Source organism: Carassius carassius, chromosome 9, assembly GCF_963082965.1.
Source record: "Carassius carassius chromosome 9, fCarCar2.1, whole genome shotgun sequence".
NCBI lineage: Eukaryota > Metazoa > Chordata > Actinopteri > Cypriniformes > Cyprinidae > Carassius > Carassius carassius.
Window position 1 is genome coordinate 33638076 of NC_081763.1, and position 72089 is coordinate 33710164.

At 41.7% G+C, this 72089-nt stretch overlaps 2 protein-coding genes and 2 pseudogenes across 2 annotated transcripts in view; 2 read left to right on the plus strand and 2 right to left on the minus strand.

The window, feature by feature from the left end:
• Window positions 1–4027: 4027 nt before the first annotated feature.
• LOC132149675 (alpha-2-macroglobulin-like) lies at window positions 4028–14076 on the plus strand. The gene is made up of 34 exons (XM_059559077.1): window positions 4028–4199; window positions 4368–4551; window positions 4614–4770; window positions 4888–4940; window positions 5022–5042; window positions 5169–5334; window positions 5415–5499; window positions 5568–5682; window positions 5765–5885; window positions 5949–6058; window positions 6125–6295; window positions 6464–6688; window positions 6770–6979; window positions 7056–7205; window positions 8246–8371; window positions 8450–8543; window positions 9301–9415; window positions 9629–9854; window positions 10266–10389; window positions 10464–10585; window positions 10672–10723; window positions 11446–11529; window positions 11631–11807; window positions 11903–11978; window positions 12045–12201; window positions 12282–12356; window positions 12429–12591; window positions 12657–12841; window positions 12913–13131; window positions 13220–13341; window positions 13467–13548; window positions 13632–13715; window positions 13792–13897; window positions 13979–14076. Exons 1-34 carry the CDS (start codon window positions 4123–4125, stop codon window positions 14017–14019), a joined length of 4275 nt encoding a protein of 1424 aa, XP_059415060.1. The 5' UTR covers window positions 4028–4122; the 3' UTR covers window positions 14020–14076.
• Window positions 14077–30442: 16366 nt separating this feature from the next.
• Window positions 30443–53902, plus strand: LOC132149768 (alpha-2-macroglobulin-like protein 1; annotated as a pseudogene).
• LOC132149674 (alpha-2-macroglobulin-like) lies at window positions 41494–50865 on the minus strand (annotated as a pseudogene).
• A 15489-nt stretch (window positions 53903–69391) lies between the features above and the next one.
• The window catches only part of LOC132149676 (alpha-2-macroglobulin-like), a 9354-nt gene continuing 6656 nt past the window's right edge, over window positions 69392–72089 (minus strand). The window contains exons 23-34 of the mRNA XM_059559078.1: window positions 71859–72035; window positions 71688–71763; window positions 71465–71621; window positions 71309–71383; window positions 70978–71140; window positions 70725–70909; window positions 70417–70635; window positions 70199–70320; window positions 69915–69996; window positions 69752–69835; window positions 69567–69672; window positions 69392–69483 (exon numbers count right to left, since the gene is read on the minus strand). Coding sequence (XP_059415061.1) covers window positions 69443–69483; window positions 69567–69672; window positions 69752–69835; window positions 69915–69996; window positions 70199–70320; window positions 70417–70635; window positions 70725–70909; window positions 70978–71140; window positions 71309–71383; window positions 71465–71621; window positions 71688–71763; window positions 71859–72035 — 1487 coding nt within the window. The 3' untranslated portion in view covers window positions 69392–69442. The remainder of the gene's footprint in view (window positions 69484–69566; window positions 69673–69751; window positions 69836–69914; window positions 69997–70198; window positions 70321–70416; window positions 70636–70724; window positions 70910–70977; window positions 71141–71308; window positions 71384–71464; window positions 71622–71687; window positions 71764–71858; window positions 72036–72089) is intronic.

Genomic DNA, 72089 nt, shown 5'->3' on the forward strand with positions numbered 1-72089 from the left:
CCAAATAATAAAAATGCTCATAATTTGATCTCCACATGTTGTTCCAGTACCATACAAACTCTGCTCATTTTTGTAAAACAAATAAATATATTTAATATTCTCTTAATTTGTGTCCTCCATTGCTAGTCAGGGAGACCTGGGCCAGTATTCATAAATAATCTTAATGCAAAAAGTAGCTCCTAGTGAAAAAATTCAAAGAAAATTCTTAGAAATGTGGGCGTTTACTCTTAAAATTAAAGAAAAAATCCTAGTAAAGAAAAAAGTAATTCAAAAAGCATCTTAACCCTTAAAAGAGGTCTTAAGGTCAAACTTGTTAGGAGCACAGACGAGGACTTTTAAGAGGCTTAAGAGTTTCTTTAGCAGAGGAGAAATGCCATAGCGCCAGAAATTAAAGTAATCGCTACATTACGATATTTGGCAACTGAGAAAACGCAACAATGCAATCGTGATGATTTGGGTCTGTCACAACCTTTTGTAAGCAGAGTGATCACACAAACAATTACAGCACTTTCAGAACATCTTATTGTGTCGCAGTTCATTTCATTTCCACTGGACATTCCCACCTTGCAGGCTCAAAAAACTGCATTTATGAATATAGCAGGCTTATATGTGCGCACAAGCAGGGGGAAAGAACCGTTAATAGTTTGTGCTATACGCTCCCATGTCTGCTACTTGTCCCTTGCTGTGACACCTGGCCCGAATTTTCCTATAAGAATGGCCTTGTGTTCATCCACTAACTGGGCTAACAGTAAACACTGTTCCTCTGTCCAGTTTGGCTTTCTCGCCCTTCTTGGTTTTGATTCCATGTTTGATACATTAAAACCAACATTCAAACTGCCACTTAAATAGGACAGCAATCACTTTAATTGGAAAGAGTGGAACAATTTTTATCATTCTAAGCCAATCAAATACCTTATAGGAAATTAAAAGCATGGTGTCACGGAGCAAACCCGTGATCATGAATGGACTGTATGTAGGTACACCATATCAAACACACAAACATGTGCAGCATTAACGCGGTCTGTTTACTGACACTGATATCCTGGATATTCAGACTGCAGTGTTGTGAATGTGCAATGTTTGTGCAATGCTTGAATGTATTGTGTATAATGTGTTTTAGATATTTAAGGGTACAATGTGTATTTGTTTGTTATGTGTAGTGGATATGTACAACGTGTTTGGGTATCATTAGCTGCTAACATTGTTCATTCATCTTTATAGAGAACAACAACACAAATATGTTTGATTTGAAAACTTTATTGAAAATTGTGTAACACATTATTACATATCTAACTTGGTGTGAAGTGGAAGCAAACCCATAGAAACTTGTTCCAGAAAGTTTGTTAACCAAACGATACAACTGCTGTTGTGGCTACCTTCCCACAAAAACTTGTAAATATTTATGTTATTTTTTTATAGTTTTTTTTTTTTTTTTTGGATTGGATTTTTTTTGGAATCCGTTGGATTTGCACTGTCTTCACAATAAATTCACCTTAATTGGGATTTCCTGTCGCATTGGTTTTATTATGCCTCTGATCGCGAGGGCGATCACTAACACATGGTAAATAAAAAAAAAAGATTTATATACACACATATAATGTGTGTGTGTGTGTGAGAGAGAGAACGGTCAAATGGGAAAAATTACACATGTCAATTCAAAGTGAGAATTAGAATAGACCCTATACTTAAAATCACTCTCTTTTTTCTTCTTGGACAACCAACCAATCACAGTCTTCAAAAGATTGTGTCATACATAGCAACGGGGTCAACCCCGCCTCCTCACTAAGATGAAAGTTTTTGTCTTTTCCTTACTCAGAGTTGCTCTCAAATCGGTCCCGACAAATCGGTCTCTTAAGCTAAGACTCCTACGTAAAGCCTGGTTCACACGGCAGGATAATTAGGCTGATTTTAGCCCCGATTGACACCTTCCGACAATCTTAAGGATGCTCCGATTATCGTAAAATAATTTGATCAGATATTCCTGCCGTGTGTGGTGTGTTAGACTGCTCTCCTCTGCTCGGAAGGACGTCGGGACCACTCCGATCTCAAATCGGGGATATCCAACATGTTGGATTTATTTGGCCCGATTTCTTCTCTTGTCGGGTGTCCCCCGAGGACAAACGATCACGTGGACTGTGGCGTGTAGCCAATCAGAAAGCGAGGCGACGAGGCAGCGAGGAAGTACCGGGAAACAAAATCAAAACAGCCGACGGCATGGCGCACCAGAAAGTCCGGTGGACGTTGGAGATGGAGGACTTTGTCTTCACTTCTTTGACCATCGCCTTTTCTTGTTTTTCTTATGTTTTTTTCGGTTACAAACAAAGCACAAGCTATGGCCACTGCATCCTCTTCGTCCGCCATGATTGTTTACTCTGAAGTCACGTTTGATCTCGAGGGATTTTGCGAGATTTCCTGTCTGGGAATGGGAATGCTCGGGAGTCAAATGGGTTCGTGTGTGATGTGTTGATTTTGCTGTGTGGCTGCACACCACACACTGTACGACCAAAACTGTTAGACCCGTGATTTTTTATCGCCGTGTGTGGGGTCTCTCAGGTTTGGAAAATCGGCCGACAATTTTAAAATCGTCCCGTGTGAACCAGGCTTAAAAGTTTTTAAGCTAAATTAAGAGTTTTCTGAGAGGATTCTTAGAATCTTTATGAATACGGGCCCTGAAGTTTACTCTCCCGTCTGTCCCTTTCTTCAGAAGAAGCTGAGAACACCTTCTCCTCCTCCTCAGACAGTCAGTCACTCTCATACAAACAGCTTCTGTGTCTTTAACTCTCGGTGCTGACACAGTGAAGACACGAGCTCAACAAGTCTGAAATATTACATGCAAAACATACTTTTAACAATTACCACTTCAACAGCCTCAAAATAATTATGCTCCACTTTACTACACAATGCCGTTTGCTTAAGGAGACTAACATACATTCAGTTTAACCGCGAAAAATAAGATAACAAATTAACATGAGTGTAACCATAACCATTTCCGTCTTTTAACAACCCATAAAGTGCAGATAATGTAAAGTCTTATGTAAATATGACATAAGACACGGATGTTATATTAAAAGTAACTCTTCCGTTCAGTAACGTTAAATGAGGCCGTTAAAACCTCCGTTTCTGAGGTGAAAACCGCGTCCACGTTTTTTAAAAATAAAACGTTAAGCTCCTTTGTTTCTGCCTTTCATAAAACCTTCCGCCTTTCATACAACCGGGTAAACGATAAACAATAACTTTACATTTTGAATCTCTACTTAGCATAATGTCTCTCACTCTCTTCTTTCACGCTGAGAAAATGGTGGCTGCTCGCACTGGAGACGCAAGATCTTAACATGACGAGCGTGCTCTCCTTCACATCTGCGTTCACAATTTTCAACCCAAACTTGGATTAAAACCACCCAAAGTCCTACCCAACTGTTTCAACCCAGCATTTGGATTGAAAAAACAAACCAGCGGTTTTTAGAGTGTTATATTCTAATTTTCTGAGACACTGATCGAATTTGGGAATTTTCTTAGTTATAGGCCTAATAATCAAAATTAAAAGAAACAAACGTTTGAAATCAGTGTGTGTGTAATGAATGTATATAGCCTAATACACAAGTTTCACTTTTTGAAAGGAATTAGTGAAATAAATCAACTTTTTGATGATGTTCTAAATATATGACCAGCACCCCTACAGACACATGGAATTTCATTATTTTTATTGGATTAATATAATATACTTTCAAAAAATCATTAGCATTGGGTTTGCAAAAGGCTTATTATTATTAATATTTTTTATTTTATTTTTTTGCATGTTTTGTTTTTGTAGCATTTACACAGTTTTGACTAGCAGGCGTCACTAGCGTGTGGTGTTTCGAGCGCTTCGAAACAGTGAATCATTTTGCGCAGCAATTGGTTTAATTGCATCGAAGCTGAAAAAGTTAGTTTCTCCTATCACTAGCTGGAGGTTAATTATTGACATTAACGAGCTCAATGAATTCCTCCAATTAAAAGCGTTTAAATATAAATGTCATCAGTCCAGCCGATTGAGAGTCACTAGAGCAGTAGAAGTACTGCAGGGTTTCTGAAAGAGGCACTTGATTTGATTCTAGTCTTGGATTCTCATCATTATCCATAGTTATGAAGGAGTTATGTGTTTGGAAAGGGCTAATTTTAGTCCTTTTTCTTTTTGCTGTTGATGGACAGAGATCCGGACCGTGAGTAAATGGGCTTTGAAATGAGAAATAAAGTGTCTTTCTGTTTTAATGTGATTTTCTCAAAGTTTGTTTTAAGTCTCTATTTTGGAGCCTACTTCTCTTATACATTTACATGAATGTGTGCTGATCGGACTTTTGACCTTCTGTTGAATGTATTTGTTTCCACAGATCCTTCTTGGTGATGTTTTCTGCAGTGGTGGAATCTGGCTCTAATGCCAAATTGTGTGCAAGTCTTCTAAAACCCAATGAGAGTCTTGCAATGACCATCTTTCTGGTTGATGACCAGAACCATATAACACCGCTTGCGCAGCAGAGTTCTTCAACCACATTTCACAGTTGTTTTAGTTTCCAGGTCCGTCTCAGTGTGGCACATGCAGTGTTTTTTCTTTCGTGTATTAACGTGTTTCTCTACAGGCTCCCCAAGTAGATGGAGAATTAGTGCAGAAAGTGAGGGTGGTACTTCAAGGAAGGTTCTTCAAAATGACTGCAGAGAGGAAAGTCATGTTCAAAAGTTACCTGCCTCTGACTTTCATCCAAACAGACAAACCCATCTACAATCCAGGACAAATGGGTGAGCTACAAATGACCCTTCTATTAATATTAGAAGTGATCAGAACCTGTAGTGTAATGGACTTTCTACACCTTCAAGTGCATTACGTAATCCAAGTGAGCTGTTTCTCTTCTGCAGTGAACTTCAGGGTTCTGACCATGGATGCTAAATTTGTTCCTCTTGATCAAATGGTAAAGCCTGAGCTGCTTCTGGTTTTCCAGGATTTTTTTTTTTTAAATAGAAGTTGCCTAATGTTATGTTTGTCTTTACAGTACAGTCTAGTGGTGGTGGAGGTGAGAACTCGTTCTGGACCAAGTCTTTGGATAGATACAACACTGGTTTACCTCTACATGTTCTTTGGGGGTTTACGGTTCTTTCTTGGGCTTGCATCATATTCAAAGCTTTTTCCCTCCAAATAGGACAATAATAAGAACCGGATTGGTCAGTGGACAAATGTTTCCTCGACTGGGTGGATATTGCAGCTTTCTCACCAGTTAAACCCTGAGGCTCCGGTTGGGATGTATGCTCTGAGGGCTTTTATTGGTGACCGTACAATCTCTCAGGATTTTGAAGTGAGAAAGTACGGTAAGTTACCACACGATGTGCAATGGGTAGTCTTGATGACTGACTGAGGTCCTAATTTAAAGCCTTGGTTTCTGGTTTAGTTTTACCCAAGTTTGACGTCACCTTGACCACACCACAGATGTACAGTGTGGGAGATGTGGGACTGAAAGTTGAGGCTTGTGCCAAGTAAGTGTGAGCTCTTATATTCTTGACTTTTTGGTGGGCGAACTTGTTCCTTAACCCTTTACTCCCAGATACACGTATGGGCAACCTGTACCTGGTCAAGCATTGGTGGAAGTGTGTCGTGAGCCGTTCCCATTTTCTGTGGCACCTGGTGTGTCTCGTGTGTGTCTTAACAAAACCGCTATGGTAGGAGACCACACTAAAGAGCAGAAATAGGGTTTTGTACGCGTTCACACCCAAATCTGACCACCTTTTGTTCTGCTACCAGATGAACAACACCGGTTGTGCTTCCCTTACTATCAGTACGTCAGAATTTTTCACCACCAAATTTGAAGAGAACCTGCAAAATTCCTTCAATGTTAACGTGAATGTCACTGAAGTGGGAACAGGTGAGCAGCTGGCTTTGTTTTTTTTTTTTTTTTTTTTTGTTTATTCATAATGTTTCTTCCCAGGTGTAATTATGGCGAAATCCACAACCGTGTTCACTACGTTTGAAGTTGGCAAGGTATCCTTTCTATACCTCCCGGATTTCTTTAACTATGGATCCGTGATCAATGGAAAGGCGAGTAAAGCTACATCTCTAAGATATCCTCATTGGTTCTCTTTCCTAACCTTTCCATCCCAACAGATCTCTGCATCTTATTTCAATGGGACTCCAATAGCAAGGAAGACCGTCTATCTCCTGGATGGTAGCCAATGGCCCAACAAACTGTTGCTCAATCTGACTACGAACCTGAACGGAGTGGCTTCTTTCTCCCTCAACACTGCTGACTTCCCTAAAACTGGTCTGACTCTCGTGGTACGATTTGCCTTAATCCTATTCAGAGGTGGAAGGTGATGAATTGCATTAACTTGTGTTACTATAAGGTTTTTTGTCTTCTCTCATGCAGCATGTAAAGTTAAGAGACTTATTTTTAGACCCACATATTTCCTGTTCGTTCCATTTTGACCAGTATATTTCTTTCAGGCAAGTGCAACTTCACCGGTTTTTTATGGTTTTAAATCGCCCTACTTCAGTACGGAAAGGAAGGATGTGCCGCTTTTCCAAGCTGCTACTGACAACCCAACGTTTAGTGAACTGACTATAGACAAGCTTGAGCAGCCGCTGAAATGTGGTGCCAAGTATCCAGTGAAAATCAAATATTCTTTTGTTGGAGAGACTGGTGACTACAGTGCCGACATCGTCTATATGGTGAGTGGATGCTGGTTTTGATGACTGCACTTGTTAGTTCTCTTTTTGGCACCTCTTATGCCCCAGTCTGTCTCTTGTCAGGTCTTGTCCAAAGGAGTGATCATCCTGCATGGATTTCAGACCGTTCAAGTGAGGGCCCTGAATGCACCAAGTGACACAGTGTCGTTCCAGCTGTCTGTCAGTGTCAATATGGCTCCAGTAGTGCAGATTCTGGCCTTCTGTGTTCTGCCCAGTGAGAATGTGGTTGCTGCTAGTGCAGCTTTTGACACTGAAATGTGTTTCCAAAACCAGGTGTGTGGACATCTAGCACCTCTACTTTGTGGGGTGTGGCAGCATGTCCTTCAGCTTGAGCTTGTTCTTGTTCCAGGTGTCTCTGCAGTTTTCTCCCCCTACAGCTGTTCCTAGTGAGGGAAATGTTTTGACTGTTTCTGCTCAAGCGGGATCCCTGTGTGGCCTCAGTGCTGTTGATCAGAGCATCCGGATCATGGAGCCAGGAAGACGTTTGAATGCTGAAGCGGTATCCATGTGCAGTTCTTTAGTCTTGTCAGACTTGACTTGACATCCTGATATCTAAGTCTCAGAATTTGAGTTATGCAGATGGATCAGTTGGACCGACCAAAACTATTGTGGCTTACCAAACTATTGTTTGACCGTCCCAGGTGATTCACTGACTTCTGATGCAATCGCTGGTTAAACTTACCTGGATTCGCATCCATTGCTGACATGCCTACTCAGAAAAACATCTGTTTTTCTCAGTAATATTAACCAACCCCCATTTTTGGAATATAGATGCGAGTACCCAATTCAGACTTTGATTATAATTCATGGATTCTTTAGAATACCAACCTAAGGTTGGACTTGGGGAAAAAAAAAATCTGCATATTGCAGAAGTGGAATTTCAAAATAGAAATATCGGTTAAAATGTAATGTTAAGAAAATAAAAATGGTACGTTTGCTTAAGTTGTGTTCCCAGTTTGAAGAGCGAGGAAAGAAATTGAGATTCCTGAGAGCTTATTTAGGGTGTTATACCACAACCACCACTGGGTGCCATCAACTCAATTTAATTTTTTTTTCTCTCTAAATGTCTTTTCTATCTCACAATAACCACCAAATAAGAAGTGTTGACTCAGACCTTTCTGACTACGTATTTTGTCAAGATTATAAAGTTTTGATTCCAAGAGACCATAATGCATTCTGTAATGACACCTGAGTCCACCCACTAAGGGGAAGGAGATTGCCAAAAGTACCTTTTCCATGGTAACTCTCAATTCATCCTGTGGAGATCATTTTGAAATGGGACAGATTAAGTATTACTTAGAAATGTTACCGAAGAGAAGAACACAAAAAATGCCAGCTGGTGGCAATTAAGAGGTTGAATTGGCATATTTGACTGGTATTTCACCAATGTGCCATGGTTGTATTTCATTCTGCTTGGTATCGGTCTCAATCTCATCCAAATGCCAGTTTAGTATTTAAAACTAAAGTGTTTATAACTCTGCTTGCTACATGTCCACCTGACACTTCCTTCCTCTTCCCCTTTTTTTTTTTTTTTAATAGGTGTTCAACATGCTCCCAGTACGATCCCAATCCTATTATCCATTTCCTGTAGAGGATGAACAGGAGTGCCTGAATGTTCGACCCCGTCGAGCAGTTCCTACGGACCAAGCTTACGAAGCTTTCCAGGTTGGAAGTAGTTTGCAGTCATTTTAGTGGCTGAATACTGCTATATTCTTAAAATTCATCTTTGATTTGCTTTGACAGAGTGTGGGGATGAAGATTGCAACAAATCTGCCTGTCCAAGAACCTAACTGCCTGACCTACAGAGGCCTGAACTACTATCGCAACTTCCGTGGCAGTATGTGTTTTTTTTATTTTGTTTTTTTTAGGTTCTTGATCTAGACCCCCCCCTAACACACACACACACACACACACACACACACACACACTGTGTAAAGGTTATCACTGGGTGAAGTGGCTCAACTACTGCCTAAATGGTGTTCTTCCAGACTTGGTGCATCCAAATGCAACGTTCTTAGTAGGAATGCACTGAAATAAAATTCTGGGCTGGGCATTCTGGATACACTTGGCTGAAAACCAAAACTGCTTTTTGTAGTTTTGTGAGACCCTTCGAGTTCTAATGACACTTGATCAAAAGCAGAGGAAGAAACCTCATGTATTAAATGACAAACTGTACTAAAAATTTTGGTATTGCAGAGCATTGAATGAGTTTAGGGCAAGTTGCATTGCCAGTGTGTTTGATCAGACTGCTTTTTTTGGTGAGCATGAGTGGTACACCAACGGAGCGCATTCATGGAGCGAAATCTTTAGTGGAGAACCACCATGTAGCGACTACTAGAGGGCGAGTGAAATCTGAACACTGCTGGGTGAGCTGTATATTTTCTGCAGTTGTGTGTGGGGTTTTTTTTTTTTTTTTTTTTTTTTTCCTCTCTCTCTTCCTTTGCTATCAATGAGGAACATCTGTACTTCCTTAGATCATGAAAGGCTAGCCTGGTGCACAGTCCTGACTTGTCCACTTATTTATAGGCTTAAACAAACATCAATTGCCTGTTGCAGTTCTGGTATAAAGTGTGGCTGTTCTTTGTTTCTCTCAGTGTTTTTTAAAGCGTCTGAAAACGAGGTTGCTGGAGGGGATGACAGCTCCTCTTTTGATGTGACTGTCAGGACTTACTTTCCAGAAACCTGGATCTGGCAGCTTTCTCAAGTGGGGTGAGTGAAGAATCGACAGCACTTCAGGGTCTTTGCATTTTCATGTGGACAAGGGTTTTTTGGGGGGTTGGGTGTATGGTGTTTTGAAAACGAACTCTGCTGGGCTGTGGTCCTCCCAGGAACTGCGGCTGACCTCACTGACCTAAAGCCACTTGGGCTCAACTTGTTTGCCTCTCCTGCCCCCTCATTTATATTTTCTGGTGTGCTTTTCAGAAACACTGGATCCACAAGAGTTAATCTAACTGTTCCTGACACAATCACCACATGGGAGACCGAGGCGTTCTGTGTGTCCTCCAAAGGTTTTGGCTTGGCTCCTCCTGTTCAGCTGACGGTCTTCCAGCCCTTCTTCCTGGAGCTCTCCCTGCCTTACTCCATCATCCGTGGAGAGTCTTTTGAGCTGAAGGCCACAGTCTTCAACTACCTGTCCAAGTGCATCATGGTCTGGATTCATATTTATTAGTGTAATGGGTGTTTGTGTTCTAATTCTGTTAGGGATGTGCAAGCTGATAGCGTCTCATTGCTCCGAGCTTTCACAGTAAGATGTAGCCTATTGTAATGCTGTTAGAATTAGCAATTCAAAATACAGAGCCACCTTCCATGAGTTGTGTTCCATCAAAACCAAGCAATATCTCATGTGCAAGAATGATTTCAGCAAGTCTTCATTTCGGTCACTGCTATGAACTGCCCACCACTAAATATGGAAAAAAACTTCAGTTGACATTCTCCCTAACAGGCCTAAACCAGCCAAGTTCCTAGCGCAAAAATGCCATCCCAGAAAACAAAGCTTGTCAAGATCACATCCTAAAAGAATCTTGACTTTACTCCGTGCACTAATGTAATTCTTTGGCAGGTTAAAGTGACTCCAGCTGCTTCCTCTGACTTCAGTCTTCGACCTTATAATGATCCGTATTCATCCTGTCTCTGTGCCAATGGGAGAAAGACCTTTAGATGGATTCTCTCAGCATCGGTCCTTGGTCTGTTTTTTTTTTTATGGTTTGTCTTCTAAATTGAGGTGTGAGTTGTTGCTCACTTCCCGTCTGTATTATAGGATCTGTAAATGTGACTGTCAGTGCTCGGGCTGATCAGTCCCAGGTTCGATGTGGCACTGAAGTTGTGACCGTGCCAACAAGAGGACGCATTGACACGGTTACTGAAAGTCTACTTGTTCTGGTAAGCGTTAACCATCATCATTCTGGAGTTTGATCATGGAGCTCATGCAGTTTTACTGATTTGGTGCACTTCTGCTCTCTTTATAGCCTGAAGGAGTTGAAAGGATCTTCACCCAGAGTTGGTTACTTTGTCCAAAGGGTTTGTTTGCACTCAGTGACTTCCTAAATGCATTCTCCTTGTACCAGTAAACTGTAGCTTTTTTTTTTCACACTCTGTCTGCTATGTAGTGTTTTGGGTTTGAGTACACCAGTGTTAATGGATTAAATCGTTCCCACTGTACATGGTTGCGGTCTATCAGTGCATTCCAGGAGCATGCAGCACATTGTTCATGGTAAAAATGAGCATGTACTTTGACTAATTTCACAAAATGAGGTAACTGGCTTTTGGGCTAGATTTGTAAAATGATGGAAAAGTGCACTTTTTAGAAGGCAAAATGGATTCACTTGTGGTGGTAGAAACCTTTTCAAAACTTGTGGGATTGTCTGAAATAAAGACTTAAATGTGAAGGAGGGCATGAGTTGACCTTGTTAGTGGTGAGTTTATTTTAAAATGTTTGGCTTTAACCAAAGATGTAGGCTGTATGCTTTAAGTGTTTTCCAACTTTGTATACAATCCTAGAAGTCAAATGCATAAGTGCGTTGTTTGAATTTAAACTGTCTGTGAATGATTGTTACAGTACTGTGAGGACCTAAACAGCCGTGGATCAGTAGCAGACTTCAAATGCATCCTATGTGAAAGCATGAGTCTGGCTTTTGCACTGTATACGTAACCCACACGGGCTGCATGTGCTCTGCAGACAGCGTGTGTAAAACTGGTGTAACCTAGCTCTATGCGCTGATCTGTTTGGTTTTGGTCCACAGGGAGCGTCCTTTCAGAAGATGTGTCTCTGACGTTTCCAACAAATGTGATCCAGGGATCTGCCAAATGCTCCGTTTCAGTCCTTGGTAAGGCATTTCATTTAGGGGGAAATGGACCCGGAGATGTTCAGCAAATTAACTTTTGTTTTCTGAGCGTTTTTTGGTTTGATCGTTTTTCTTCCTCTTAGGGGACCTAATGGGTCGTGCGCTAAATAATCTTGATGGCTTGCTACAGATGCCCTCTGGCTGTGGAGAACAAAATATGATAATTCTTGCTCCCAATATCTACATCCTGCAGTACCTGGAAGGCACTGCGCAGCTCACCCCAACCATCCGACAGACTGCCACTGGTTACCTTCAGAGCGGTACAGATGACTGAATCCTACAAGTCCTACTCCTCGGAGTTCATTTGGTGTAATGTGAATCCTGACCAAGGTTTTTTTTTTTTTGACTTGAACAGGATACCAAGGACAGCTAAACTACAGGCACGGTGATGGTTCATACAGCACATTTGGCTATGATGCTTCCAATACATGGTGCGTTTCAGTCTTTTCCTTTTATGCATCGTTGAATTGGGTTGTAATGCAACTTTTCATGGCCAGGTTGACCACCTTCGTCATGAGGACTTTTGGCCTAGCAAGGCGTTTCATCTTCATTGATCCCAGTGTCCTCCAGAGCGCACAGGATTGGTTGATCAGCAAGCAGGGTTCAGATGGCTGTTTCATGCAAGAGGGAACTCTGTACCACATTGATATGAAGGTGCATAATGTTTCTTTAAATGTGCTGTAACTGATCTGAAGTCTGAGACTGGCCTTAATCATCATGCTGCTTCATTTTAGGGTGGTGTTGGTGATAATGTGACCATTACAGGCTACATTGTTGCATCACTGCTTGAGCTAGGTGTCCTTGCCACGGTAAAAACATGTCTGCCAGTAGTTATACAAGATCCTTCTGGTTATGTAGTCTAAAATTTCCTCTGCTTCCAGGATCCGGTCATAACAAATGCTCGGTCTTGCTTGAGGCCTATCGTTGGGAACCTGGGAAACACGTACGCCACTGCTCTGCTTGCCTACACCTTCAGTCTGGCTGGAGAGACCAGCACTCGAGCACGGCTTTTAACTGCCTTGAAAAACACTGCCATTTCTGAAGGTGAGGTTCACTAGTCTCTTGATCAGGTTCTTTGGCATCAACTTTCTGTCCTCTCTTGTCCTAAGGAAACAAGCTCCACTGGTCTCAGACGTCATCTGGTGACACTCTGGCGGTGGAGATCAGCTCGTATGTGCTGCTAGCGGTTCTCTCTGTACAGCCTCTCACGACCACTGATCTGAGCTATGCTAACCGCATTGTCAACTGGCTTGTGACCCAGCAGAATCCTTATGGAGGCTTTTCCTCCACCCAGGTGACGACCACCAAACATGAGCACAAATGATATCGGAGGCTTTTTTTTTTTAATCTCCGGTTTATTTTTAGGACACTGTGGTGGCTCTTCATGCTCTGTCTCTGTTCGCCGCTAAAGTGTTCAGCCTGGAGGGCTCCAGCACTGTTACTTTACAGTCCTCTGTGGCAGGAGAGGTGTATAACTTTGACGTGAATCGGGACAACAGGCTGCTGTATCAGGAGAAGCAGCTGAAGAACATTCCTGGCAGATATAGTGTTCAAGCGAAGGGCTCCACCTGTGTGTCTGTGCAGGTCGTAAACTTCATCTGCTTGACTTCTACCTCTATGCTTGTCCCAGTTCTTTTCATGTGTGGGTTTATTATTTTATGTACTATACCAGGTTGCATGTTTCTACAACATTCCGACACCCATTAGAGTTTCCAGAACACTTGGTGTTGATGTGAAGGTGGGAAGAGATTGCAAAGTGCGTGGAGCAGATCTCGTGCTGAACATCACTGTGAAGTAAGAACCACTTTGTGTCCTGTTTGACCCTTAACTCTTTACACTGCTGAGCCAATGAGCAGCATTAAGCCATCTTGGTAGATGCACCCAATTACTTATTTTAATTTTGAAACCTCTTCATTTAGGTACAATGGTGCAAAACCAACTACGAACATGGTTATTGTGAATATTAAACTCCTGTCAGGTTTCACCGCAGATACGTCACTGGTGCGTATGTTTTAAGATGACTTGTATGTGAAGTCCCAAGATGCTTGAAGCCACTCCAGATATTAAACCACTTTTCCTCTCAGCTTGGATCCCCACCAGATTCATTTGCTCCACTAGTGCAGCGGGTTGATGCTGGAGATGACCATGTGCTGGTGTATCTGAAAGGGGTGAGATGTGCACAGGGTAGGTTCTCTATCTGCCCCTTCATGTGTGCTTATGTGCTTCATCCCTTCTGTCTCACAGGTTCCTAAGAGTGTCCCCATGACCTACAGGCTACAACTGAAACCGGGTCCTGCAGTGCAGAATCTCAAGCCGGCGGTCGTTGAGGTTTATGACTACTATCAGCCAAGTATGCATTCAGTGACTTTTGCTTTTAAGCTTAATTCCTGGTTGCCCATGTGTCAAGCTGACTTGTTCATTTCACTTTCAGGTGATGGGTTTGAGACCACATATATGCCTCCCTGTCCATGATTGTGCTTCACTTCTGGCTACAGGATGCATGAACAAAATAAAACTCCTTTAAAATAATTTGCCTCTTTGAATTTTTTTTTTTTTTTTTTTTTTTTTGCGCAATGGCTTTTACTTTGGACTGTCTTACTGGTAAACTTATGAAATCAAAATACTATGGCAGTTTTATTTCTATAGCACTATTTACAACCAATATTAACCAATGTGCTCTATAAATATTGCAATGAAAGCGAAGCGGGGGGAGGAAAAAAGCTTAAAATGCAGCAATATATACAAAGATGAAGTTTTTTCAACCAGATTTAAAAGCCTTACTGATCAGCTAGGTTTTTAATTTAGGATTAAAACTGGCCACAGATGAAGCCATTTCTAATAAAAATGGGCAGATCATTCCAGAGTCTTGGTGCAATTGAAACAAGTGTGATCCACTCAGTGTTGTCTTGGGGATAAACAAGAGTCTTTGGAGGACTGAAGTCTAGTTGCATCGTGCATAATAAATCTGATGTATACGACGGAGTCATACCATTTAGTGACTTGTAGACCATTAGTAAAATTGTCTACTCTAGTGCACATGAATCCCAGTCAAACGTCTAGCTGCTGCATTCTGAACCAGTTGTAGATTAAGATGTTTGACTAATCCCAGCATACAGGGAGTTACAGTTATCTAATTGTGACGGATTAATAGCAGGTTTCATACACGAGGGGTTTCGACTACGCCACCCATGGGAATTTCACCCCGGGAAATATAAATGATACCTAAGAATTTGGGTCACACAGGTTCGACTCTCTTAAGTGGGCGGAAACGTGGGTATCATGAAGAAATACAAAACTTTATTGATACAAAATCCTATTTAAAAGAGTGTGAGATTCACATTAAAATCTCCATTGCACCAGGATGTGTCTGATGACTCGTTAGTGCATGGCTGACATCGGCTTCAAGACAAACAAAAACAAGTGACATACAACAATTCACATCACTATTAATTACACAACTGAAAAGAAATGCAACCTTACAGGGCCGGGGTTCACCATGGAGAAGAGGTCACAAAACTAGTAAATCAAAAGCACACTTGCAAACACACACACACACACACACACACAGACACACAACCGTGCACTGAACTCACGCAACCAAAACGCTTCAAAAGTGTGGCACTGCCCATACGAGGAGCACCACCACAAGAGACCCGTCACCCGTGGGACCCCGGCGACTGAAAGGAAGAAAAAAAAAACAGACAAACTATAGAACAGTTACAATAAATCACAATTTAATTACATCACTGATCACAAAAACAGGGCGAAAATAAAGTCATATCAAGTCACAACAATATACAGATGTTGGTACAATAGAAAAAGAAAAACAGAAGAAGTTAACTTAAGTCAGACCAGCTTAAAAGGAGCCACCGCGGGGTTGCCTTCTCCTTATTTCACAACGTAGTGAACGTCGACTCCAAAATACACTAAACTATAATTTAAAGAAACCAGACAGCGACAATCCTCCTGATTAATTGGACGATATGGCGCTCTCGCAGTATGGCAACGGAGAAGCAACGGGACTGCAACTATAGCAGAAACAAATCGCTCACGAGCGGGAGAGAGAATCCTGAGACAAATCCACAAAGAAAAACAATTACCAAATACATCACCTGCTAAAATTCTCAGCATGTAACTATGTGCATAACACTTACCAAAAAAGTGGAGATAAGGTCTATTATCCCTTTACCGGCACAAATATACTATATTCACATAACTGCCGTTCAGCTGAGATACAGGGAACACTGCACACAATGTGAAACATCAACTAATCCCCAAACCCCACCAAGCTAACCAATGTGCTTTCATAAAACAGTCCGCACATACCTGAGAGGTTTGTAGTCTTAACATCCACTTAACACTTAAAGCCGAGGGAACCAGGGAGGAGAAAAGACAGGCTAGAATGCCCCATGAATCATGACTGTCATGCACACAGCAAACCACTAAACTTGCTACATGCTAATGAAACATACCTGTGTCCACTGTCAACAACGGAAAGAGAGGAGGAGCCGGACGTGACGCATCCCAGGCCATAACCAACCAGCTCTTAAATAGTGGATCCTCCCTGCTGATTGGTACTCACAACCGTCAATCACCACCACTCGTCCTATTCATTCGGTTACATAATCTAGAGGCAATAAAGGCACAAGTTTTGTAAAAAGTAAAGTCTTCACTTTAGGAGCTGCAACTGAAAAAACGTCAGATGTTCATAAAGTACCACACTTAAATGTTTTACATCTTGCTTAAAACATGACAACCCACCAAGATTTGGGTTGGGATCAGTCAATAAATCTGAGGGTTTAAAAACAATTTTTTTCCTCAATAAAATTCTTGAAGTTTAGCGATAATGCCTTTACATCTGTCAAACGGGCCAAGAGGGCATCCAGTCCATCCGAATTCCATTTTTTAGGCAGATAAACGTGCATAGTCAGCATTACAATGTAATGACAGCCCATAATATCTGCATGCTCAGTAGAGTGATATTTTCGGAAACCAAACTTTAATACTTCAAAGATCATATTGTCAGCTAGAGAAGTTTGCTATTTTTCAAGAACTGTTTTCTCCAGAATTTTTGTAATGAATGACAAATTTGAAATGGGCCTAAAATGTGCTAAAACTGTGGGATCCATGCCCTGTGTTTCAAGCAGAGGACAAACTTCAATTTTTTAGTAGGTATAATAAACAGAGACCGGCGAGCAGAGGAAATCGGCTCGACAATCAACATTAAACAAAGTCTTATGATCAGAGAAACCATTTTTACACACCTCTAGGTCACACAGAGAGAAACCATATGTTAACACTAAATCAAGTGTATGGCGATGCTGATGAATGAGTACAGTGACCTGAAGAGTTAAATCAAAAGCATCCAAAAGGTTAATACATTCCTTTGCTAAAAATCAGCTGCACAACAAACATGGGCATTAAAATCTCCTACAATTAGAAGTTGTTCATATTTCAGTATGAAATCCCCCCCAAAAGTCTTCAAAATCCATTAAAAAGTCATTATTGTGTTTTGGGGGTCGATAAATCAGTGCAACCTAAAGAGGCTCATACACTTCCAGTGCAAACAACTACAGTTCAAAACTATTATATTCATTTGAAGCAATGGGACGGCAGGGAAACATGTCTTTATATATGGAGGCCTAACCTCCACCTCATCCCGTTGAACAAGGGGAACTAAAAAAACAAAAATCCTAAGCCAAGGTGGGTGTTCAGAAGAATCCATAGACTGTTTTGCCATAGATAGCAAACAAAAATGGACCGTACACACACCTCCATGCAAAAACCCTCTCGCCTGTAGGGAGCATGGCCAACGACGCAGACAGTCAGGTATCAACATCAGTAAGGGAGGTGGAGCATAATGAATAGTGTTGTTTTTGGCGGCCTGTTTTAATTTCAGTTTTAGTCTTGTTAAGAGTCATAGGGCGTTCATATCTAAATGCAGTATTTATTTAGAGAATGGTCAGACAGGCTTGACTTGACTTGATGGGTGGAATGGTCCTGAGTGGAGTATCCTCTACTGAAGTTCATGGGCACTCCAGCCAATGATCGTGACAAAGTCTAGTCTTCGTGTGACAAGTCTAGTCTTTGTGTGAAGCTGACATTTTATTTTTTATTAGTTTTAGTCACGTTCATACTCTTTTTAGTCTAGTCAAGTTTCAGTGAACTAAATGTCTTATTCCAGTCAGAATTATCAATGACGATTTTCATCTAGTCATTCTCGTCTTCGTTTTAGTCCACGAAAGCTGATGACATTTAGTCTGTATTTTAGTCTCTTTTTAGTAATGTACTTCTATTTAACCCAGTCAATATAGTATAAGCCCTAACCCTAACCCTACCCTAACCCTATACCTAGTATTGACGAAACCAAATTTTTCTTTTAGCCAAACCCTTTTCAAACAAAATTATATTATTGTTACCTTAAAGACTCAAGAATACGTCCTTTCCAGACACAGAATACCCACTGATTTGAATTTACAACAATTATTTTACCAACCAAACATGTTAGAAGTACACACATCGGTCCCTTTCTCTGTGTCAGACTTAACTTTGTTGTCATCTTCTAAATAATGCTGCGAGTGGGGCTAGAGGAAGTGACGTTGTCTGCATCTGCGCAGTGTGACCTGATGCATCCCTTGAAGTGAGACATGGAAAACAGAAATACTGCAAAATAATAATAATATTAATAATATGACTAAACAAGTCAAAATAATGTTATAAAATTTCATTTTGACTCGTTTTGGTCAATGAATATGAATAAACATTTCGCACAGTTTTTCTTTTGTAAACCACATTAAATCTCATTTTAATTTGTCAACAATATTGCATTATACATTTAATTATAGTCATCATCACATGACCAGCATTTATGTTGCGTCTCTTTCGTTTTCGTCACGTGATAAAGGTTCGTTGACTACTAATATTTGTATATATTATGACTAATATTTAGTCATAATTTCCGTTGACGAAAGCAACACTAATAATGAGAACTGATAACCGCTCTATTAACATTTAAAATTTCTTCCAAATTTAAAAGAGAATATCGATCATAGGTTAAGAATGATGAAGCACAATACGTTAGACATCGGGTTAAAACAGACAAACTCAGTGCTGCACTGAGCGACAGATGGCAAGCCACTCACAATGGCGCCATCTTGGATCAGTATATCCAGTATATTCTACTATATTGTTGCTATTCACCTTATTACGCACCACCCACTTTGAATACTTCGGATTTCCGCATTTTGTCATCCGACTTCCGCTAAACTGATACGGCACATCCGGTAACTAGTTCAGTAGTTGTATGATTGTTTATAGCTAGCTATAACTGTGACGAAATGACAAAGAACTTTAATACCGTAAATGTTATAAATTGGGAGCATGATGAAAACTTCTTACGACGATCAAATGGTCTCAAATTGTCCCATCCATCGTCGCTGTTAACAGGGGTAACGTTAGATGATATGAAGAAGTGGCCAGAGGTAACCTAACGTTATATATTTAACTACTTCGTCCTGTCAGAAGGAGTTGATGGAGCAGCAAGGAAAATTATAAAAGTACCGAGGCCTACCAGTATTTACATAGTGAGAAAGTGGGTTGTGTACTGTTACACAGCGAGAGTTTTTTCGTCTTTTTAAAAATGAACATGCAACCAGCCATTCGAGCAGTCCAAACCTCTCAGCGTGGGTGCTGGTTAGTTTTTTGTTTTGTTAACATACACTAAGTTATAAATGTTTAAAAGTATATTAATATGTTTGTGACATACACAGCTGCTGACCATCATCAGACTTAACTATTTTGTATAATATCTTAATTGTACAGTAGAGTAAGGTAAGTGTTACAAGTTACATGTGCCATACAATGAGCAATTCTGTGCCAAGATTGTAGCTAGACTAAAAACCTTTTATTTTAAGTACTGTATATGCTTCCTCGTGTGTCAGATGAGTTTCAGGCAGGCGACCTGCTGCTTTCCACAAGATACTTGCAGCTTTGTAAAGAAGCAGGGATGATAATAATTAGGGTTAAGGATAGGATATTAGGTAATTGGGGTGGGATGTAGAGGGTGTGGGTGAAGACTGTAACTATATTAAATAAGTTATTTTAAATCAGTTGTTTTAAACAAGAGACAGACTGTGTTTTGTGTTTGTAAAATTTCCATATGTTTGTATTTAATTTCCATATGTAATAAACCAAGATGGAATTAACTTGCAAACTTGACATGACTTATTCCTTCAAATCGGAGATTAAAGATAAAAAAGATCAAATTAAGATAAATAAATAAAAACTATTCACATCAGGTAATGTCAGGTGACACTGTAAAGGTTCGTAAAAATAACTATTACAGCAGGTAACTTCTGGTGACTACAGCAAGATCAGGGCCTTGTGGATCTGATCACCCTCACAGTTGTCCACTGCATAACTGGTGGTCATCGATACATCTGTGGAAATAATTAAACATTTTTACATTAGTATTTTAAATATATCATGAGAATAAATATATGATGGGACCCGAACTTAGAACAGTGTGTGTGTGTGTGTGAGAGAGAGATGCATTAGAAAAAAAAACAGTATACAAGTTAGTGTTAGTGTCTTTACACACACACAAGCGACGTTCATCCATTGCCTCAGGTCCTTCTCTTCTTTAGGTGGTTGGTGTAAATCAGGGGTCTCCAACCTTTTTGTGAGTGAGGGCTCCCTGAAGGGATAAAATAGTCTTGAGGGCTACTTGTTTGATATAGGCACACACACACGCACACACACACACACACACACACACAGTTTCAAGTTTTGAAAAATACAACAACAAACTGTAATATAATATTACAGTTTGTTGTTGTATAACAACAAAAAGCCTATATTTTTAGGACAAAAAAACTACGGTAATTATATATTCAATAGTCATATTTAACAATATTACTAATATTGTTAAATATGACTATTGAATATATAATTACCGTAGTTTTTCTGTCCTAAAAAAATAGGCTTTTTTTGTCCTAAAAAATGGGGGGTCGTCTTATATTCGCGATATAGACAAAATCACGGGGGGAAAGGGAGAAAGAACAACGGCATAAATATGAAATAGTGACTGAATGATATACTTTACATACTTGCATGTAAAATTAGAAAAGCAACATGATATCTGTGTTTAACTAAATTAAAACGCTGCTCCTCTGCCGCGCGATACGCAGAGAGAACAAGAGAGGTGCGCGCACGAGACGCAGAGCGAGAGAGAGAGAGACAGAGAGGTGCGCGCGCGCGAGACGAAGAGCGAGAGAGAGAGAGAGGTGCGCGCACGAGACGCAGAAAGAGAGAGATAGAGAGACGTGCCGATTCTATTTTTTTTGAATTATTGAATTATTTTATTATGTTTTAATGGTATATGAAATGTCACCAATAGTTATTTTCTCATTTATGCCATTATCATAAAAAAAATGAAAGATTACAATTCAGACTATTTATAGAACGTGCTCGGCGGGCGACTCAGAGACTCCACGCGGGCACCACGTTGGAGACCTCTGGTGTAAATTGTAAAGTGCACTACAACACTCCGACCGCTTCACAATGTGTTCGTTACATTGTTGGTGCGATTGTTTTTTTAAATACAATTGTTATGCAGCCCTTAACTGATCATATACTACTTCATTTATTTGCGTTCTGTTATCTAGCCACTAGCTTAGGTAATGTTACGTCAGGCCCCTCAGCCGGAAGATGACAAAACGAGCGCAATGGTGGCACCGTTGTTGACATGGAAAATAAGGTGAATAGTAGTACTGAAGCTGTGATTGGTTCATTCAGTCCAACACTGAGAAAATGAACAAGTGTCATGAAAGACAAAATTAAAGAGACATTAAAACTTTAGAGTGAAAAGTTCAAATAAGAGGATTTTGATTAGACTCATTGTTCCTGGCCAGTGGTTGATGTTCATTCTGAAGATGTGTCAGATGGATCGGTTGTTCGTCTCAGTCAGTGTATGGTTGAAGGGGCTCATTTCTCACTGCAGTGGTGGATCGAGCGCACTCAAACACACACAATCCTGACAGTGGCAGAAGACACATGTGCTTTATCAGTAATTTTATGAATACCTTAACCTTAAATCAAGTGTGTCCATAATAGAGGTGGGAATCTTTAGTCACATCACGATCCGATTCCGATTCTGATAGTCACGATAACTGTTGGGAACGTTACTTTAAAAAAGTAATTATAGTTACTCACTACTTGTTCCAAAAAAGAGTTAGTAACTGAATTACTCTATAATAAAAGTAACTCGTTACCAGGGAAAGTAACATTTTGCATTACTGTAAAAAAAAAAAAAAAAAGTTGCTATATGTCAAAGAATTTGTTAGTTTTTTTAGCAGTTTTCACAAGTCAGTTGAAATGAGTAGAACAGACAGGTGTTCGTACATAACTTTCGAGATTTATTGCACATCAACAGACAGCAAGAGTTTTATCCTGCATTCTTTGTAAGAAAAGTGTTTTTGGCCACTAGCTTTGTAGATGCGTGTGTATCACATTACATGCACACATTACATGCACGTTCTTGCATTTGACTTCAATGAATTTAAAGTAGTGCTTATATCTCCACCTTGAGCCGACTTTTCATCGGATTGCTCCTGACTCGCCATTTCTGCTGCTGCTGCTGCGAATCTCTGTGTAGCTGTTGTGTGTGTGTGACTGTGTGAGTTTTTTCGGCGCCGCTGGCGCATGTGTGTAAAAACACAGGCTCTGATTGGCTACCATGAAACACATGACTCTGCCTTAGCCAATCATAATCGCTTATCTCGTTATTAAACCACCTGCTCACTCGCTGTGTGAGCCAGGGGTGCGTTCGGATTGCATATTAAATCAATTCATAGTAACGCACCGCAATTAACGTTCAGTAACGTTAACGGCGTTGTAACGACGGGAAAAGTAATTAGTTAGAATACCCCATTACTGAAAAAATAACGTCGTTACCTAACGCCAGAATAACGCCGTTATTCCAAACACTGGTCACGATCCAATTCCAGATTGATTCTTGATTTAGCTTTCCCCCCCCTTATTAATTAACCAGTTTACTGACTTCAGAATCTTAACAGACAAATTTTAGAACATGATCTTGCATGATCAGACTCACATATCACATATCTCTGTGCATTTTGAAGTAACCGAGGTAGGTGAGATATCAGTCTGCTCCCCGCATTGCTCTTTCTTCTTGACAGGCTTATCTGATGTTAGAAATGGTGCATCTGAGTGCAGAACAGATACATGTCTCTCGCTGTTACAGTCAGAGCATTTGACAGGTGCTTTGCAATTTTTTGCAATATGCTTCGTTGAGTCACAGCATCTGAAGCAGATACGATTATCTTTTAGAAAAGATATACGGTCCTCTATTGGTCTCCCTCTAAAGGTCCTACACTTTTTGAGTGGATGAGGCTTGCGATGAATAGGACAAAGCCTATCTGGACTTTCAGTTCGTTTCTGATACTGTTTAGACTGTAGGTCATACGTCTGTGATGACACCTCTGTTCGATGTACAGTTACAGAACTCCTACCACTGAATTTGTTAGGTTCGACTCTGCTTGATGTTGATTGATTACGAGAAGTGGAGAATTAAAAACTGGGGTCATTCCTTATTTTAGCTTGATTTCTCACAAACTTTGAGAAAAAGGCAAAGGGTGGCAATGCTACCTCATAATCCTCCTTGTATTTGGACCCCTGGACAATCCATTTGTCTTGAAGGCTTATGGGCCATTTTTCTACTATTGGATTAACCCCACGTGGAGTGTCAAGATAAGCCAGGCCTGGAAGATACCCGTCAGCTTTAGCACATTCCAGTTCGAGAAGGATATCTCCTAACTCTCTCAATTTGTGGTTGTCTTTGTTTGACAGTTTTGGTAGATTCTCAATTTTCTTTAGAAGTGCGTTTTCAATCACTTCAGGTGCTCCATAGCACTCCTCTAAACGCTGCCAAGCCATACTGATTATGTATGTATGCACAGACCTTATTCTTTTGACCTGTTCAGAGGAGTCTTTTCCAAGCCATTTCGTCATCAAATCCAACTCCTCTCTGGCTGTTAGATTCAGGTCTCTAGTTGAATTGACAAATGAGGCTTTCCACGCCCAGTAGTTCTCTGGGCAGTCATCAAATTTGAGAAGACCAGAACTGACCATTTCACGTCTGATCAGATATTTGGTTAGATCTGATGAAACTTGTATCTCTGGTACATTATGTGAAGGATTAAATGATGTTCATTTCACATCATTCTAATTTTTTGCCTCTTTTTTACAGAACCAATCTTTTGACTTGTAAAACAGAGATTGTCTACATCTGCATTATGAGGCGCCAGCAGTTTATAGTAAATTTTGCTGTAGCTGGAGGTAATGGTGGCTTAATTTGGTTCCTAATGACTCATCAAGTGGAAGTTCTGTGAAGGATTTTCGTGAGTGCTGTTGTACATACTCACAGGTACGCTGAGCAACATTGACTGGCTGCAGGTCAGGAACTGATTTTACATTGAATTTGCCACTTTCACATTCTTCTTCCTCATATGCTGCTGCTTCAGCTGAAGCGACTGCCGCTGCTCGTTCAACCTGTAGACTGGCTAAACTGACCATCTGCTAGCCGCCTCCCGTCACAGAGGTCAGTTAATTCTCAGCACATAGAAACTTTTTCACCTAGATATCACACTATAGAGACTGTGTCTGTGTAGAAAAAACGAAAAAACGTCCAAACCAAGTTAAGATTAACAATTTAATTGAGGTTCAACAAATAAAAAACAGAAGCAATATGGATAAACAAATGATGAAGATTGTCTTATTGAATATCAGATCCCTTTCTACGAAAACACTTTTTGTAAATAATATGATCACTGATCATAATATAGATGTACTCTGTTTGACAGAAACCTGGCTAAAACCTGATGATTACATTATTTTAAATGAGTCCACCCCCCAAGATCACTGTTATAAACATGAGCCGCGTCTAAAAAGCAAAGGTGGAGGTGTTGCTTCAATTTATAACAACGTTTTCAGGATCTCTCAGAGAGCAGGCTTCAAGTATAACTCGTTTGAAGTAATGGTGCTTCATATAACATTATCCGGAGAAACAAATGTTAATGATAAATCCTCTGTTATGTTTGTACTGGCTACTGTATACAGGCCACCAGGGCACCATACAGACTTTATTAAAGAGTTTGGTGATTTTACATCCGAGTTAGTTCTGGCTGCAGATAAAGTCTTAATAGTTGGTGATTTTAATATCCATGTTGATAATGAAAAAGATGCATTGGGATCAGCATTTATAGACATTCTGAACTCTATTGGTGTTAGACAACACGTTTCAGGACCTACTCATTGTCGAAATCATACTCTAGATTTAATACTGTCGGATGGAATTGATGTTGATGGTGTTGAAATTATTCAGCCAAGTGATGATATCTCAGATCATTATTTAGTTCTGTGCAAACTTCATATAGCCAAAATTGTAAATCCTACTTCTTGTTACAAGTATTGAAGAACCATAACTTCTAACACAAAAGACTGCTTTTTAAGTTATCTTCCTGATGTATCCAAATTCCTTAGCATATCCAAAACCTCAGAACAACTTGATGATGTAACAGAAACTATGGACTCTCTCTTTTCTAGCACTTTAAATACAGTTGCTCCTTTACGCTTAAGGAAGGTTAAGGAAAACAGTTTGACACCATGGTATAATGAGCAAACTCGCACCCTAAAGAGAGCAGCCCGAAAAACTAGAGGTATTTCGTATTGCTTGGTGGGAAAGTAACATATCCTACAGAAAAGCATTAAAAACTGCTAGATCCGATTACTTTTCTTCTCTTTTAGAAGAAAAAAAAACATAACCCCAGGTATTTATTCAATACAGTGGCTAAATTAACGAAAAATAAAGCCTCAACAAGTGTTGACATTTCCCAACATCACAGCAGTAATGACTTTATGAACTACTTTACTTCTAAAATCGATACTATTAGAGATAAAATTGCAACCATTCAGCTGTCAGATACAGTATCACATCAGACAGTGCACTATAGACCCCCTGAGGAACAGTTCCACTCATTCTCTACTATAGGAGAGGAAGAATTGTATAAACTTGTTAAATCATCTAAACCAACAACATGTATGTTAGACCCTATACCATCTAAGCTCCTAAAAGAGGTGCTTCCAGAAGTCATAGATCCTCTTCTGACTATTATTAATTCCTCATTGTCATTAGGATATGTCCCCAAAACCTTCAAACAGGCTGTTATTAAGCCTCTCATCAAAAAACCACAGCTTGACCCCAAAGAACTAGTTAATTATAGACCAATCTCGAATCTCCCTTTTCTGTCCAAGATACTAGAAAAGGTGGTATCCTCACAATTATATTCCTTCTTAGAGAAAAATGGTATATGTGAGGATTTACAGTCAGGATTTAGACCGTATCATAGTACTGAGACTGCTTTCCTTAAAGTTACAAATGATCTGCTCTTATCATCTGATCGTGGGTGTATCTCTCTATTAGTTTTATTGGATCTTAGTGCTGCGTTTGACACAATTGACCACAACATTCTTTTGCATAGACTTGAACACTTTGTTGGCATCAGTGGAAGTGCATTAGCATGGTTTAAATCGTACTTATATGACCGCCATCAGTTCGTAGCAGTGAATGAAGATGTATCATATCGATCACAAGTGCAGTATGGAGTACCTCAAGGCTCAGTACTAGGGCCGCTACTCTTCACGCTTTATATGTTACCCTTGGGAGATATCATCAGGAAACATGGTATTAGCTTTCACTGTTATGCTGATGATACTCAACTCTAAATTTCTTCGCAGCCCGGTGAAACACACAAATTTGAAAAACTAATGGATTGCTTAGTCGATATAAAAAACTGGATGACAAGTAATTTCTTACTGCTAAATTCTGAAAAAACAGAGGTGTTAATTATAGGACCTAAAAACTCCGCTTGTAATAACCTAGAACACTGTCTAAGACTTGATGGTTGCTCTGTCAATTCTTCGTCATCACTTAGGAACCTAGGTGTGCTATTTGATCGCAATCTTTCCTTAGAAAGCCACGTTTCTAGCATTTGTAAAACTGCATTTTTCCATCTCAAAAATATATCTAAATTACGGCCTATGCTCTCAATGTCAAATGCAGAAATGTTAATCCATGCTTTTATGACCTCAAGGTTAGATGATTGTAATGCTTTATTGGGTGGTTGTTCTGCACGCTTAGTAAACAAACTACAGCTAGTCCAAAATGCAGCAGCAAGAGTTCTTACTAGAACCAGGAAGTATGACCATATTAGCCCAATCCTGTCAACCATGGGCGGATCTACAGGGGGGCAAGGGGGGGCAGGTGCCCCCCCACACTAGAGCCTTGCCCCCCCAGCTGCCCCCCTAACTTTAATGATCCAAAAACTGTACTTACAAAAACAACCCACCACTATGTCCAATACATTTACCAAAAGTGAACAATTAAATTTTTAATTTTAAATGTATTATTCGCCCTTCCCCCTCAAATACTTAGTTACGTCCCTGATTTAAACGTGCAGAGTGGCGTTCGCTCAGTCTGGCTCATACACACAGCGAGTCTGCTTCGGTGCGGTGGCCCTGCAACCAGAGACAGAGCTGCCCCGGACAGATCCTCTGAAGGTGAAGTGAGTTTCCCCAGGTGTAGTTTAAACACACGTTTAACTTAAAGTTACATTTGTAATGAATGTATTGTATGCTAAAGACGATTCAGCATCAGCACTAGCGTGTGGTGTTACAAGCAATTCGAAACAGTGAATCATTTTGTGCAGCAATTGATTCAATTGAGTCGAAGCTTTGAAAAAGTTATTTCTCCCATCACTAGCTGGAGGTAGTGATGGCAAAATCGAGGCCTCGTGAACCAATGAAACAGTTGAACCAAATGTGCCATATTGTTTCGAGGCTTCGAATCAATCCGACACCCGTCTCAACGGTGACACCTAGTGGTCACTTGCAGGTGTTGATCTGAAACAACCTTGATGAGCCATTAAAAAAATGTGTTGTTTTTTTATTATTATAATGTTCTAATATGTGAAGCTTGTAACCTATAGGCTCCTCACTGTGCATGTTATTTTGGTCATGAAAAATGAATATTAATAAAAGAAATCAAGCCACAATGTCTCACTTTTTTAGAGATTTTTATTCAAAAATATTAATTTATCTGCTGTGGAAGGACTTAGCCTACTTCTTTTTTTTACAGATAATTTCTCCAGCCTTTGAAAAAATCCTCTCACAAGGGACACTTGTTGCTGGCATACAAAGATATTTTTTTGCAAGGACATACAAATGAGGAAAGATTACTGCTCTCTCTTTCCAGTAAGTTAGTGGATCATGAGTTCTGGGCAAATACGCATCGTTGATGTATTTTTTAACTTCCACTGTGGCATCAGCTGTAGCATTGTGTATCATCTTGGTTTGATGGATGCGAGTATCAAAAAGTTCCCATAAACTGTCCTGTGTTTCTACTGGTGTTGATGTTGATGGTGATGGTGATGATGATGATGATGGGTGTGATGTTGACATTTCCGGGTCTGAATAAAAATGAAAACAGCAATTAGTAACAAATCCTAAACTGACATATGAATATATGAAGGATATATTATATTACATGATTCAGATTACATAACATAACACAGACTGAAACTGCTCACCAGGATTTGTGTTTGAACGCATCAGTGAAGCACACTCCAGTGTGATATGCTTTTCAGCTTCCTGGGCTTTGGCAGCATTTCCAAATGCCACATTTTTGAACCTTGGGTCCAGCAGTGTAGCCAGTGCCAAAGCTCTAAAACTCTCATAACCTCCACATCTGGAGTGCAGACCTTCTTGCAGATGTGAGCCTATGAGCCAAAACAGGAGAAACACATATTTATAATAATGACAATAATATGACAGTTATGGCCAATCACATGGGTAGTATGGTCATTGTGGCCTACCTAATTGAACAGTTGATTCCTGCGTTGCATTTCCTTTTTTCTGTGCAAGCTTGTGCTGCAACATCCTGTACAGTGGTATAAGCTTTGAAGCAGACACTCTCTTTTCCTCTGACATCTCTGTTGTTGCGAGTTTGAATGGTTGCAGTATTGACAATGATTGTTGAATAATGTCATAATCAATACTTGTCAGGGGAGCAGTATCATTGTTTGAGTTGGAAAGTGCAGCAGCCACTGGTTCACGTTGGTCATACAAGCGCTGTAGCATGTCAAATGTGCTGTTCCATCTCGTGTCAACCTCCTGTATGAGTTTTAGAGTTGGTCTTCCCATCAAGCTCTGCATCTCCACAAGCTTGTCCTTTGCTTTGCAGCTGGATCTGAACAACCCCACTATCTTTCTGGCCTTCTGGCGTATTTCATTGATGACTGGGGTTTGATCTAGTGCCTTTTTCACAATCAAATTTAAAGTATGAGCAAAACATGGGACATGGCGAAGGTGGAGTAGCTGGGCACTTAGGATCATGTTAGATGCATTGTCAGTCACCATGCACTGAACTTTGGAGGTTATTCCCCACTCAGCCATTAGCAAGGCTTTAGCCTCCATGAGATGCTGGGCTGTGTGGGTTTGGTAAAACCTCCTTACACCCAGTACAACAGTTGCCATTTTTGCCTCTGGTGTTATGTAATGGCAAGTCACACCAAGATATCCATCCATATTAATGGAGGACCACATGTCAGCTGTAAGGCTAACAAATTCGGCCTTTTGTAGGTCCTCCATTGTCTTCTCCTTGGCTTTGTTGTACTTTTCGCTGACCATTATTTTAAGCACCTTCCGGGATGGGAGGACATAGCTTGGATCAAGCTTGTTCACAAATGCCCTGAATCCCTCATCGTCCACGATGGTGAAGGGCTGCAGATCCTTCACCACCATGTTTATAAGAGCCTCATCCAATTCCCTCTGTCTGACTTTTAAAAGAGAAGACAAAACATACTTTCAGACAAATACATTGGAAAAATACAGCTTCAATTAGTGCACATCTATTAAAAGTATAGCCTACTGGTTCATTATTTGGAAACCTTCCAGTGTTTATAATCAGTGCTTTATATAACTTATAAACTTTATAAACAGTGTCCCAAAAGGTTGTAATTATATTTCAATTATAATTATATCCCAAACAATGCATACCTTGCTTAGATGGCCCAGCAGTGTCAGTAGCAGGCCTAGGTACAGGGGGAATGCCATCCTCTGCACCCTGCAAAATGGCAGGATGAGTGCTCCTCAAATGCCGCATCATGGATGATGTATTGTTGCAGTAGGCTAGCTGCCGATCACAATACACACATCTCACTTTATTTGGGGTTTCTAAATGGAAATGCTCCCACACCACAGATGTACGGCATCTCTTCTGGGGAGCTTCCATTTTATCTATCTATCCAAATCTATCTATCTATATATGAATCGATCTATGTATCTAGATATGTATCTAGAATCTATGTATCTATATATGTATCTATCTATAATATATGTATTTATATATGTATCTGTAATCTATCTATATATGTATCTATCTATTAATCTAGCTGTCTATATATATTTATATCTATGTATCGATTAATGTGTCACTATATGTATACTCTGTCTGTCTCTAGCCTCTCAGTCAATGTGTTGTGTAAATTTAAATGTAAGTCTAAATTGCCTATAACTAATCAAATCGCACTATGTCACTATATCACCAAAAATCCGCTATCTCAAAGTCAAACTCCTCTCACAAAAACCCACAAGGTCAAAATGCGTTTATTTCACTTTTATACAGATGTGCGATTGTGTGGTCTGTTCCCGACCGTTCCAATCAAACGCTGATTTGGCGGACCACACCTGATGAAACAATTAGTGAAACACTTCGAGGCTTCGTTTGGTCATAGTCACGTGACATGGGTGTTTCGAATGTTTTCTAGTCTTGGATTATCATCATTATCCACAGTTATGAACGAGTTTTGTGTTTGGAAAGGGCTCATTTTAGTCCTTTTTCTCTTTGCTGTTGATGGACAGAGATCAGGACCGTGAGTAAATGGGGTTTGAAATAAATAAAAAATAAAGTGTCCTTCTGTTTTAATGTGATTTCTCAAAGTTTGTTTTAAGTCTCTATTATGGAGCCTACTTCTCTTATACATTTAGATGAATGTGTGCTGATTGGACTTCTGACCTTCTATTGAATGTGTTTGTTTCCACAGATCCTTCATGGTGATGTTTTCTGCAGTGATGGAATCTGGCTCTAATGCCAAATTGTGTGTAAGTCTTCTAAAACCCAATGAGAGTCTTTCAATGAACATCTTTCTGGTTGATGACCAGAACCAGACAACACCGCTTGCTCAGCAGAGTTCTTCAACTGCGTTTCATCGTTGTTTTAGTTTCCAGGTCTGTCACAGTGTGGCACATGCAGTGTTTTTTCTTTCCTGTATTAACGTGTTTCTCTACAGGCTTCTCAAGTAGATGGAGAATTAGTGCAGAAAGTGAGGGTGGTACTTCAAGGGAGGTTCTTCAAAATGACTGAAGAGAGGAAAGTCATGTTCGGAAGTTACCTGCCTCTGACCTTCATCCAAACAGACAAACCCAAGGGGAAGTCGTGGCCTAATGGTTAGAGAGTCGGACTTGCAATCAAAGGGTTGTGGGTTCGAGTCTCAGGCCAGCAGGAATTGTGGGTGGGGGGAGTACATGTACAGTTCTCTCTCCACCTTCAATACCACGACTTAGGTGCCCTTGGGCAAGGCACCATAGATAGGCACCAGCATAAATGGCTGCCCACTGCTCCAGGTGTGTGTTCACAGTGTGTGTGTGTGTGTGTGTGTGTGTGTGTTCACTGCTCTGTGTGTGTGCACTTTGGCTGGGTTAAATGCAGAGCACAAATTCTGAGTATGGGACACCATACTTGGCTGAATGTCACGTCACTTTCACTTTTTACTTTCACTTTCATCTACAACCCAGGACAAATGGGTGAGTTACAAATGACCCTTGTATTAATATTAGAAGTGATCAGAACGAGAGTTACGTATGTAACTGCGGTTCAATGAGTTCTGGATGACCGCTAGAGGCAGTGCTTCACACTGGATACTATCTCTCGTTGCAAATGCATAGGTCGAGTCTTATACAAACAATGTCCCTTGTGACCAGGATGACTCGGGGTGCTCCCCTATTTAACCCTGTGACTTCCTGCAGACTGTCCCTACGGAATCTTCTCGCCTGACTCCGAATGACAGAAAGCTCTGCCGGTCATCCAGAACTCCTAGAACCGCAGTTACATACGTAACACTCGTTCTATTTTGTTCTTCCTGACCGCCAGAGGCAGTGCTTCACACTGGATGACTTATACAACAAGGACACAAGGAGGTCCTACTCACCCTTCAGAAGCAGTTGAGGGTCCCGACAGGACAGCTGTTCCAATATTACCGGAAGCAGCCACATTGACCCTGTAGTATCTAGGCATTTGTTGATGACCACGTAGCTGCTTCACAGATGTCACTTAGAAGGACCCCTTTTAATGCAGCCCAAGACGTTGATATGCCTCTTATCGAATGGCATCTCACCCCCAAAGGCACTGGATATTTATTAGATGTGTAAGCGTGGGTGATAACCTCAACTACCCAGTGCGATAATCTCTGCTTTGAGAGGGTTTGACCTCTTTTTGGGCCCCCGTGACTTGAGTTGAGAGACTTGAGAGTTGGTCTGATTGTCAAAAAACTTCTGTGGCCCTCAGATAGGCCCAGAGAGCTCTTACTGGGCACTGCAGTGTGCTTCCACTTTCTTCCAGCGTGTTTGACATCGGAAGATTAAACACTGCCAGATCTATACCCTGGTTTCTAAAAAGGGCAGAAAGCTGCTTGGGGAGAAATGCTGGGTTGGGCCATAACGTCACAACTGAGCCATCTGCGTTCCAACACATACAGGATGTGTTAACTGATAACGCGTGAAGTTCACTCACCCGCTTAGCCGAAGCAATGGCCAAGAGAAACGCTGCCTTCAATGAGATCCACTTCAGATCGCTCTGCTCTAGAGGTTCAAACGGGGGCAATGTAAGAGACTTTAAGACTAGGCCCAGGTCCCATAAAGAAACCCTAATGGCCTGAGGGGGGCGCAGTTGCTGAGCACCTCTAAGAAACTGAGTTACCAAGGCATGAGAACCCAAATGCTGACCATCTATTCTTACGTGATGTGCTGAAATTGCAGCCACATAAACTCTTAAAATAGCAGCTACTCTATTCTTTTCTAATAGTGACTGCCGAAAACGTAAAATCAGAGGAACAGGTCATTGCTCTGGGACCACTGCTTGCTCCCTACACCAATCAGAGAAAAGCTTCCATCGATAGGCATAAGCACTCCTGGTGGAAGGTGCTCTAGAGTTCAATATGGTGTTCTGGACCCCTTGATCGCAGGCTCCAAAGAGTGGTTCCGGCCCCTCAGAGGCCACACACAGAACTGCAGGCGGTCTGGATTCGGGTGCCAAATCTGACCCTCCAACTGCTGGAGGAGATCCTTTCTCCTGGGAAGAGTCCAAGGATCCCCGTGTAGGAGCCTGTACATCACTGGAACCCAATGTCTCCCCGGCCAATTTGGTGCCACTAGCAGCAGCCTGTGGTGCTCTTGAAAAACCCTGTGAACAGTCACCCCAATCATCGGTATCGGGGGAAAGCATAGAGTAACCGATCTGGCCAGGTGTGGGCTTGAGCATCCTGCCCCAGCGGACTGGATTCCTCTGCTAGTGAGAACCAGAGATTGCAGTGGGTCGTTGTCGCTGAGGCAATTAGGTACACTTCAGCCCTTCCACACCACTGCCATATCACCTCTACCACTTCTGGGTTGAGCCTCCACTCTGTTGATGGAATTCTGTGGCACGACAAAAAATCTGGAACCACGTTTAATACCCCTGGAATATGCATTGCTCTGATACTTGCAAAGCGAGGGAAGGTCCAAGTCAGCAGTTCCTGCGATACTTGAAGGGATTGGCTGGACCTGGTGCCCCCTTGATGGTTAATGTGATAAACCACCGATCTGTTGTCCGACCTGACGAGAATATGCCTGCCCTTCAAAAACGAAGTGAGATGCTTCAGAGCTCGGAGAACTGCACGAAGTTCCAGGGTATTTATATTCTTGCCCTTTCCCGAGGAACCCATTGTCCTGTGACTGCTCTGTGTTGCCAGACTGCCCCCCAGCCAGTAAGGGACGCATCGGTCTGGACTATCTCCCTTCTAGAGGGAATCATGCCCAGAACATCCCCCTTGGTCCGATACAATCTGCTCCTCCAAGACTTCAGGGCCCGAAGGCATCGCTGTGTCACCTTGATCAACCTGTTCTTGTGCCAACTGGGGTTCAAGTGGAGACTGTTCACCCATCTTTGAAAGGGGCGCAGTGAAAGGAGGCCCAATGGTATGACTGCCGCTGCTGCCGCCAACTTACCTGTGAGCCTGAGGAAGCACCTGAATGGAAGTCTGGCATGCCTCTGAAACCGTTGAAGGAGTAGTAGTATATTTTCCACTCGTTGTTCTGATGGAGTGGCTTTCATTGACTGTGAGTCCAGTGTGAGACCTAGGAACCCCACAGACTGACTTGGAATTAATCGTCTCTTGCTGAAATTCACAGAAAGGCCCAGTTGAGTAATATGTGCAAGCAGCTGTGTGATTTCTAACACTGCCTGATCCTGAGAGAGGGAGCAAAGGAGCCAGTCGTCCAAGTATGGAAGCACCTATAGCCCTGTGGCTTGGATTGGAGCCAGTGCGGCCCCCATGCACCTGGTGAAGACTCGTTGCAATAGAGAAAGGCCGAATGGGAGGACACGGAATTGATAAACCTGGTCCTGGAATGCAAATCGGAGGAACGGCCTGTGTTGAGGAGCAATTGGAATATGGAAGTAAGCATCCTTTAGGTCTACCGTAGTAAACCAGTGCTGCTGCTTGACCGCCTGAAGAACATCGGTTATGCGAAACATACTAAATGGTAAGATCTTCAGGAACTTGTTGAGGCCGCGAAGGTCGAGTATGGGCCTTACAACACCATCTTTCTTTTTTGAATGAGGAAGTAAATGGAGAAAAACCCACCTAGCCATTCTGACCAATCTACTGGTTCGATGGCACCTTTCTCTAGGAGTTTTGCTATTTCTTGTTTTAAGGCAAGTGAACTGTTGGGGTCTGAGACTACGGTCATCCTGACACCTTTGAAAGCGGGCGGCCACCATCTGAACTGCATCTTGTACCCCTAGGTTAGTGTTGCTATAACCCATGGGTCGGAAGTTGTTGTTTCCCAGTAACTGAGCTGCTGATAAGAAAACCATCCGACGGCCGGCCACCGACCTTCAGGACCTACGTACATGGCCTCTTGCATCCCTGGTGGGCTGTTGGCCAGGTGCTCTAACCCTAGGAGCCTGAAATACTTGCTGACCCCGAGCCCGGGGCCGTGGAGCAGAATTTTCTACACGTGGTGATCTCGGAGGCTGGCCCTTGTGAAGAGCACCTGGGCGTGTTGAAAACGTAGAACGTGGCAGTTCATACCCCGTAGAAGGCTGTCGGTAATTTACATGAGCCTGCGTAACTCTCCTCATGTCAACAAACTGCTGCCTGGTCTGATTCACCTGGACACTACGCTCCAGTGTCTCCTGTGCAGCTGGCCCAAACAGGTGCCCTGGAACTACAGGAAGGTCCCTTAGTGTTCTCTTACATGCCTCAGACAGAGGTGATTGTGCAAGCCAGACTTGACGGCGTGCTTGTGTGAGCATTGACATAAGCCTTCCCAGCTATCTTGTCATGAATGCCACTGCCTGAAGGGAGGCATCACTTAAGTTTTGGTCAAAAGGATCACTCCCTGATGATTGAAGGGACTGAGACAGGGCCAACATGAGATGGGAGAGAGAATTGCCAATGCGACCCATTCGTGCTGCAGTGTTATATGCCTGGATAAGATGATCATCTGTAATCCTGCATTGAGGCCGGGGGCATCGAACATTAGGCCTCAATACCTCCTCTGGAGAAAGAACAAACGAGGCAATAAACGGATCAACCTTAGGCATCTGACCCAAGCCATAAGTGTCTGCATCCTGCATCGCAGCCAATGCCCTGTTTGCACTAGTGGGGTGCATAAGCGACCTAGGGTTAGCCCAGCATCTTTGCAACTCCTCGATATAATCCTTTGATGGTGGAATTATAAGAGGAGAGGGATGCGCTGAACCTCTGAAAAAGCACTAGAAGAGGTTGCCACCGCCGGGGCTGTGTAAAGACCCAAGCGAGCCAATGCAGGCTGAAGAGCTTGCTTCACCAGCTTTTGCTCTGACTGTGGACCTTCTGCCGATCCATGACCAGCTTCCTGGGAGCCATCATGGGAGAATTGGGATTGATGATCAGATATAACCTCCACTTCTCCATCATCATCATCATCATAGAACTGGCTCTGAGAAGCCGCCATTGAAAGGACATCCTCCTCCCCAATGGGTAACTCCTTAGCAGGGCTTTCGACTGAAGACACTAGTCTCCCGCTCGGTTGCAACTTCATAAGCAAAGACTTGATCTGAGCAAACTCAGCCGTCAGCACATCCACCTTCTTCCCTAAAGGGTCTTCCTTGGGTTTTTTTTTACCAGCGGAAGCACTGGTTGAGTAGCACCAGTACCAGCACCAGCGAAAGCACCAGTATTTTTACGCTTACTTGTTGTTTTACGTGGTGGAGGTGGTGGTAGCGACTCTCCCAAAAGCCCTTCCACCATAGTTACCCTCGAAGTCCTCCTCTCCCAAGACATGATGCTACAGTTCATGCAAGCGTCTTCTGTGAGGCCCTGTTTAAGGTGTTCTAGGCCTAAACAGGAAGGGCAGCAGTCATGCCCATCATCCGCCTGGAGAACAGCCATGCACAATGTGCAAGTATGAGGTAACTTTTCCATTCTGGTTCCAGAAGATATTTGGTAGGTCGAGCGGAATCACTCTGACTGTCACTGTCCTAAGCAAGCCTTGCCAGAAAACTTACTAGAGAGAAATTATTTCTATACAATACATTATACACACACCATTATTGAAGTGTACATATAAATATATTAACAAATCCTATACTATAATTAATGCGTGTATATTGTTATATATATACACGAGGCACAAGCTTAATTTCTTTAGTTTTTTTTAACAACTGCTAGCTCTTTCAATAACACAGTAGATGAGTATTGTACCTATTAGTCTAGATACCAATTGCTATACAGAGCGCACACACTCCAAGCGTGGTCTTAACTAACTTAACTTACAGCTGCAAGTTATTATGGTCCTTTCAATGAGCGAAAACACTAAAAACAAAAAACTGAAAACACAACTAGCGACCAACACAATGCCATTTTATATAAGCTACGACCTGCATACATGCACGCGAGAAGATTTTAGGGACAGTCTGCAGGAAGTCACAGGGTTAAATAGGGGAGCACCCTGAGTCATCCTGGTCGCGAGGGATATAGTTTGTATTAGACTCGACCTACAGTATGCATTTGCAACGAGAGATAGTATCCAGTGTGAAGCACTGCCTCTGGCGGTCAGGAAGAACGAAATAGAACTTCTAGTGTAATGGACTTTCTATACCTTCAAGTGCATTATGTAATCCAAGTGAGCTGTTTCTCTTCTGCAGTGAACTTCAGGGTTGTGACCATTGATGCTAAATTTGTTCCTCTTGATCAAATGGTAAAGCCTGAGCTGCTTCTGGTCTTCCAGGGTTTTTTTGTTTAATAGAAGTTGCTTTATGGTATGTTTGTCTTTACAGTACAGTCTAGTGGTGGTGGAGGTGAGAACTTGTTCTGGACCAAGTCTTTGGATACAACACTGGTTTACCTCTACATGTTCTTTGTGGTTTTACTGTTCTTTAGCTTGCATCTTTTTATTCCAAGCTTTTTCTCTCCAAATAGGACAATAATAAGAACCGGATTGGTCAGTGGACAAATGTTTCCTCAACTGGGTGGATATTTCAGCTTTCTCACCAGTTAAACCATGAGGCTCAGGTTGGGATGTATGCTCTGAGCGCTTTTATTGGTGACGTACAATCTCTCAGGATTTTGAGGTGAAAAAGTATGGTAAGTTACCACAGATGATGTGCAATGGGTAGTCTTGATGACTGACTGGGGTCCTAATTTAAAGCCGTGGTTTCTGGTTTAGTTTTACCCAAGTTTGAACTCACCTTGACCACACCACAGATGAACAGTGTAGCAGATGTGGGACTGAAAGTTGAGGCTTGTGCCAAGTAAGAGTAAGCTCTTATATTTTTGACCCTTTGGTTGGTGTTCTTGATCTTGTTCCTTAACCCTTTACTCCCAGATACACGTATGGGCAACCTGTACCTGGTCAAGCGTTGGTGGAAGTGTGTCGTGAGCCGTTCCCGTTTTTCTTTGGTACCTGGTGTGTCTCGTGTGTTACTTAACAAAACCGCTATGGTAGAAGACCACTGTACAGAGCAGGATTAGTTTTTTTCTCCTGCATGTCTACACCTAAATCTGACCACCTTTTGTTCTGCTACCAGATGAACAACACCGGTTGTGCTTCCCTTACTATCAGTACGTCAGAGTTTTTCACCACCAAATTTGAAGAGAACCTGCAAAATTCCTTTCTTGTTAATCTGAATGTCACTGAAGAGGGAACAGGTGAGCAGCTGGCTGATTTGAACCGCTGATTTGTTTGGTGCCTTCTTATATTCCGGTTTCCTCCCAGGTGTAATGATGTCGAAATCCACAACCGTGTTCATTACGTTTGAAGTTGGAAAGGTCTCGTTTTTGGACCTCCCTGGTTTCTTTAACTATGGATCCATGATCAATGCAAAGGCGAGTAAAGCATCTCTTAACTGTCCTCATTGGTTCCCTTTCCTAACCTTTCTATCCCAACAGATCTCTGCATCTTATTTCAACGGGACTCTAATAGCAATGAAGGCAGTCTATCTCCTGGATGTTAGCCAATGGCCCAACAAACTGTTGCTGAATCTGACTACAGTACAAACCTGAACGGAGTGGCTTCTTTCTCCCTCAACACTGCTGATTTCCCTAAAGCTGATCTGACTGTGGTGGTATGATTTGTCTTAATCCTATTCAGAGGTGGAAGGTGATGAATTGCATTTACTTGATACTATAAGTTTTTTTTTTGTCTTCTCGCATGCAGGTTTGTTTTTTGTTTTTTTAAGCAGGATGAAAATTAAGAGACTTGCGTTTTAGACCAAACATTACTGTTTGTAAAATTTTTACAAGTAATTGTAATTTGCATCACTTGAGCAGGGATTGTGTGGTGTTCCTGAATTAATTAACATTTTACTGATTGTTCAATCATTTTTTAAAAAAAAATAGTTCAAAACCTGCTCCAACATGCACCATGTAGTTTACAAAGAAGCCTAAATGATCAGCTGTTTAATTGGGGTTACATCTAAACTGTGCAGGGCTGTGGCACTCCATTATCGCAGTTTGACAACCTTGGTCTATCCCATTTTTGCCTCCCCACTGTTAACATGTAACGGAGTAATTTTTACTGAGTAAATTAAGTGCCCTACTTTATGTAGTAAGTTCATTTTAATGGTACTGGAGCAGAATATTTTCATACTCTTTCCACCTCTGATCCCACTTATATTTAGTTTTTTGTTCTGTTCTTCAGGCAAGTGCAAGAGTTCTTATGGTCCTAAATCGCCCTACTTCAGTACGGAAAGGAAGAATGTGCCGCTTTTCCAAGCTGCTACTGACAACCCAATGTTTACTGAACTGACTATAGAGAAGCTTGAGCAGCCGCTGAAATGTGGGGCGAAGTATCCAGTGACAATCAAGTATTCTTTTGTTGGAGAGACTGGTGACTACAGTGCCGACATCGTCTATATGGTGAGTGGATGCTGGTTTTGATGACTTCACTTGTTAGTTCTTTTTGGCACCTCTTATGCCCCAGTTTGTCTCTTGTCAGGTCTTGTCCAGAGGAGTGATCGTCCTGCATGGATTTCAGACCGTTCAAGCGAGGGCTCTGAATGCACCAAGTGGCACAGTGTCGTTCCAGCTGTCTGTCGGTGTCGATATGGCTCCAGTAGTGCAGATTCTGGCCTTCTGTTTTCTGCCCAGTGAGAATGTGGTTGCTGCTAGTACAGCTTTTGACACTGAAATGTGTTTCCAAAACCAGGTGTGTGGACATCTAGCACCTCTACTTTGTGGGGTGTGGCAGCATGTCCTTCAGCTTAAGCTTGTTCTTGTTCCAGGTGTCTCTGCAGTGTTCTCCCCCTACAGCTGTTCCTAGTGAGGGAAATGTTGGCCTCAGTGCTGTTGATCAGAGCGTCCGGATCATGGAGCCAGGAAGACGTTTGAATGCTGAAGCGGTATCCATGTGCAGTTCATTAGTCTTCTCAGACCTGACATCCTGACATCCAAGTCTCAGAATTTGAGTTATGCAGATGTACCAATTGGACCGACCAAAGCTATTGTAGCATACCAACCATTACTTTGCATGCAACATGTTAGACTATTGTTTGATGGTCCCAGGTGATTCACTGACTTCTGATGCAATCGCTGGTTAAACTTAATTGGATTTGCTCATGCCTCACATGACTCACTAGAATCCAGACCTAGGGTTGGGCTTCCTGAGATTATGTGGGGCGTTATACTACAAACAGCCAATGGGGGCCATCAAAACTTTTTTTTAATGCCTTTTTCTGTCACACGTTTAAACCAGTCTATTACTATTCCAAAATAACTTGCATCAAGGGGAATATACACTAGACAGACAAATAGTCATCCAAACTCTCGTGGTAAATATGTAGGTCTTAAGGAAACTGATAAGAGTTCTAGGTTTGGGGAATTGATGGTGTGTCTAAGGATATGGTGTCTACACCACTTGATGTTAATATACATGCATAGTCCTCCACCAATCAATTTCCGCGTAGCTTGTTGATCTCTATCAAGTCTTAACGGTGTACCAAAGCCAGGTAGGGAAAGACCAAATCAAGTTCAACCAAGTCTCACTGAAACATAACAGACAACTATGTATTCATACAGGTATAGCGTAGAGGCATGGAGTTAATCTAATTTGTTCTTTAGCGATTTCATATTATAGAGGACCATAGTTGGTAGTGGGGGTTTAGATCCTCTTGCACGAACACCGCGTTTAATTCGTCCTCTCGAGCCACGCTTCCTCTTTGTCCTGACAAATCGCTGTTCAGTTGAACGTAGGCATTCCAGGGGAAAATCCGTTGGAGGGGTCCACTGCAGCTGTGTTATTAGGCCCAGCTGAAGTAGTTGATGTCTGCCGTAGGTTATCTTGAATGGCTCAGCGTTTGACAGAAGTAGAGAGACATCGCCAGAAAGAGTTCCAAGTAAGCCATGTTACAATCCATTATTTACATCCAATTGCAGACATTCACACTCGCGATATTCAGATACACAACTTGACACTGTGGGACTGGAATTAAAAAAAAAAAATAACATTGACCAAACAGAGCTGTACCAAAACATGCATCTTATCACATGAAATGTTCTATTCAAGTGTTAGTACCCATATGATATTCTGCTGTTTGAAGCAAGCAGGTCCCATTCAAAGTGGCATTACTGTGTGAGACAACCATCACAGTGGTATATCATTTCACCTCACCAAGTTTAGTCTGTGAAGAGACCCTAAAGCAAATCGATGAAGTGTTCCCCAAGTGAAGTAAACTTCATATGACTTCCCTTGCTGAGGGAGTAGTGAGAATTGAACACCATAGGGATCATATGGACCAAACAGTCCATGCAAGTAGCTCACATCTAACAAGGTTACCTCTGAATCAGGTGTTAACAGACTTCAAAAACCATGCAGGGGACCACTGCATTAGTCGGATCATGGAAGCTGGTCTGAGATGTTGTATTTAACGGGTCGCTAGAGAAAGTATCCAGGGCCACAAAACCAAAAAAAGCTTCCACATTTGCCAGTTTGCTTTTTAAAGGTTACCAACTGTAAACACTGGTTTATGCAAATTGGTCAGCTTTGTATGAAAGAACGTGACAAGGACTGATTAAAAAGGAGTTTTATTTCATAAATCCTATAGCCAGAAATTAAGCACAAAAATCACAAACAGGGAGGCATGTATGTGGTCTCAAATGAGTCACCTGAAAGTGAAAACAGCAAGTCAGCTTGACACGCATGTTCAACCAGGAATTCAGCCAAAAAGCACGAACCATTGAACACATACTTGGCTTATAGTAGTCATACACCTCAACGACTGCTGGCTTGAGATTCTGCACAGCAAGACCCTGTTTCAGTTGTAGCCTGTAGGTCATGGGGACACCCTTAGGAACCTGTGAGACAGGAGGGATGGAGAAGCACATAAGCACACATGAAGGGGAAGATAGAGAACCTACCCTGTGCACATCTCACCCCTTTCAGATACACCAGCACATGGTCATCTCCAGCATCAACCCGCTGCACTAGCGGAGCAAATGAATCTGGTGGGGATCCAAGCTGAGAAGGAAAGTCCATTAATAACTGTAGCAGCTTCAAACATCTTGGGACTTTACAAGTCATCTTCTAACATACGAACCAGTGACGTATCTGCTGTGAAACCTGACAGGAGTTTAATGTCCACAATAACCATGTTTGTAGTTGGTTTTGCACCATTGTATCTGAAGGAGTGAAGAATTTTATAAAAGTCAAGCACTGCAATTTGGCGCATCTACAAAAGACAGCTCAAGGCTGCTCAGAGTTGGTAGAAGTTGAATTTGTGCAGCTATTCCAACCATATACTTTATTAGGGGCTAAAGTGGATCAGAACTACATTTGGACTGGCTTTGTGAAATGGTCAGAGAATTGAAAAGTGGTTCTTACGTCACAGTGATGTTCAGCAGGAGATCAGATCCAGGCACTTTGCAGTCTCTTGCCACCTTCACTTCAACACCAAGTGTACTGGAAACTCGAATGGGTGTTGGGACGTTGTAGAAACATGTAACCTGGGGATAATAAAAAACCCACCCACACTAATAAATACACGTACACTATGACCGAACAGGGACAAGCATAGAAGTTAAGCATGTGAAGTTTACGACCTGCACAGACACACAGGTGGAGCCTGTCGCTCGAACACTATATCTGCCAGGAATGTTCTTCAGCTGCTTCTCCTGATACAGCAGCCTGTTGTCCCGATTCACGTCAAAGTTATACACCTCTCCTGCCACAGAGGACTGTAAAGTAACAGTGCTGGAGCCCTCCAGGCTGAACACTTTAGCGGCGAACAGAGACAGAGCATGAAGAGCCACCACAGTGTCCTAAAAATAAACACCAGATTTAAAAAAAAAAAAAAAAAAAAAAAAAAAGCCTCCGATATCATTTGTGCTCATGTTTGGTGGCCAGAGTTACCTGGGTGGAGGAAAAGCCTCCATAAGGGTTCTGCTGGGCCACAAGCCAGTTGACAATGCGGTTAGCATAGCTCAGATCAGTGGTCGTGAGAGGCTGTACAGAGAGAACCGCTAGCAGCACATACGAGCTGATCTCCACCGCCAGAGTGTCACCAGATGACGTCTGAGACCAGTGGAGCTTGTTTCCTTAGGACAAGAGAGGACATAAAGTTGATGCCAAAGAACCTGAACATCAAGAGACTAGTGAACCTCACCTTCAGAAATGGCAATGTTCTTCAAGGCAGTTAAAAGCCGTGCTCGAGTGCTGGTCTCTCCAGCCAGACTGAAGGTGTAGGCAAGCAGAGCCGTCGTGTAAGTGTTTCCTAGGTTCCCAGCGACAGGCCTCAAGCAAGACAGAGCATTGGTGATGACCGGATCCTGAAAGCAAAGCAGAAAGGGTCACTACACCAGTGGTTCCAAACAAAAGTCTCTGGAGGCCATTTAAGACATGGAAAACATGCAATGTTGAGGGGTCTCCATGAATTACTGGACTACACAAATCAAAGGGCAAGGAGCTTGTATAAACAACTAGCAGGCATGTTTTACCGTGACAAGGACGCCCATTTCAAGGAGTGATGCAACAACGTAGCCTGTCATGGTCACATTATCACCTACACCACCCTAAAAACGGAGCAGCATGATGCTTTAGGTCAGACGTAGACTTAAGATCAGTTACAACACATTTAAAGAAACATTATGCACCTTCATATCAATGTGGTACAGAGTTCCCTCTTGCATGAAACAGCCATCTGAACCCTGCTTGCTGATCAACCAATCCTGTGCGCTCTGGAGGACACTGGGATCAATGAAGATGAAACGCCTTGCTAGGCCAAAAGTCCTCATGACGAAGGTGGTCAACCTGGCCATGAAAAGTTGCATTACAACCCAATTCAACGATGCATAAAAGGAAAAGACTGAAACGCACCATGTATTGGAAGCATCATAGCCAAATGTGCTGTATGAACCATCACCGTGCCTGTAGTTTAGCTGTCCTTGGTATCCTGTTCAAGTCAAAAAAAAAAAAACCTTGGTCAGGATTCACATTACACCAAATGAACTCCGAGGAGTAGGACTTGTAGGATTCAGTCATCTGTACCGCTCTGAAGGTAACCAGTGGCAGTCTGTCGGATGGTTGGGGTGAGCTGCGCAGTGCCTTCCAGGTACTGCAGGATGTAGATATTGGGAGCAAGAATTATCATATTTTGTTCTCCACAGCCAGAGGGCATCTGTAGCAAGCCATCAAGATTATTTAGCGCACGACCCATTAGGTCCCCTAAGAAAGGAAGAAAACTAAGTGCCGCCTGAATCCAGTTATTTTGCTGAAAGGGTCCAATTCAGTAAGGGGGAAGTTTACCAAGGACTGAAACTGAGCATTTGGCAGATCCCGGAATCACATTTGTTGGAAATGTCAGAGATAGGTCTTCTGAAAGGACACTCCCTGTGGACAAAACCGAACAGATCAGCAGAGAGCCCTACAGTTTGCTGGTAGAGTAAGAATGCATTTAGAAAGTCACTGAGTGCAAACAAACCCTTTGGACAAAGTAACCAACTCTGGGTGAAGATCCTTTCAACTCCTTCAGGCTATAAAGAGAGCAGAAGTGCACCAAATCAGTAAAACTGCATAAGCTCCATGATCAAACTCCAGAATGGTTAATGCTTACCAGAACAAGTAGACTTTCAGTAACAATGTCAACGCGTCCTCTTGTTGGCACGGTCACAACTTCAGTGCCACATCGAACCTGGGACTGATCAGCCTGAGCACTGACAGTCACATTTACAGATCCTATAATGCAGACGGGAAGTGAGCAACCAATTCATACTCCATTTAGAAGACAAACCATGAAAAACTGACCAAGGACCGATGCGGAGAGAATCCATTTAAATGTCTTTCTCCCACTGGCACAGAGACAGGATGAATACGGATCATTAAAAGGTCGAAGACTGAAGTCAGAGGAAGCAGCTGGAGTCACTTTAACCTGCCAATAAACCATATTATTAGTGCACAGTAAAGAGGTCTCTACAGATCCATTTAGGGGTGAGATTGACATAGTTTCTAAGATGGAGTTCTTGCACAGTTAATTTTGCTGGCTTAGGCCTGACAGGGACAGTCTACTGAAGTTTCCATATGTAGTATGGTGGTCGGTCCATAACAGTGACAATCATGTACTGAAATTCTGGCACATGATACTGCTTAATTTTGACTCTGCAATACTCGTGCAAGGTGGCCCAGTTTTAAATGGCCAATTGTGACAGTTACAACAGGCTACAGCTTAACATGAAAGTTCAAAGCAAGGCGATACGAAGCCTGCACACACCAAAAAAAAAAAAAAAAAAAAAAAACCCACACAACATTAGTGAATACGGACCATGATGCACTTGGACAGATAGTTGAAGACCGTGGCCTTCAGCTCAAAAGACTCTCCACGGATGATGGAGTAAGGCAGGGAGAGCTCCAGGAAGAAGGGCTGGAAGACCGTCAGCTGAACAGGAGGAGCCAAGCCAAAACCTTTGGAGGACACACAGAACGCCTCGGTCTCCCATGTGGTTATGGTGTCAGGAACTTTCAGATTAACTCTTGTGGATCCAGTGTTTCTGAAAAGCACACACACACTATATAGAAACGAACATGGACCAGGAGGGGTAAATGGAGCCCTTTAGATCACTGGCAGACTCATTCCTGGAGGGCCACAGCCCAGCAGAGTTCAGATTCAACCAAAACACCCTGAACAATTCAGCAGAACAAGTCCTACAGGCTAATTTGAAGCCAACATGGCATGCATTGGGGCAATGTTTGGAACTTAACAGTTTGACACCTGCTTTACGCCTAGTCCACATGAACTACGATTTATCCTCCATTTAAAATTTAATCCACATGAAAATGCAAAGACTGACGCACAGTCAAGAATACCAAACTAGCAGGTGGCATACAGCCTGACCCTAAAGCCAGTTTACATGGGGCAAGTCTGTAACTGCACTTACAGTGCACTTATTTCCTCTGGCCAGTGCTGTCCAACCAGTGAAACTGGACAATCTGAAAATGTTCACCTTTGCAGTAGTTTAAGGCTCCATTTGGAACCAGATATTGCATGTGTGTGAACAAGTGGCCAAACCACAGAAAAAGCTGTGTGGGTGGACAGGCCCTGGTGATGGGGAGTCATTTTGTGGAAACAAGGTTCTTCACTGACCCCACTTGAGAAAGCTGCCAGATCCAGGTTTCCGGAAAATAAGTCCTGACCGTCACATCAAAAGAACCTCCAGCACCCTCACCTCCGATGTCCTTTAATGCAGAAGCCATTTGAAAGGCTACAGGACGAGGAACTGAAAAAAAATAAAAAAATAAAATAGCCAGGACTGCAACAACCAACTGGGTCTTGTTAAATTCAATATACATTAGATAAATAAGGGCCATGCACCAGGCTATCCTATAGTTAAAAAGAACACCCTAAGAGACTTACAACCAAAGTTGCGATAGTAATTCAGGCCTCTGTAGGTCAGGCAGTTAGGTTCTTTGACCGGAAGATTTGTTGCAAGCTTCATCCCCACACTCTGTCAAAGACAAGCATAAAGATGCATTTGAAGAAATCAATCAGTATTCAGCTACTTAAGGACTGCAAACAATTTCCAACCTGGAAAGCTTCGTAAGCTTGGTCTGTAAGAACATCTCGACGGGGTCTAACATTCAGGCACTCCTGTTCATCCTCAACAGGAAATGGATAATAGGATTGAGATCGTACTGGGAGCAGGTTGAACACCTAAAAACATGGAAGGGGAGAGAAGTGTCAGGTCAAACACACCTCACTGAGCAGTTTAAGATACAAGTATCTAATAAAGCCTTGTACTGTAGATACGGTAGTTTGACATGGCAAATATTACCTTGCAGCAATTGCTTTGGTTGGTCTAATTCTGTGGTTCCCGAAACCAGTCCTGGAGTACCCCCAACATTGCACATTTTCTTAGTCAAACACACCTGATTCTACTCCGCTCATTATCACATGGGTTAATGAGCTGGTGAGTTGAATCAGATGGGTTTGATTAGGGAGACAAAGAAAATGTGCAGTGTTGGGGGTACTCCAGGACAGGTTTGGGAACAGCTGGTCTAATTGATCCAACTGCAAAACCTGGATGTCAAAAAGTATGACTAATGAACTGCGCATGGATACCGCTTCAGCATTCAAACGTCTTCCCGGCTCCATGATCCGAACACTCTGATCAACAGCACTGAGGCCACACAGGGATCCTGCTTGAGCAGAAACAGTCAAAACATTTCCCTCACTAGGAACAGCTGTAGGGGGAGAAAACTGCAGAGACACCTGGAACAAGAACAAGCTCAAGCTGAAGGACATGCTGCCACACCCCACAAAGTAGAGGTGCTAGATGTCCACACACCTGGTTTTGGAAACACATTTCAGTGTCAAAAGCTGCACTAGCAGCAACCACATTCTCACTCGGCAGAACACAGAAGGCCAGAATCTGCACTACTGGAGCCATATCGACACTGACAGACAGCTGGAACGACACTGTGCCACTTGGTGCATTCAGGGCCCTCACTTGAACGGTCTGAAATCCATGCAGGATGATCACTCCTTTGGACAAGACCTGACAAGAGACAGACTGGGGCATAAGAGGTGCCAAAAAGAGAACTAACAAGTGCGGTCATCAAAACCAGCATCCACTCACCATATAGACGATGTCGGCACTGTAGTCACCAGTCTCTCCAACAAAAGAATATTTGATTTTCACTGGATAATTGGCACCACATTTCAGTGGCTGCTCAAGCTTGTCGATAGTCAGTTCACTAAACGTTGGGTTGTCAGTAGCAGTTTGGAAAAGCGGCACATTCCTCGTTTCCGTACTGAAGTAGGGCGATTTAGAATCATAAAAATCCTGTGATGTTGCACTTGCCTGAAGGAACGGGTTAATAGAATTAGTTTCTTGCAGAAGTCAGTTTATAAAAAAAAAAAACCCTTTCGTACCATCAGATTCAGACCAGCTTTAGGGAAATCAGCAGTGTTGAGGGAGAAAGAAGCCACTCCGTTCAGGTTCGTAGTCCGATTCAGCAGCAGTTTGTAGGGCCATTGACTAACATCCAGGAGATAGACTGCCTTCCTTGCTATTGGAGTCCCATTGAAATAAGATGCAGAGATCTGTTGGGATAGAGCGGTTAGGAAAGGGAACCAATGAGGACGGTCGAAGAGATGAAGCGTTATTCACCTTCCCATTAAGGATTGATCCATAGTTAAAGAAACCTGGGAGGTCCAAAAACGAGACCTTGCCAACTTCAAACGTAATTAAGACGGTTGTGGATTTTGACATCACTACATCTGGGAGAACAAAAAGGCACCAAATAAGAATGTTCAAGTCAGTGTTAGTTGACAGGGATTTGGGACCAAGCATTTTCATCCAGAAAGGCTAAGATTAAGTCTGTCAACCCGATAAGACTTGTATGACTAATGGGATTAAGTCACTGCATTAGTCAACTTCTAGTCACCAACATTTTCTGTCTCAAGTCATTCTCTTCAGGCCAAATCAATTTAGCGCATAAATTTGAATCAAGGACTGAATTTGCAAAAACTCAAATGAGTTTTCCTTTTTGGGTGTACTATCCCTTTGACAGTAGTGAAAATGCAGCAACTTTATATCTGAAAAGCAGAATAAAGACAAATACAGAAGCATTACAAATTAGACTCCTTTTTCAGATCAAGTAGGAGTACTTAATTTAACATACGTTGTTATGATGACGGGGATAGATAAGAACGCAGTCCCTTTAAGACGGTAGGCATGCAATATTGACATGTTCAGTTTATCCACCCAATCACGGTCATTTAATTCTATAAACCATTAAATGAAAGACATTTGGACTGCAGTGTCTTGGAGGGCGGATCATGTGCGGTATAGGATAACTAAAGTGGAGTGTGTCAGATAGCACTTCTAGCAGTGTGATTCTGCCCATCCGGTCTTAATGGCATTAGCACCCAAAAGGTTAGGGTTGAGGTGTGTGAATTAAGTGGTTAGTTCACATTCTTCCACTGCTGCCATACGGAGACTAGATCTAAACCACCCCCCCCCCACCAAAAAAAAAAAAAAAAAAGAATATATATATATATATATATATTATATATATATATATATATATATATATATATATATATATATATATATACACACAAAACAGCCAGGTGCTCACCTGTTCCCTCTTCAGTGACATTCACTTTAACAAGGAAGGAAATTTGCAGGTTCTCTTCGAATTTGGTGGTGAAAAACTCTGACGTACTGATAGTAAGGGAAGCACAACCGGTGTTGTTCATCTGGTAGCAGAACAAGGTGGCAAGATTCAGGTGTAGACATGCAGGAGAAAAAAAAAAAAAAAAAAAACCCTGCTCTGTACAGTGGTCTCCTACCATAGCGGTTTTGTTAAGACACACACGAGACACACCAGGTACCACAAAACTGGAACGGCTCACGACACACTTCCACCAATGCTTGACCAGGTACAGGTTGCCCATACGTGTATCTGGGAGTAAAGGGTTAAGGAACAAGTTCACCAACCAAAAAGTCAAGAATATAAGAGCTCACACTTACTTGGCACAAGCCTCAACTTTCAGTCCCACATCTCCCACACTGTACATCTGTGGTGTGGTCAAGGTGACGTCAAACTTGGGTAAAACTAAACCAGAAACCAAGGCTTTAAATTAGGACCCCAGTCAGTCATCAAGACTACCCATTGCACATCATGTGTGGTAACTTACCATACTTTTTCACCTCAAAATCCTGAGAGATTGTACGGTCACCAATAAAAGCCCTCAGAGCATACATCCCAACCTGAGCCTCAGGGTTTAACTGGTGAGAAAGCTGCAATATCCACCCAGTCGAGGAAACATTTGTCCACTGACCAATCCGGTTCTTATTATGGTCCTATTTGGAGGGAAAAAGCTTTGAATATGATGCAAGCCCAAGAAAGAACAGTAAATCCCCAAAGAACATGTAGAGGTAAACCAGTGTTGTATCTATCCAAAGACTTGGTCCAGAACAAGTTCTCACCTCCACCACCACTAGACTGTACTGTAAAGACAAACATAACATTAGGCAACTTAAAAAAAAAAAAAAAAAAACCCGGAAGACCAGAAGCAGCTCAGGCTTTACCATTTGATCAAGAGGAACAAATTTAGCATCCATGGTCAGAACCCTGAAGTTCACTGCAGAAGAGAAACAGCTCACTTGGATTACATAATGCACTTGAAGGTGTACGAAGTCGGTTACACTACAAGTTCTGATCAATTCTAATATTAATACAAGGGTGTAGCTCACCCATTTGTCCTGGGTTGTAGATGGGTTTGTCTGTTTGGATGAAGGTCAGAGGCAGGTAACTTCTGAACATGACTTTCCTCTCTTCAGTCATTTTGAAGAACCTTCCCTGAAGTACCACCCTCACTTTCTGCACTAATTCTCCATCTACTTGGGGAGCCTGTAGAGAAACACTTTAATACAGGAAGGAAAAAAACACTGCATGTGCCTCACTGAGACAGACCTGGAAACTAAAACAACTGTGAAACACGGTTGAAGATCTCCGCTGCGCAAGTGGTGTGGTCTGGTTGTGGTCATCAACCAGAAAGATGTTCATTGAAAGGCTCTCATTGGGTTTTAGAAGACTTGCACACAATTTGGCATTAGAGCCAGATTCCATCACTGCAGAAAACATCACCAAGAAGGATCTGTGGAAACAAACACACTCAGAAGTCATAAGTCAGATCAGTACACATGCATATAAATGTATAAGAGATAGGTTCCATAGACACTTAAACTGAGAAGGTCACATTAAAACAAAGACACTTTATTTTTCATTTCAAACCCCATTTACTCACGGTCCTGATCTCTGTCCACCAACAGCAAAGAGAAAAAGGACTAAAACGAGCCCCTTCCAAACACATAACTCCTTCACAGCCATGAAGAGCAATCAGCCAAGACTTGACTTGATTTCAGAAACACTGCAAACCTTTAACAAGCTCCACAGTTACTCTCAATCAGCTGCACTGTTGGCAGCGATATTTAAACACACTTAATTGGAGGAATTCATTTATTAGCTGATTGCCTGATTAACTGATTGAACCAGTTAATTTGTAAAATGATTCACTGTCATGCTGTTGACGCCTGCTGGTCAAAACTGTATTTCAGTACAAGAACTGGCCAAACATGCATCAAACATACATATGTATCATGCATCAAATGCCTTTTACAACCATTGGAAAACATTGTATTGATAGTGTACTTTTAAAATACAATTTACAAATCATCAAATACTAGGGGTGTGACGAGACAAGACACGAGACTGGGTTCACGAGAACGAGATGAGATAAATAAAAATAAATAAATAAATTAGGGGATTTTGAAATCATCTTGTATCTAATTTAATAAATTTTATGCAGTAATAAACAACATGTAAATGCTGCAGGCTACAATATCAACTGAAAGACAAGTAGTTTCACAAAAAGTATAATAAACAACACAAATATCCCCTTAAAGTGGAGGTGAAACAGTCAATTTTGTTATTTAGTGAACTGATTTCTACTTTAATATTAATTTAATTTATCCTTTATCTTTTAATAATTGAAAATTAAGCTAACTTATTTTTTTTTTTGTCAAACCAAGGGGATTTACTATTAAGATAAAAACTGGAAGAAATGTTGTGTGATTAATGCTTTAAAAATAATGTTTGTTTCATTTTTGTAGTAGTAGAAGTAGTAGTAGGCTAAGTAAAGGTGCTGGTCATATGATTAGAATATCATCAAAAAGTTGATTTATTTCACTAATTCCATTCAAAAAGTGAAACTTGTATATTATATTCATTCATTACACACAGACAGATATATTTCAAATGTTTATTTCTTTTAATTTTGATCCTTATTATTGATAATTAAGAGGGCTTTTACACTTGGCTCGTTTGCTGCGGTCCGAGCCCGAGCGTGATTGTTCCCGGCGCCGCCCGCAGTGTTGGTCTGCTTTCACAATCAATAGTTGTATCAAACCCAGGTGTGTTTGCGTGGGTACTTTACTTCCTGAACAGGTGCGCACCCGAGTCCGTGTTGCTTGCACATTCATGTGAACCGCGCCACAGTTTGGGAGCAACCGAACTCAGACCACCTTCTCCAGGTATTCTTGGGTTCGCTACCTCAGTGGGCACCAGGGTCCAATGACAGCGTTCACATTAGCGATTTTTCATGCGAACCGAACCGTGCCCCGTTGCACACTAAACTGCCAGTGTGAAAGCCCCTTAAGGAAAGTCCCAAATTCAGTATCTCAGAAAATGTGAATATTGTGAAAAGGTTCAATATTGAAGACACCTGGAGCCACACTCTAATCAGCTAATTAACTCAAAACACCTGCAAAGCCTTTAAATGGTCTCTCAGTCTAGATCTGTAGGCTACACCATCATGGGGAAGACTGCTGACTTGACAGTTGTTCAAAGACGACCATTGACCCTGGAGAGGATTGTGAAACAAAACCCATTAAAATGTGGTGGAGATTCAAAAGAGTGGACTGCAGCTTCAAGAACCACTACACACGTATGCAAGACATTTCAGCTGTCACATTCCTTGTGTCAATCCACTCTTGAACAACAGACAGCATCAGAAGAGTCTAAAGACAAAAAGGACTGGACTGCTGCTGAGTGGTCAAAAGTTATGTTCTCTGATGAAAGTAAATTTACCATTTCGTTTGGAAATCAGGGTCCCAGAGTCTGGAGGAAGAGAGGAGAGGCACACAATCCACATTGCTTGAGGTCCAGTGTAAAGTTTCCACAGTCAGTGATGGTTTGGGGTGCCATGTCATCTGCTGGTGTTGGTCCACTGTGTTTTCTGAGGTCTAAGGTCAACGCAGCCGTATACCAGGAAGTTTTAGAGCACTTCATGCTTCCTGCTGCTGACCAACTTTATGGAGATGCAGATTTCATTTTCCAAAAGGACTTGGCAACCGCACACAGTGCCAAAGCTACCAGTACCTGGTTTAAGGACCATGGTATCCCTGTTCTTAATTGGCCAGCAAACTCGCCTGACCTTGTGAAGAGGAAGATGTGATATGTCAGACCCAAGAATGCAGAAGAGCTGAAGGCTACTATCAGAGCAACCTGGGCTCTCATAACACCTGAGCAGTGCCACAGACTGATCGACTCCATGCCACGCCGCATTGCTGCAGTAATCTAGGCAAAAGGAGCCCCAACTAAGTATTGAGTGCTGTGCATGCTCATACTTTTCATCTTCATACTTTTCAGTTGGACTCTCAGAGCAGTTTTGAAAACTTTTTTCGTGTGTTTCTGCCCTGATTTAGTGAGACGGCAGACGCTGAAATCAACGCGAGCATTCTGTCTGCTATGTAGTGTTTTGGGTTTGAGTACAAACACATGTTAATGGAATAAAACGTTCTCACTGTACATGGTTGCGGTCTATCTGTGCATTCCAGGAGTATGCAGCACAGCAAAATAAGTGAAAGTGGCAGCACATTGTTCATGGTAAAAATGCCACCCCCTGAGCAGCATTAAGCCATCTTGGTAGATGCACCCAATTACTTATTTTAATTTTGAAACCTCTTCATTTAGGTACAATGGTGCAAAACCAACTACGAACATGGTTATTGTGAATATTAAACTCCTGTCAGGTTTCACCGCAGATACGTCACTGGTTCGTATGTTTTAAGATGACTTGTATGTAAAGTCCCAAGATGCTTAAAGCTGCTTCCGATATTAAACCATTTTTCCTCTCAGCTTAGATCTCCACCAGATTCATTTGCTCCACTAGTGCAGCGGGTTGATGCTGGAGATGACCATGTGCTGGTGTATCTGAAAGGGGTGAGATGTGCGCAGGGTAGGTTCTCTACCTGCCCCTTCATGTGTGCTTATGTGCTTCTCCGTCCCTTCTGTCTTGCAGGTTCCTAAGGATGTCCCCATGACCTACAGTCTACAACTGAAACAGGGTCTTGCAGTGCAGGATCTCAAGCCAGCAGTAATTGAGGTGTATGACTACTATCAGCCAAGTATGTGTTTTTGCTAACTCGTGCTTGTTGAATTCCCTGTTATATGCCTCCCTGTCCATGATCGTGCTTCATTTCTGGCTATAGGATGCATGAATAAACTCTTAACTAGTCATTGTTTGCCTCTTTCACTGCCACTTGCAGTTCACTTGCAGTATGTGTGGGGGTTATTATTATTATTATTTTTTTTTTAAAGCTTGTACAAATTTTGTCTTTTTGCATAATCCAGTTTAACTACGTACCAAATGCAGTTTCATGCCATAATGAAATCAGAATACTTTACCATAAAGTAGCACTGCAGCTGTGATTGGTTCATTCAGTCCAATACTGAAAGTTAAGTGTCATGGATGAAATTAAAGGTGTGTGGGTTGTTGTTTTTTTAAGACCAATGTATCTGATCAGTGGCTGGTTCTTCTTTTTGAAGATGTGTCCGATGGATCGGGTGTTTGTTTCAGTCCGTGAACAGCTTAGGTGGCAATTTCTCACTGCAGTGGTGAAACACACTCACACTCTCTTGACCGTGGACAACATGTGCTTCATTAATTTGACTAATTCTGAAACATTAAATCAAGTGTGCAAAATAAATTTGGTCCAATCAATTTTCTATAGTCTGATTCAGTAAATGCCTCATTCAACCGCTCCAAGCATAGAGACACGCCTGCCATCTTACAACAGTCAACTTTGTAATTTACTAAAATATTTGAAGATGCCACAGTTCTGTGAACAGATTATTGTAAAAACTGCAGGGATTTAAATTCTTGATTAAAAAAGAGAAACCTTTCACAGGTGACAATGCCAGTTGAATATTCCTTATGGCGAATGACCTCAAGTTGACCTTTCCAATATTGTGGATGGCTTGCGTGTATTAGCCCATAGATTCACTAATGAGGCATCTACGCATACATATGCATGCAACCTTTAGCCAAAAAAAACAATGATTAATGCAAATATTGCAGCTTTGGCGGTACACTGGGAAGGAGGCCAGATGTAAAGTAGTCCTTTCTCTTTGGAGTGTTTCATTGCGAAAACAAAAATACTTTGTTTGGCCATCCAAAAGAGGACATGACTAGAAATCAGTGGTTAAGCTGTTTTTACAACACTGTTCCAGAACAGTTCAACCCAAATATTCAAATGTGTGCAGTACATTTTGTAGAGGACAATTTCCTGATCCTAAGAGATTAGGCAAGGCAAGGCAAGGCAAGTTTATTTATATAGCACATTTCGTACACAATGGTAATTCAAAGTGCTTTACATAAAAGAAAGTAAAATAATAATGAAGAAAAACAATAACAAGAATAAAACAAGCAATTTGATTAAAATGATTAAAAATTTAATTAATTAAAATGAATTTAAAACAGTTAGAAAATGATTTTACATAAAATAAAATACAAAAAAAAAAAAACAGTGAAAATATATATTGTAATCAGTTCGGACATTGCACAGTGCTCATTCAATAAAAGCACAGCTAAACAGATGAGTTTTAAGTCTAGATTTAAATGTGACTAGTGTTTTAGCACATCTGATCTCTTCTGGAAGCTGATTCCAACTGCGGGCGGCATAGTAACTAAAGGAGGACTCCCCTTGTTTTGTGTGAACCCTTGGTATTTCTAACTGACTCGATCTTAATGATCTGAGTGCTCTGTTAGGCTTATATTCAGTGAGCATATCTGAAATATATTTCGGGCCTAGATCATTTAGTGACTTAAATACTAGTAAAAGTACTTTAAAATCAATCCTAAATGTAACTGGAAGCCAGTGTAAGGACCTGAGGACTGGTGTGATATGCTCAGATTTTCTGGTTCTAGTCAGAATCCTGGCAACAGCGTTCTGGATGAGCTGCAGCTGTCTAATGGTCTTTTTGGGAAGGCCGGTGAGGAGCCCATTACAATAGTCCACCCTGCTGGTGATAAAGGCATGAACAATTTTCTCCAAGTCTTGGCTGGAAACAAAAGATCTAATTCTTGCAATGTTTTTTAAATGATAGTATGCTGATTTAGTTACTGCTTTGACATGACTACTGAAACTAAGGTCTGTCTCCAGAATCACACCAAGATTCCTGACATGATTTTTAGTTGTTTGACCCCTAGAGCTAAGGTATGCATTCACCTTGAACACTTCATCTTTGTTTGCAAATGCAATGACTTCAGTTCTTTCCTTGTTTAACTGAAGAAAGTTCTGGCACATCCAACTAATAATTTCATCAATGCATTGGCATAGGGAGTCAATTGGGCTGTAGTCATTTGGAGATAAGGCTAGGTAAATCTGGGTATCATCAGCATAGCTGTGATAGGCAATTTGGTTCTTTCTCATTATTTGACTTAGTGGGAGCATATACAGGCTAAACAAGAGTGGTGCAAGAATTGACCCTTGTGGGACTCCGCATGTCATGGACGTCCACTTAGACTTATGCTCTCCTAGACTCACATAATAGCCTCTCCCTTCTAAGTATGACCTGAACCATTTGAGTACCATCCCAGAAAGCCCGACCCAGTTTTCCAGTCTCTCTAGTAGCATGTTATGATCGACATTGTCAAACGCAGCACTGAGATCTAGCAATACCAGCACCGATATTTTGCCAGAGTCACAATTTAAGCGAATATCATTTATTATCTTAATGAGTGCTGCCTCTGTGCTGTGATGCGGTCGAAAACCAGATTGAAAATTGTCCAGGTATCCATTTGAGTTTAAGTATTTGTTCAGCTGATTAAAAACGACCTTTTCTATAATTTTACCTATAAAAGGAAGATTAGATATTGGTCTAGAATTTTTTCAACTGCATTTTTTAAGGAGTTTGGAAATGTCCCAGAAAGAAGTGAGGCGTTCACCACTTCTAAAAGATCTGCTTCTAAGCAGTTAACCACATTTTTGAAAAAAGAAGTGGGAAGTGTGTCAAGATAGCAGGTTGACGATTTTAGGTGCTGCTCTATGTCTTCCAGAATTTTGCTATCAATTGCTTCAAAAATCAACATAGTATCTTTTTGATATTGTGGCCTAATCTGTCTGACCTCTTGAGGATGTGCTAATCACCTTCCTGATATTGATGATCTTCTCAGAAAAGAAGGATGCAAACTCATTGCATTTGCTGTCTGATAGCATTTCACTGGGAATCTGACTTGGGGGGGTTTGTCAGTCTCTCAACGGTGGCAAAAAGAGTACGAGTGTTATTTAAGTTACTGTTTATAAGGTTTGAGAAGAAATTCTGTCTAGCTGTGGCTAGTTTCACATTAAAAGCATGAAGGCTGTCTTTATAGATGCTATAGTGAATTTCAAGTTTTGTCTTCCGCCACATCCGCTCTGCTTTTCTGCATTGTCTTTTCATAGTCTGAACTGCTGTTGATCTTCTCCAAACTGATTTCTGTCTGTTTGTTTTCTTACTGATTATTATTGGAGCAATATCATCAATAACATTCTTAACTTTGAGTTGAATGAATCAAGGAGAATATCAACAGAGTCTGCAGAAATTCTTGGTGTTAAAGATATAGCCTCCATAAATAGTACACTTTTGTTCTCGTTAATGCATCTCCTTCTGACAGAGACCGATCTAGATTCAGTTGTAGCAGACATCAAAATATCAAAGAAAATATGTTCTTAATAACAATGGATGAAATGTTTAGACCCTTACTGATGATTAAGTCTAGAGTGTGTCCACCTTTGTGTGTGGGTCCATGCACATGCTGAGTCAAGTCAAAAGTGTTTAGAACCATTATCATTTCTTTTGTAGTTTTGTTTTCTGAATTATCTATGTGAATATTAAAATCCCCTGCAATAGCAGAATGCGTGGAGCACCTTTCAGCACATTCCCTAGATATTCAAAAGACAAGTACTGACCACATGACACTTGCTTGCATTGATAGACCCCTTTAAATAGAGCAGCTACACCCCCACCTCTCCTAACAGTCCTGCAAACACTCATGTAAGTGAAGTTAGAAACATAAAATCCAGATTGTTTGTGGTTATAAAGTCATTGATTAGAAATGATTTATTTTTTAGTGAGCGAATGTTTAAAGATGCTAATTTGATGGCTGTGCTTTGTGTCTTTACATCAATTTTAGTTTGATGCTTAATAGGCCGCAGATTAGATGAGTTTGTCCTTCGGCTTGAGATGGCCTCAGACATTCTATCACGTGATAAAACTGAAATAGAGAAAGCTACAGGCACACTACAGATTAGACCACATACCGACTGTTCTGACTCATAGACTGTAAGTACTTTTAAATATTTAAAGAATTTGCCACTGATGTTTCAAACGTGAGTTTTGAGCAGTGTAGAGTAGCACTTGTTGTTTGTCATTTCTCTGATGACAAATGCAGACATAGCTTTATGTTTATGTGGCACGATGCATCAAGTGCCTCATCAAACCAGGACCTTCAGCATGCACTGGGACGGTTTGCAGCAGAGTGTGAAGCAGCTGGGATGAGAATCAGCACCTCCAAATCCGAGGCCATGGTCCTCAGTCGGAAAAGGGTGGCTTGCCCTCTTCAGGTTGGTGGAGAATTCCTGCCTCAAGTGGAGGTGTTTAAGTATCTTGGGGTCTTGTTCACGAGTGAGGAGAGGATGGAACGGGAGATTGACAGACGGATCGGTGCAGCTTCTGCAGTAATGCGGTCGATGTACCGGTCTGTCGTGGTGAAGAAAGAGCTGAGCCGCAAGGCGAAGCCCTCGATTTACCGGTCAATCTACGTTCCTACTCTCACCTATGGTCATGAGCTTTGGGTCATGACCGAAAGGACAAGATCCCGGATACAGGCGGCCGAAATGAGCTTTCTCCGCAGGGTGGCTGGGCGATCCCTTAGAGATAGGGTGAGAAGCTCAGTCACCTAGGAGGGGCTCAGAGTAGAGCCGCTGCTCCTCCACATCGAGAGGGGTCAGCTGAGGTGGCTCAGGCATCTGTTCCGGATGCCTCCTGGACGCCTTCCCGGGAAGGTGTTCCGGGCGCGTCCCACTGGGAGGAGACCACGGGGAAGACCTAGGACACGCTGGAGAGACTATGTCTCCCGGCTGGCCTGGGAACGCCTCGGTGTCCCCCCAGAAGAGCTGGAGGAAGCGTCTAGGGAGAGGGAAGTCTGGGGTTCTCTGCTTAGACTGCTGCCCCCGCGACCCGGCCCCGGATAAGCGGAAGAAGATGGATGGATGGATGGCACGATGCAACCTAACACGTAAAAAGAAAGTATAAGTCATTATAATCAGTAATTATGTCCCCACTGGATGCAACAAATGCCTCATTTATAATGGCTTTTAATGTTTTTGTACTGTCGCTGTGGCCAGGACAAAGCATCATAGTATGCCAAGGGGCGTAACATTTCCATCACACACTTGAGATATTCAGCCAATCACAACACACAGGATAGCTGGGCAATCAGAGCAAACCTCGCTTTTAAGAACTTGTTTCAGAAAGGTGGGGCATAGGGGAGCAACAATATTGTACAGTATGTGGAAAATAATTAGTTTTTTAACCTTAAACTGCATAAACATTTCATTACACCAAAAACACAAAATAATGTTATTTTCTGCAACATCATATAACCCCTTTGATAGAGAAATTACAAGATTACAAGACACCACCCCCCAGCACTGTGGAAAATCAACGACTGGCAGACGATCTGAACGAGTTTTACTGCAGGTTTGAAAGAACACCCATCACCTGCCCTGAACACCTCTCCACACAACCGTTCACACCAATAACAACTCCTGCAACCAACCCTGAATGCCTCTCCAAACAAACGTTCACACCATTCACAGCTCCTGCAACCAACCCTGAATGCCTCTCCAAACAACCGTTCACACCATTCACAGCTCCTGCAACCCATCCTGATCACCTCTCCAATCAACCGCTCTCACCATTCACAACTCCTGCAACCAACCCTGAATGCCTCTCCAAACAACTGTTCACACCACTCACAACTCCTGCAACCCACCCTGAACACCTCTCCAATCAAGCGCTCTCACCATTCACACCTCCTGCATCCCCCCTCTCCCCCACACCTGCAATACAGATCAGCGAGGATGCGGTGCGCCAGGTCTTCAGGAAGCAGAAAAGGAAAAAAGCACCAGGCCCAGATTGTGTTACACCAGCCTGTCTGAAATCCTGTGCTGACCAGCTGGCCCCCATCTTCACAAAGATCTTCAACAGATCGCTGGAGCTGTGCGAAGTCCCTTCATGCTTCAAACGCTCCACCATCATCCCCATCCCAAAGAAATCCAAAATTACAGGACTAAATGACTACAGGCCTGTGGCTCTAACGTCTGTAGTCATGAAGTCATTTGAAAAACTGGTGCTGGCCCACCTGAAGGACATCACTGGACCCTTGCTGGATCCTCTTCAGTTTGCCTACAGAGCAAACAGGTCTGTGGACGATGCAGTAAACATCGGACTGCATTATGTTCTGCAACACCTAGACAGACCGGGGACCTATGTGAGGATCCTGTTTGTGGACTTCAGCTCTGCCTTCAACACGATCATCCCAAACCTCCTCCTGCCCAAACTAACTCAGCTCTTCGTGCCCACCTCCGTCTGTCAGTGGATCAACAGCTTCCTGACAGACAGGCAGCAGCTAGTGAGGCTGGGAAAATACACATCCAGCACCCGTACAATCAGCACCGGAGCTCCCCAGGGCTGTGTTCTCTCCCCACTGCTCTTCTCCCTGTACACTAATGACTGCACATCTAAGGACCCCTCTGTCAAGCTCCTGAAGTTTGCAGATGACACCACACTCATCGGCCTCATTCAGGACGGTGACGAGTCTGCTTACAGACAGGAGGTTAAAGAGCTGGCTGTCTGGTGCAGTCTCAACAACCTGGAGCTTAACACGCTCAAAACAGTGGAGATGATCGTGGACTTCAGGAGAAACCCCCCTGCACTCCCCCCACTCACCATCATGAACAGCACTGTGACTGCAGTGGAGTCATTCAGGTTCCTGGGCACCACTATCTCTCAGGACCTGAAGTGGGACATTCACATTGACTCCATTGTGAAAAAGGCCCAGCAGAGGTTGTACTTCCTTCGCCAGCTGAGGAAGTTTAACCTGCCACAGGATCTGCTGAAACAGTTCTACTCCACCATCATCGAATCCATCCTCTGCACTTCAGTAACTGTCTGGTTCAGCTCAGCTTCTAAATCAGACCTCAGAAGACTACAGAGGGTAGTCCGGACTGCTGAGCGAATTATCGGTACAACCCTCCCATCTATTCAAGAACTGTACTTATCCAGAGTGAGCAAAAGGGCTGTTAAAATCACTCTGGACCCCTCACATCCAGCACACTCCCTCTTTGAACTGTTGCCATCTGGTCGACGCTACAGAGCACTGAGCACCAGAACGACCAGACACAGGAACAGTTTCTTCCCTCAGGCAATCCATCTTATGAACAGCTGATAATAACTGTGGGACACACTACACTATTTATATTTATATACACTACACTTTTTATCCAACACACATACTTAGCGTACACGTAAATCTTTTGCACATAATATACATGTACATACATGGAACACACTATACTACTTATATTTATATTTATATACACATACACTTATTTATCCAAACACACATACTTAGCGTACAGTTACAATTTTTCCACATAATATACATGTACATACATAAATGCTCTTTTTAATATACCTGCCATACATTGTCAATTTGTATATTGTCAATCCTTACCCACCTATTTGTATTTTTTTGTATTTTTTATTCCTTATTGTGTTTTTTGTTCTGTCGCTGTTATGTTGCACTGCGGAGCTCTGTCACAAAAACAAATTCCTCGTATGTGTGAACATACCTGGCAATAAAGCTCATTCTGAAATAGACTAGTGCAATTTTGGAATTAGTGGAATTACTAGGAATTTCACTGTTATAATATTTGCCATGGTTTATTTTCACGTTTGGTAGTCAGAGTCACCTGGGTAGAGAAAACCAGCCTCCATAGGGATTCTGCTGGGCCACGAGCCAGTTGACAATGCGGTTAGCAGTTGTTCAAGGCATTTAAAAGCCGTGCTCGAGTGCTGGTCTCTCCAGCCAGACTGAAGGTGTAGGTGAGCAGAGCCGTTGTGTAAGTGTTTCCCAGATTCCCAATGACAGGCCTCAAGCAAGACAAAGTAAGTAACTCTACTAGAGATGTTTTTACTATGACAGGGACATCGAGTTCAAGCAGTGATGTTGACGCTCATAGTCACATTATCACCAACTCAAACCCAAAATACACCAGTATATTGATTTAGAATAACAGCTCAGCCCTTTAAACCATTGGTTATGGCACATTTGAAGAAACATTGCCAAGCTACAAAACATGTTATCTGTTTCTGATGCAGAAAAGCTAGTCCATGCATTCATGACCTCTAGACTGGACTATTGTAATGCACTTCTAGGTGGTTGTCCTGCATCTTCAATAAACAAGCTACAGGTAGTCCAAAATGCAGCAGCTAGAGTCCTTACCAGGTCAAGAAAATATGATCATATTACCCCAATTTTTAAGTCTCTGCACTGGCTACCTATTAAGTTCTGTATCAGTTACAAATTATCATTACTTACCTATAAGGCCCTAAATGGTTTAGCTCCAGCGTACCTACAGTAACTAACCTTATACCACGTTACAACCCATCACGCTCCCTAAGGTCACAAAACGCTGGACTTTTGGTAGTTCCTAGGATAGCAAAGTCCACTAAAGGAGGTAGAAGCTTTCTCACATTTGGCTCCCAAACTCTGGAATAGCCTTTCTGATAATGTTCAGGTTCAGAAACACTCTCTCTGTTTAAATCTAGATTAAAAACGCATCTCGTTCACCAAGCATTTGAATAATGTATCTCTTAAATTGTGACTGCAGTTGTATCTGATAAATGCACACTCTTATTCTTTAGCTTGGGTTAAACTAATTCATTTTACTTTGTTGGAACAGCAGCTATGCTAAAGATGTCTCTATTTGTTTCTATGTTTTGGTAACTAGGATTTACACAAGCTCCAGTCTGGATCCAGAACACATGAGAAGAGATGATGCTGACCCTCAGAGGACCTCAGATGATGCTAACCCTGAATCAACAAAAAGAGCTAACAAATATTGCTACAAGTGTGACTGCATCATATAATAATTGCTGTTAATAATGTTCATCGTCTGGCTGACTACGTCTTGTATTATTTTTTCTGAAAAACCCTGTCATATGAACATAAACGGACAGTCACCACTTATAAGCTACAACTAAATATTGTAGAAATGTAATTTTCTATAAAGTTGCTTTGTAACGATTTGTATTGTAAAAAGCGCTATAAAAATAAACTTGAATTGAACGTAACCACCTTCATTGCATAGTGGTACTGCTGTCCCCTGCTGCATAAAAAAAACTATCTGAACCCTGCCTGCCGATCAACCAATCCTTTGCACTCTGAAGGACATTTGGATAAATGAAGATGAAACTCCTTGCTAGGCCAAAATATAAAAATATCAAAACCAGTCAACCTGGCCATGGAGGAAATTTATTGACAAAGTGAACATACAAACATGCCACAATGGATGATACACAAGACTAGAAAAACAGCATGAAACTCATCACGTGTTCAATTCATCGTAACTAAATGTGCTGTATGAACCATCACTATGCTTGCAGTTCAGCTGTCCTTGATATCTTATTTAGGTCAAAGACTACATAAGTGGATAGCCTGACATGCTCCAGTGAGAAGAGAAGAAATTAATGTCCTTGGGATTTAGTCTCCCAAGTAATGAAAAAAGATTGTCATCCACACCTCTTTGAAGGTAACCAATGGAGGTCTGCTAGATGGCTGCGGTGAACTGTGCCATGACTTATAAATACTGCAGCATATAAGTATTGGAAATTTTGTGTTCTCCTCAGCCATATGGCATCCATAAAAATCCATTAAGATACTTCAGCACATGGCCCATTATGTCCCCTATGAGAGCAAGAAATAGAAGAGGTCGAGCCAAAAACAAAAAACAAAACCACAATAAAAGCCCAAGTTATTCTGATAAATGTCACAGTGTTTCTTTCCCCTTAAATGCATCACTTAACCAAGGACTGAAATGGAGAATCTGGCTGATCCCTGGATCACATTTGTATGAAATGTCAACAAAGTTTCCTGCAGACCATTATGCAGAAATCTGGTAAACACACAGACCAGGACAAGTAGACTTCGAGTGACTATATCAGTGCATCCTCTTGTTGACACTTGGATCATCACATTTACAGATCCAGTAGTACAGACAGGAAGTGAGTAAGGATACATGCTGAATTGCATTTTAATTGATTATGTTTGCCTCTCAGTTAATAAAAAAAAACAGCCTCCACAAGCTTTCATGGTTGTGGTTGCTAGGCACCAAGCAATCAAATCCCCCTCAATCTGAGCTTTTCTCTTTAATGTTGTTGAATAGACACAACCTTTGTAACAATACAAAGTTTTTGTTGTTTTAATAGAAAAGAAAGTAATAATTTGGAATTGTTGGAGTTATTATTTGGAATTGTATTGTTTTTTTTTGTTTTTTTTTGCTTTTGAGAAAAGCTGGTTTTAATAATATAGTGTGTTAATTTATGATTTATATAATTTGGCTTAATATTACCAGGAAACTAGATGGTCAAATAAACCATACATGTCAATTGTCATTCTGTTGATTTGTACTTACATGAGTTCAGATGAAATGTAAATATAAATATCAAAATGACAACAATTGTGGTTACCAGGTATAACCATTATCGTGCAGTCCTATATCGAGTAACACCTCACATACCCCTTTTGCACCAAGGCAGTTTGAGTACTGGTTCAGACCAAGAGCCTAGTTCATGTCCTATGTCTTTCGAGACACAATGCTCCAGCTTTAAACCATTTTTGAAATGACTGCTATTTTTGAAATAGCAAAACTAACACGTTAAATTTGTGTATGCTGATGTAGATTTACAAAGCCATTAACATCAATAGCAATGCAACGCCCACCATTGCTCATTGTGCGTTGCGGCTTGTTCATGCTGCATTGGCACTGCATGGACAGGTCGGTGTGCAGCGGGAGTGATCGGAAAGTAAACGACTATGCTTTATGCTTTTGGATTGCTTTTGCGGTGATTTGGTGTCGTGCGGGAGCATGTTGAACACCTGAAAATATGAAACAACAGTGTTGGAATGTAACATGTCTCTAAAATTTGTTAAACTAAATGCACTACTGTTGTGGTCTGTTATGGTCACAAAAGTCAAAAAGTTTCATGTAACAGCAACATCATAACTCAAATCCTAAAGTTAAACCTGAAATAAGTCCAACGGGAAAACTGAACCAATTGCACACATATAAGCGCTGGCTCCATGATCCGGACGCTCTGATCTAAAGCACCGAGACCACACAGCCAAAGTGTTCTACTAAACAGGAACGGCAGTAGCTGGAGAAAACTGCAGACACCTGGAACTCACTGGAGTTGCACTTGCCAGGAGAACAACAAATGTAATTGAATTCTTGCTAGAGAAATCTTCATTTAAAATATATAAGTAAAGTGTGCTTAAAGGGATGGTTCACCCAAAAAGGAAAATTATGCCATTAATGACTCACCCTCATGTCGTTCCAAATCTGGCTCGGCTCGGTGTTCATCTTCAGTTCTCTCTTCACAGCAGTTGAGTCAGTGTACTGTTTGAGTAAATTAATTACTCTGGGATATTGGTTTGTTTGAACTCATAGGGAGTGTCAGCCACATTAAAAAAGTTAATAGCTTAAACTGTGTTCCAAAGATGAACGGATGTCTCACTGGTTTGGAACATGAGGTTGAGTCATTAATGACATAAATAACTTTCGGGTGAACTATCCCTTTAAGTTTACCCTTTAATTGTCTCACACCTCCCATCATTTTCAGCAACCAGTGTATGCTCATCTGCAGTGGTCCCAGAGTCCATCCATGTCACTATCACCCTGTGTCCACTGCAGCCCTCAAGTTTCTTGTATGGACTGATGTGCATGAGTTGATCATGTCACATCTGTGATAATAAACTTGTTAAAACTGATACTTCTCTCTGTGGTATTCTGAAAAGCACACCTGGTTCACTGCGATTCAAGCTAGCCCTAACAGTATCCTGTAGTTCTTCGCTACAGTAACACTCCTGATAGTAAATCCAGCTGACAGCTTAAACTCTGACTGTGTGAGTGCAGCCATGCAGTTCTCCAGGTCTGACATCATAATAAATACAAATCATTTCACAGATATAACAAAAAATGCAGCACAGCTTATGACATCGTTTATACTCAACACATTCAGGCTGTATTATGATACACTTTTAGTGCTTGTTAAAGGAGTGGTTTACATTTAGAATTAAAATTATGTCATTTACTCACATTCCACTTCTGTTCCAAACCTGTAGGAGTGGTGCCCATCAACTGTTCAAATACCAACATTTTTCAAAATATATATATTTTTTGTGTTCAACAGAAGAAAGTTCCTCCTGCGGGTTTGGAGCAACTGGAAGGTGAGTAATGACAATTTTATTCTGAAATTGAACTTTAAATAAGTACTTGAAAATAGGTACCTACCGGCTGAAAATGTGGTTTTGATGCAGCCAAAGTCTTATTGGGAGATGAGAGGGCCTGTATTATTTACCATTGGGTAAATAAAAGCATAACTTGGATCTTGTGAGGGACCTCAGCCAATCATACAATGTCAGTGACATCAATCTCCAGCATTCACGGTTCTATGAAAGTCAATTATAGTTAACAACACACAGTAAAAAAAAAAAACACAAATATTGCAAATTGCTGGTCAGTTACTTGTCACTACTTCACTTGAGATTTGGTTTTTATTCATTTAAAAAAAAAAACAGCATGACCGGCCATTCACCCAGAAATCTGGAAGCCATAGAAACAATATTTCATTTTCATTAAACTACACACAATATGAAACTTAGTAATAATTATAATACATGTTATTTATGGCGCCTTTCTGGACACTCAAGGTCACCTCACAAAACATACTAGTACAATACATTTATAAATCAATGAAATTGTAAAAAACAATAATTACAGAGCATAAAATCAGGGTACTTAACTAAAAACAAAATTAAGAACGGATTGATCATGTGTGATATGCCAGCTTAAAGAGATGAGTTTTCAGGCGGGATTTAAAAATAGAAATTGAGTCAATATTACGGATATCTGGTGGAAGAGAGTTCCAGAGACGAGGGGCTGAGCGACTGAAGGCTCTAAACCCCATGGTGGTCAAACGGGCAGAAGGTAGAGTAAGATCTATAGAAGAAGAGGACCTAAGAGTCCGGGTCGGTGTGTTAATGTGAAGTAGGTCGGTGAGGTACAAAGGTGCAAGATTATGGATAGCCTTAAAGGCCAGAAGTAAAATCTTAAAATCAATGCGGTATTTAACCGGGAGCCAGTGCAGCTGCTGAAGTACAGGAGTAATATGGTTAATGAAAGGAGTTCGGGTGATAATTCGGGCAGCAGAGTTCTGAACCAGTTGAAGTTTATGTAAAGTTTTGAAAGGAAGACCAACAAGAAGGGAATAGCAATAATCAATACGGGATGTAACCAGTGTATGAAGAGAATTGCTGTACTAGTGAGTGAAATAGACGGTCTGAGGCGATTGATGTTACGTAAGTGAAAGATATGACCAAGTGGTAGCAAATAGATGATAAACAGAAGGGGCCCCAGGACAGAGCCCTGGGGAACACCAGAAGTGACAGGGGATAATTTGGATTTGAAATGTTTAAGCTGGATAAACTGAGTGCGGCCAGAAAAAGATGATTTAAACCACTCCAAGGGTGTATCAGTGAAACCAATAGAGACTAATCTGTCAATGAGGATGTTATGAGAAATGGTGTCAAAAGCTGCACTTAGATCAAGGAGAATAAGTATAGCGAGTAATCCAGAATCAGCTGCCATTAATAGATCATTAATGATTTTCAACAGAGCTGTTTCTGTACTATGACAGGAACGAAAACCAGATTGAAATGGTTCATAAAGTTTATTGTCAGACGTGTGCATTAACCTGATGTGTGATTGTTTTTTCTAGAATTTTGGAAAGAAAGGGTAAATTAGAAATTGGTCGAAAGTTATTGAAATTGTTGGGGTCTGCACCAGATTGCTTGAGTATAGGAGTGATTGCAGCTGATTTTAAAGATGAAGGAATAATACCAGAGGTGACCAGAGGAATGTATAATATTAGTAATTCTAAAAGAGAGGGTAAACAGGCATTTACTAAGATGGTAGGAACAGGATCAAGTGCACAAGTGGTTGGTTTCAATTCTCTAATAATGCCTAATACTTCAGCAGCAGAAGGAAGTGTAAAACTTGAAAATGGGCAAGAAGGTGTTGTCAAGGAAGCTGAAAAAGACAGACTGTGAGAGGTATTAGTATTCAGTTGCTGATGAATCTTTTGTACTTTGGAATTAAAAAAAATGACATTAAAGAATTACAATAAGCAGATGAATATAGATGAGACATAGTAGAGTCTGGTGCTCGTAGAATGTTGTGGACCATGGAGAACAAGGTTCTGGAGTTACCTTCCCCTGTGTTGATTATATCTGCATAATAGTTTGATTTGGCCGTAGAATTAGAATCTTTATAAAGGAAAATGTGTTAATTAGAAATTAGTGATGTCCTTTATTAGAATGTTTTGTATCAAAGGCATATAGTCACAAGTCATTACAATTAAATGGATGAGGCTTTTTTTTTTTTATAGCGCTTTATTACAATCATTTTTTTTTGGGGGGGGGGGGGGGTGAGTCACTCCTCAACCACCACCAGTGTGCAGCATCCACCTGGATGATGTGGTCGCAACCACAGGTGGAGTGGAGGGAGAGAGCCAATTCAATGAATGGGGATTATTGGGTAGCCATGATTGACAAGAGTCAGTGGAGGGAATTTGGCCAGGACTCCAGGGATACACCCCTACTCTTTACATGTGCCATGGGATTTTTAAATGAAGTTACAAAGAAAACCTTAGACCAACAGTTCCCAATTACAGTCAATCGCACCCCCAATCTGCACATTTCACATGCATCTTAATCACATGAAATGTTCTATTCAAGTCTAAGTACCCATATGATATTCTGCTGTTTGAAGCAAGCAGGTCCCATTCAAAGTGGCATTACTGTGTGAGACAACCATCACAGTGGTATATCATTTCACCTCACCAAGTTTAGTCTGTGAAGAGACCCTAAAGCAAATCGATGAAGTGTTCCCCAAGTGAAGTAAACTTCATATGACTTCCCTTGCTGAGGGAGTAGTGAGAATTGAACACCATAGGGATCATATGGACCAAACAGTCCATGCAAGTAGCTCACATCTAACAAGGTTACCTCTGAATCAGGTGTTAACAGACTTCAAAAACCATGCAGGGGACCACTGCATTAGTCGGATCATGGAAGCTGGTCTGAGATGTTGTATTTAACGGGTCGCTAGAGAAAGTATCCAGGGCCACAAAACCAAAAAAAGCTTCCACATTTGCCAGTTTGCTTTTTAAAGGTTACCAACTGTAAACACTGGTTTATGCAAATTGGTCAGCTTTGTATGAAAGAACGTGACAAGGACTGATTAAAAAGGAGTTTTATTTCATAAATCCTATAGCCAGAAATTAAGCACAAAAATCACAAACAGGGAGGCATGTATGTGGTCTCAAATGAGTCACCTGAAAGTGAAAACAGCAAGTCAGCTTGACACGCATGTTCAACCAGGAATTCAGCCAAAAAGCACGAACCATTGAACACATACTTGGCTTATAGTAGTCATACACCTCAACGACTGCTGGCTTGAGATTCTGCACAGCAAGACCCTGTTTCAGTTGTAGCCTGTAGGTCATGGGGACACCCTTAGGAACCTGTGAGACAGGAGGGATGGAGAAGCACATAAGCACACATGAAGGGGAAGATAGAGAACCTACCCTGTGCACATCTCACCCCTTTCAGATACACCAGCACATGGTCATCTCCAGCATCAACCCGCTGCACTAGCGGAGCAAATGAATCTGGTGGGGATCCAAGCTGAGAAGGAAAGTCCATTAATAACTGTAGCAGCTTCAAACATCTTGGGACTTTACAAGTCATCTTCTAACATACGAACCAGTGACGTATCTGCTGTGAAACCTGACAGGAGTTTAATGTCCACAATAACCATGTTTGTAGTTGGTTTTGCACCATTGTATCTGAAGGAGTGAAGAATTTTATAAAAGTCAAGCACTGCAATTTGGCGCATCTACAAAAGACAGCTCAAGGCTGCTCAGAGTTGGTAGAAGTTGAATTTGTGCAGCTATTCCAACCATATACTTTATTAGGGGCTAAAGTGGATCAGAACTACATTTGGACTGGCTTTGTGAAATGGTCAGAGAATTGAAAAGTGGTTCTTACGTCACAGTGATGTTCAGCAGGAGATCAGATCCAGGCACTTTGCAGTCTCTTGCCACCTTCACTTCAACACCAAGTGTACTGGAAACTCGAATGGGTGTTGGGACGTTGTAGAAACATGTAACCTGGGGATAATAAAAAACCCACCCACACTAATAAATACACGTACACTATGACCGAACAGGGACAAGCATAGAAGTTAAGCATGTGAAGTTTACGACCTGCACAGACACACAGGTGGAGCCTGTCGCTCGAACACTATATCTGCCAGGAATGTTCTTCAGCTGCTTCTCCTGATACAGCAGCCTGTTGTCCCGATTCACGTCAAAGTTATACACCTCTCCTGCCACAGAGGACTGTAAAGTAACAGTGCTGGAGCCCTCCAGGCTGAACACTTTAGCGGCGAACAGAGACAGAGCATGAAGAGCCACCACAGTGTCCTAAAAATAAACACCAGATTTAAAAAAAAAAAAAAAAAAAAAAAAAGCCTCCGATATCATTTGTGCTCATGTTTGGTGGCCAGAGTTACCTGGGTGGAGGAAAAGCCTCCATAAGGGTTCTGCTGGGCCACAAGCCAGTTGACAATGCGGTTAGCATAGCTCAGATCAGTGGTCGTGAGAGGCTGTACAGAGAGAACCGCTAGCAGCACATACGAGCTGATCTCCACCGCCAGAGTGTCACCAGATGACGTCTGAGACCAGTGGAGCTTGTTTCCTTAGGACAAGAGAGGACATAAAGTTGATGCCAAAGAACCTGAACATCAAGAGACTAGTGAACCTCACCTTCAGAAATGGCAATGTTCTTCAAGGCAGTTAAAAGCCGTGCTCGAGTGCTGGTCTCTCCAGCCAGACTGAAGGTGTAGGCAAGCAGAGCCGTCGTGTAAGTGTTTCCTAGGTTCCCAGCGACAGGCCTCAAGCAAGACAGAGCATTGGTGATGACCGGATCCTGAAAGCAAAGCAGAAAGGGTCACTACACCAGTGGTTCCAAACAAAAGTCTCTGGAGGCCATTTAAGACATGGAAAACATGCAATGTTGAGGGGTCTCCATGAATTACTGGACTACACAAATCAAAGGGCAAGGAGCTTGTATAAACAACTAGCAGGCATGTTTTACCGTGACAAGGACGCCCATTTCAAGGAGTGATGCAACAACGTAGCCTGTCATGGTCACATTATCACCTACACCACCCTAAAAACGGAGCAGCATGATGCTTTAGGTCAGACGTAGACTTAAGATCAGTTACAACACATTTAAAGAAACATTATGCACCTTCATATCAATGTGGTACAGAGTTCCCTCTTGCATGAAACAGCCATCTGAACCCTGCTTGCTGATCAACCAATCCTGTGCGCTCTGGAGGACACTGGGATCAATGAAGATGAAACGCCTTGCTAGGCCAAAAGTCCTCATGACGAAGGTGGTCAACCTGGCCATGAAAAGTTGCATTACAACCCAATTCAACGATGCATAAAAGGAAAAGACTGAAACGCACCATGTATTGGAAGCATCATAGCCAAATGTGCTGTATGAACCATCACCGTGCCTGTAGTTTAGCTGTCCTTGGTATCCTGTTCAAGTCAAAAAAAAAAAAACCTTGGTCAGGATTCACATTACACCAAATGAACTCCGAGGAGTAGGACTTGTAGGATTCAGTCATCTGTACCGCTCTGAAGGTAACCAGTGGCAGTCTGTCGGATGGTTGGGGTGAGCTGCGCAGTGCCTTCCAGGTACTGCAGGATGTAGATATTGGGAGCAAGAATTATCATATTTTGTTCTCCACAGCCAGAGGGCATCTGTAGCAAGCCATCAAGATTATTTAGCGCACGACCCATTAGGTCCCCTAAGAAAGGAAGAAAACTAAGTGCCGCCTGAATCCAGTTATTTTGCTGAAAGG

What these genes read in the sequence shown, in the direction of transcription:
- LOC132149675 (XM_059559077.1), top strand. Translation starts at nt 4,123, where the DNA reads ATGAAGGAGTTATGTGTTTGGAAAGGGCTAATTTTAGTCCTTTTTCTT. An exon ending in ACAGTCTAGTGGTGGTGGAG is followed by an intron (nt 5,043 to 5,168) that starts GTGAGAACTCGT and finishes CCCTCCAAATAG; the next exon opens with GACAATAATAAGAACCGGAT. An exon ending in GTCTTAACAAAACCGCTATG is followed by an intron (nt 5,683 to 5,764) that starts GTAGGAGACCAC and finishes TTCTGCTACCAG; the next exon opens with ATGAACAACACCGGTTGTGC.